This window comes from Lepidochelys olivacea (assembly GCF_965140295.1).
Source record: "Lepidochelys olivacea isolate rLepOli2 genome assembly, chromosome: 1".
In the NCBI taxonomy this organism is placed as follows: Eukaryota; Metazoa; Chordata; order Testudines; family Cheloniidae; genus Lepidochelys; species Lepidochelys olivacea.
Window position 1 is genome coordinate 13,314,896 of NC_140411.1, and position 71,326 is coordinate 13,386,221.

At 50.4% G+C, this 71,326-nt stretch overlaps 1 protein-coding gene across 4 annotated transcripts; it reads right to left on the bottom strand.

The window, feature by feature from the left end:
* Positions 1-4,943: 4,943 nt before the first annotated feature.
* Positions 4,944-41,496, bottom strand: PLEKHB1 (pleckstrin homology domain containing B1). Of its 4 annotated transcripts, none has more exons than XM_084624735.1 (7): positions 41,394-41,496; positions 39,886-39,945; positions 37,404-37,556; positions 29,187-29,289; positions 25,878-25,917; positions 9,523-9,625; positions 4,944-6,024 (listed from the first exon to the last, which is right to left on the bottom strand). In XM_084624735.1, exons 2-7 carry the CDS (start codon positions 39,920-39,922, stop codon positions 5,888-5,890), a joined length of 573 nt encoding a protein of 190 aa, XP_084480861.1. In that variant the 5' UTR covers positions 39,923-39,945; positions 41,394-41,496; the 3' UTR covers positions 4,944-5,887. The 4 variants fall into 4 exon arrangements, with proteins under 4 accessions (XP_084480861.1, XP_084480863.1, XP_084480864.1 ...); XM_084624737.1 differs by having other exon boundaries at positions 41,342-41,411; XM_084624738.1 differs by lacking the exon at positions 41,394-41,496 and adding an exon at positions 41,151-41,271.
* Between the last annotated feature and the right edge of the window lie 29,830 nt (positions 41,497-71,326).

The window sequence follows — 71,326 nt, forward strand, 5'->3', positions numbered from 1 at the left end:
AGCCCACTCCGGGCTCTGCAGAGCCATCCCAGCTCCTCCTCTCTGCTGAGAAACAGGCTATTACCATTACACGCAGGTGGCAGCTTCTGACTGTGCTGAGGTTTGGCAGCTACCAGCTTCGGATGGCCGAATACTTAAACCCTAAGAGCAGCTGCAACATCGGTCTCTGAGCCTTTGATTCGTGTGGTCTCTCGCTGCAGTGAGCAGTGCTTTCATCACAGGCAGGCCAAGAAGATCTTCAGCCTCCCTCCCCAGGGTCTGCTCTGCCTGTTCCCATTCTGCTTTCTGCCCCCATCGAAACAAATAAACCAGCCTGTCAATTTCCTACACATCAGCTGAAGTGACGGGGCAAAGCTATGCAGGGGAGCCAGTGGAATGGCACCCAAGGAGGAAGCTGAGCCAGTAGCTCCAAGCCTTTCACCTGTCCAGCCACGTATGAAGATGGGTATGGGGGGTGAGCGGAGAGAGACGCAGCTGGGTAGACACTTAAGGCTGTAACTATGTGAGGGAGAACAGGTAGGGCCAGGGTCAGCACGCCCAGGGTCTGCCTGCTGGCTTATTGTGTGACCTTGGATGACTCTCTTGAGTGGTCCGTGCCTCATTTTACCTTGTGCGGGTATTTCCTATGGGCAGCTGCTGCATTTACAGAATGGTTGTCAGACAAACTATGGCCCTGAATCAGACAAGTGTCCCTATGCAGGACAGCACTTCAGCATGTGCCTAAGGCCTACTGAGGACTACTACGCTCTCAAATGCTTTCTGCCCCGGGGGGAGCGCGAAGGCAGTAACATTAGTAGCCTTCCTCCAACCTGTCGTAAGATTAAGTGTAGTTCTCAACCTTTTCCAGCCTGGACCCCCTGCCATCCCCCAGCAATACGGAGAGGGCGGGGGGAGGTCATGACCCCAACATCTGTTCACAACCTCCAAGTTGAGACCCCCTTGCTGCGATGCCCTCATCTCTTCAGAAGATTTAGCCATCTGAACGGAACCAGCTCTTCCGCTGAACGGCCCTGCCACACGTTACTGGCGCTCTACTGACTTGGAGTTTAACTCCCCCAGCATTTCATGGATGTAGGAGGGGCTCTCTAGAGAGCAGGAGCTGGGCCTGGGCAGGTCCTGGATGAACACTTCAAGGCAGGCAAGCTCACGGAGGGAGCCTATGCTGAAGCTCACTGGTCTTGAGTTACCAATGAAGCAGGCGGGGAATGAGCATGGGTGCTGTTTTGGGGACAGTGTGCTCTGTTGAGGATGAGGCAGGGCTTTGGCCCATTCATACCAAGTATTAGAAATGCCTCTCCCTCTCTCTCCAAGCCAGATTAGCAGAGAGTAGCATTTTCCTAAAGGAGTTCTGCAAGCTTCAATTCCATCCATTCCCCCGTGGGGTGCATACTTCCCCAGTTCATCCTGGGCAGCTTGGCTACAGCGGATTCCAGTGCCCTGCTCTTTATGGGGCTTCTGAAGCCATGTAGTATTTTTGATTTGCTTACAGGAGCATAGCTGAGTTTCTGCCTACAGGTTAAGAAATTATTTCAGTCGGAGCGAGTTCAGCTTTATTGACCATAGACTCAGCTCTGAACTGCCTCACTGCTAGCAATAAGCATGCTTCCAAGATCTAGTCACCTACATGCTCAGTCAAACAGAAGTTGTAAGACTTCCTGTAATGATACCAGCTAGTAACTCGCCATAATGCTACCACCCCTTAGACACTAAATATGGGAAAGAAAGCAACAGATTATACACAGAGTAGTGAAGAACCACCTTTATTTGATCTAAATAGCCTTTATTTTCAAAATCTACATTAGTGGATTTATAGCAACAGTCACACAACAAAACTGTGCTCCTCGGCACACAAAAGGAGAAAGCAAAAGTGGCAAGGGAACATTGACATATTAGCATTAAAACACTAAAACCTCCTGTTAAGGACAGCTACTGTACCAATGTGAACCAAACCAGGTCAGAAGACACCTGGAGGGGATGGCTGGTGGCTACATCAAACAAACGCAGGAGACAGACAGCAAAACCCCCTCTTCTCTTCTCAGTCAGCCCCCATGCCTGTTGTTAGGGTTCCCCCCATTCCTACCACATCGCCAGTATTCACAGAAGCAAATACACTTAGCAGGGTCGCTGTCAACTCCTTTTAGGGCCAAACCGTGCCCTTGTTCCTCTGGAGTGCTGACTAGGCAGCCCCAGCAGCCCAGCCAAGCAGCGATGCTCTGGGGCATTATCCCTGCACAGGGTAGATACAGGCAGGATAGTACTTTGCTCTTTCCACCCAGTGATTGCAGGTGCTGCCATGCCCACAACCCAGTTGGCCACACCCCCTTGAGGCCATGGAGCACTAGCCATTCCCCACCCTCTGGACTCAAGGGTGCCCCTGGCCACATACTGCTGGCAACCTGCAAGGGAGGAGAGTGGAAAATCCGTGCCCTGTGCCCTCTTAGCCTCCATTGCGCAGGTCGAGCTAGAATTGAAGCCTTCAATTGGATCTGAATGGGCTTGTTACAAAACTGAATGAGCAGGAACATTTTCAGGGTTTTTTTTTTAATATGTGACCAAATTGTTTTCTCCTATTTATGGAAACCGTCCCCTGCAGCATTTGCACCCCAGCACGCAGCTTTGTGCTAGGGCAAGACAACCAGAAAGGGAAAGTGACCAGAAACACGATGTGAAACTGACCAGTCCAGCTTCAGGGCCCAGGTTGGGCAAACATCCTCCCATCTTGCATGGCATCTCAGAGCCCAGGATCCTGCCCGAGCCTGAATGTCTACACTGCAATTTTACATCTCTGCAAGCCTGAGTCAGCTGATGGAGACCAGCACTGCTGACGAAAGCAGGAGTGGGTCTTAACAGCCTTGCAATTTAAATCATCTTAAACCAGTGGCTTTCAACCTTTCCAGACTACTGTACTCCTTTCAGGAGTCTGATTTGTCTTACCTACCCTAAATTTCACCTTACTTAAAAATTACTTGCTTACACAAGCAGACATAAAAATACATGTGTCATAGCCACACTGTTACTGAACAATTGCTGACTGTTGCATTTTGTCTGTATGAAATTTTAGTTTGTATGGACTTCGTGAGTGCTTTTTATGTAGCCTGTTGTAAAATTAGGCAAGTAACTAGATGAGTTGATGTACCCCTGGACGATCTCTGCATACTCCTACGGGTACGTGTACCCCTGGCTGCCACTGAGCTAAGCTATTAGTAACAGACACAAGGGCTGTCTTTAAGTACATGGTTTATGTTTTCTGTGTCCCTTTAGCAGCACAGTAAATACCTCGCAGTCTCTGAAATGGACAGTGTGGCTAAGGCTGATTGCTCATCCCCTTAACCCTGTCTGCAGGTGCACTCTTACCTAATGCACATAAGGAAATCACTTGTTGAATTGTAAACAATTCTGTCAGTTATCCTTGGGGAAAAGCCCTCACAGCAGCTGAATGAGAACGGTGCTGAGCTACTGGCCGGCACCTTTCTCCACTACACCAGATAAGGTCATGTGATGCTTTAGCTTTCACTGGGGTAAACCCAGGTCACGCCTTTGAAGTCAATGGAGCTGCTGCTGCTGTCTGACAGTAGGGCAAACAAGGTCAGAATCTGGCCCATGGTCTGTCTCCACTGTTATCCCTGATATCCTTAGAGGGGCTCTTTAAAATAGAATCCCACTGGGGGTTTAGCCCCACACTCATAACACAACTCCCCCTCTGGGAGCAATGCCTCAGGCCAGACGCATCAGCACTGCTGAAGCCACCAACCACACAGGGGCGAGGTGCGTTTGCAGGCGTCACTGTTACTAGAGGGTCGTGTTTCATTTCTGCAGCGCTTCAGATGTACAGCGGCATCACAGAACGCTTCACAGACAACACCCTGGGTGGTTCTGGACGTGCCAATATCAGTGAGCAACGGGGGTTACAACACAGTACCAGACAGTGCACGGGAAACGGCTAGGGTTAATGCCTGCTACTGGATTGCACTGGGTTCCTAGAAACCCTGTGGGGTGTAAAAACTGCCCCTTGCCACCCACAGATCTGCTAGGAGAGATGGGAAAACAGCCTGTTTTCCCTCAGCAATTTACATGGTGTCTGCCTGCCTCTTGGAATACAGGTGGGCACAGAATGGGCATACTGCCCCCCCACCCTTGTGCACACCCACTCCTGCCCGTGGCTGCACAATGGGCATACTGCCCCCCTCACCCTTGCATGTACCAAGTTCTGCCACTGGGCACAGATTGGGCATACTGCCCTCCACTCTTGCGTGTACCCACTCCCAAGGGTGGGCAGAGAATGGGCACCCTTGCACATGGCATAAAATAGGTATAATTTCTTCCTCCCATTCATCCCAGCCTGGGCCAATCTATTCTGCAGCTGCTTTCCCTCTTCGTGTCCTGGGGTCAAACCAGGGGCATTGCTCCTAGCAGGTGGTCAGTCTGGGGGCTCAAGCAGCCACGTGTGGAATTGGCCGTATAGTCAGGCACCCCCAGTGCAGGCTGTAGTGAAAAGCAGAAACCATCTAGAAGTGGCTGGAACCGGGCCAATGGGAGGGGCATGGCTTGTGCCTGCCACGTCCTATTCACTCACTGTCCTGCCGCCTTGAAGGGGGAGTAAGAGTTGAGCAGCATGGGGCCCTGGCATGGCCTGAGCATTGGCCATGAGCCCGTGAAAGGGCTGAACTTCACGCTCCTCCCGAATCCTCCTGCTGGCAGTGACCTGTGTGGCAGCGATCCCCTTCATGGCCTAGCGCTTTGGGGGTCCACCACAGGGTTGCCACAAAGACCTCCCTTGTCCTGTCGCCTGGGGGTGGTATTCTCAGCCCCGGCAGCTCAGAGAGCAAGAGATGGGGCTGAGGGATAGACCGTAGGGGGAAGAAGGGACTGGGCGCTAACCAACAGGCCAGCCCCAGCACAAAGCACCGTGGGGGAAGGACAGAGGGCGTCATACACTTAGCGAGTGAGTCGTATCTTTTTAATAGGTGAGTGGAGTGTAACAGACGCTGGGTAAGCATCAACATGCGCTGGTGTAAATATGACACAGAAGGATTCGCGTGGCTCATGTCCAAGTACGTTTTACAGGTGGTGTGAAATACGCTGTAGACTTTGCCGATTGCTCTTCACTGTGCACTGGACCATATAGAATCACGTCTAAACTAAAATACCCTGGCCCCCTCTCCCCACAATGGGATGACTTCTGTGTTTCCTTTACACAGCTTGTCAGGCACATGTTCTATATATGTTACACACCTGAGGGGGGCTGCTACATAGGAAAGGGGCTGTTTCCTTATACTTCCTATTTAAGTCCAAGGAGGATTTCTTGTAAACGCAACGTATAAAACATCTGCAACTTACACAGCACTGGCCTGTACGCTACAGGGATCTGAAACCCATGGGCCAATCGAGACAGGATTCTCAGCTGGCGTAAGCTAGCATCACTGTACTGACATCAGTGGAATTAAATCCTCCTACACCAGCTAAGGATCTGGCTCCGTGCTCACCTCCTCTGTCCCTCTCTTCAGAGGAGGGCCAGGAGCAGAAGCTGTCATTTCGGAGTAGGAGACGACGCTGGGAGGTACCGGAGGTCTCTGCAGCGCTCTCTGCTTGGCCCTGGTCAAGGTCTGGTTGGGCAGGCACAGTGCCTAGGTCAGTGTGGGCCAGGGGCATCTGGAGTGTGTTGAGTGATCAGAAAATTTAATGACTGCTGGGTTAGGAGGCAAAGGAAAATTTATGCCACCAATGCACCTAGTCAGGCACGCCAAGCAAAGTGCAGACTCATTGGGGATGGGAGGGGAACCTTACAACGATCTATGTTATAGGGCATCGCCCCGCAGGCCTCCTGGAGGGAACCCAAACTTCTCGGTCAAGCGCTTGGTGCAGAGGCGTCCCGCAGGCGAGTGAGTTCCTAGAACCAGCACGGCATCCACATGAAGGATCCCAGGGCGGCCCCGGTGGCGGCACCAGCCAGCAGGCCCAAAGCCATCTGGTCTCCCGACACGCGGTAGGGGTCCTCGCGGACAATCACATGAGTCACTCCAGGTGCTGAGGGGCAAAGACAAAAGGAGATGCAGGGTGAACATGGAGGAGGGCGCCCAGGGACACCATTGTTCCTGCAGCCCTGTGCAAGAGGAGTGAACCTACAGCAGCACCGAGCTTACGCAGGGACTTCACCAGGACCTGGGGAGCGCTGCTTCTCGCTCTCAACACCAGGGTACGGTGTGATCTGAGCTGCTGGGGGACAGGGGGAGACCTGGGTTCTGCTTTGGGGCATTTGATGAGAGCCTGGGCAGGGTTCGTGATGCATTGCTTGCTTGGCTAGTTAAACTGTGAGGGTGTGTCCTTCCTGCTTGAGCTGACAATCTCCTGGAGCAGTGAGCAATATAGGGCTTATGACACACAGTGCAGTATTTGTTTCCACCCAGCAGGGTGCGGTAGCGCGCACACAAGCCATGGTGACTGAGCCTTGAACAAAACAAAGGCAACACCTCTCTTCCACTTCTGAATAAGCCAATCAAGTGAACCAGTTGCTCTAATAATCAGGAAAGCATAAACGCACTTTCTGCAGGAACCAGCTGCCCAGGAGACGTAAGCCAGGAGCTCTTGGCTCTGAGCTTCCGCGGGGCCTTGTGTGTGTACAGCTGTGTTGCCTCACGCACCACCCCAGAGCTGGGTCCGCTGCTCAGGTACTGCCTGGTGCGAGTCTGGAATCTCCCAGCTGGGCAAGCCAGGGGCCAGATTCCCTGATGGCGGGCGGGTTAACATGCCCATGATAGGACCAAGCAGGACCTGGGCTTGCCGTGACACAGCACCCCTCTGAGCTGCACAGATGCCGCGCTTCAGAGCGCGGCTCGCCCTGAGGCAGGGCATGCGGCCTCTCCACCTCCAGGTTCCTGCCAGAGATGAGGAAACAGCTTTAATTTAAGATGTATATTCCCACTGCAGGGCCTGCATCCTTCCTTCCGGCAGGGACAGGGACAGGGACGGCTGCCTGAGCCCTGTGCAGATCCACCCCTGCCAGAGGTCCCAGGCCATTCAGGGCTGGCCCCCTGCACTGCTGTGGCGAGCCAAGAGCCCATCTGCATCCAGGCTGTGACAGCTTGGCTCCGAAGTCGCGGGTGCAGCCAAGGCAGTTCCAGGTTGGTGCCACCAGATGTCACCCTATCATTAGGGATGTGGCTCGACGGGAGGGGGAGCAGCCGGGCACCCAGGGATTTGGCTCCTGTAAATGTCTGACAAGCTCAGGCTCTGATGGGAAGCTGCTACACCCCCCCGCCCGCCCCCAGTCGGTCATGTGTCCTAGCCACAGCTTCCCTCTGCTCTCAGACTAGCACACTGGCTCCAGGGCAGCGGATCCTGGGACCCTTCAGCCTGGAGGAGAGAAAGCGGCAGCTGCCCACTGCTTGGCAGGGGGTTAATTCTGAAACAACGTCCCATGGAACATCCCTGCTTCTCTGGCTTAGCTACTCAGTAACACCTCCAAGCCCAATCCCCCATCCCAGCCTGATCCCCCGTCCCAGCCCCAGCAACCCCCCGACCCGATTCCCCCATCCCAGCCCCAGTCACTCCCCCACAGCCCGATCCCCCGTCCCAGCCACAGCCCGATCCCTCATCCCAGCCCCAGCAGCATCCCCATCCTGGTCCCCTGTCCCGGGCCCAGTAGCACCCCCAGATGGATTCCCCCCCCCAGCCCCAGTATTATCCCTCAGCCCGATCCCCAGCCCAGTCCCTAGCCCCAGTAACACCCCCCAGCTAGCCCCAAATCCAGCATCTGTAACTCCTCAGCGAGTCTTCACTGCCAGCACCAGTAACCCCCCATCCAGCTGCCCCTCCCAGTACCAGTCACACTCTGGGGCAACCCCCTCCCAGCATCACTAACTCCTTCCCCAGCCAGTCTCCACTGCCAGCACCAGCCATCCAACCCAGGCCACATTCCCAGCACCAGTAACCCCCAAGCCAGACCCTCTGCCAGCACCAGTAACCCCCCAGCTAATCCCCTCTCAGCACCAGTACCCCCCCAGCAATCCCCCTCAGCCAGCACCAGTAACCCCCCAGCTAATCCCCTCTCAGCACCAGTATCCCCGCAGCAATCCCCCTCAGCCAGCACCAGTAACCCCCAAGCCAGACCCTCAGCCAGCACAGTAACCCCCCAGCTAATCCCCTCTCAGCACCAGTAACCCCCCAGCCAGCCTCTCTGCCTCAACCAGCCCCCCAACCCAGACTACAAACACAAATCCCTCATCCAGCACCAGTAAGTCTCAGGCAGCCCCCACTTCCAGTGCCAATAAAAACCCCAGCATCACCCTCCACCCCAGACCACCCACCCAAGGCCGGCACATCCCAGCCCCCCCAGCCAGCCCCCTCCCAGGACCAATAAACCTCAGTTTTCAGCCCCTGCCCAGCACTGGTCCCCATGCCAGTACCATCCAGCCTCACCAGCCCCACATCCAGCACCCACCCAGCTACTGAAGAACAGCCTTGCCCAGTCAGCGGCCTCTGTGCACTGCATTTGCTGGGTCTCAGGCCAGTCCACACCTGGAACTAACTGGTGTCCCTGTTGGCAGCCAGAGCAGAGAGGCCAAGGACTACACAGAATGAACTCCTCTCCCTTCCTATGAGATGGTCGATATTGGGCCAGGGTGAGGCAGCAGCTGTTACCCATTAGGAAACAGACAGAGCATCAGTCTCTAGTCCTGTCTGTCTAGGTTCATAGGGCCAGATTTCCAAGGTAGTTAGGTGCCTAACGATGCAGAGAGGAGCCTGGCAGGATGTTCAATGGGCCTCTACCTGCGTCTCTAGGGGCCTAAATCCCTTTAAAAATCTGGCCCCATAGATTTTAAGGCCAGAAGGGACTGTAATGAGGTTCTGATGCTGGTGTCCACCACCATGGTATCTCAGCACCTTTCAAAAGCAGGAAGTGTCCATCCAGCACCTTTTGCAAGCAGTAAATTCAACGCATTTATGTTACATTAAATACGTGAAGGGAATATAATGTTTTGCAAATGACTCCAGGAATGGCCCAGAAGTCTGCAGCAGCGCTGCTGTGCAATGCAATTTGGACCAGTGCTAGACTACTGTAGGAATTTAATTTTTAAATTAAAAAAAATATTGGCTTCTTTATAAACTGTCCCATTTTAGCTTTAAGAGATGATGCCAAGTAACTAATGAGCTGTGACCTTTTGTCCTTTCCTGGTGAAGCTAGGCACAGAATTGAATTCTACCTAGAGTTACAAAACTCAAGAAATGTATTTCCTGAAGGAATTAAGCGTCCTCTTCTGCTTTATGCACAGAAATAAGCAAAACCCTCAGTAAATTAATAAGAATGATACTGTGGCTTGACTGGCTGGGGTGTAAATGGGCCCTGCGCTCTAGAGGTTGAAATCTGAACACCTGTCAAGTAAATAACACGGGTGTCTAAATCTGCTCCGTTTCCTGCAGGCTGGGTGCAGCCCTCTGGATCCTGGCCGGTTGCTAACCCCCCGCCTCATTGGGGCCCCCCCAACAGTGTGGGCTGTGGGGAGGCCATGATGGGGAAACACATACCTCCGTACTGGTTGCCATAGTATCCCGAGCTGACGTACATGGTCTGGTGGGAGTCCAAGGGAACTGTCTGGTAATAGTCGTCATACGGGTTGTACATATGGACCTACACGAGGAGGGCAACACAGATGTTAGACCCAACGGTGATGCCTTGCCACCTGCTCCTGACTCTGCCTCACCCTCATGGTCAATAGCGTTTGCAGCATGGCAGGGCATGGACGTCTTTCCAAACTTGCTCCTGTCACCAGTAATTCTACAAACCCCAACGCCCCAGTATCTGGACCCCTGGGAACTATCTTTACATCGGATGGTGGCACGCTGCATTGCTTCTGTAGGCCAAGCTCACTGCCCACATCAGGGTTCCTTTGATCTCTCCATTCCCCCACAAGCTCCCTTCCATCCCACCTCCTCCCTCATGCCAGGGGCTGTGACCCCCCCCATTTCTCTCTCCCCCCTACCAGGGTCCCCCATTTCCTGCCCAGTGCCAGCGGCCCTGATTCCCCTTTCCCCCCACCATTCTTATTTCTTTTCCTTCTGTCTGGCAGATAAGTCATTCAGGGTGCCAACATTTTTAACCCTATTGGGATGACGGGCAGAGCTTAGCTGAGGGGTCAGCTGGGGGTCTTGTTATGCTGGAAGATGTTAACGGTGCCATCAACTGGTTCTTTGCTTTCTAGACAATTACAGACCTGGCTAAAGCTGCTAGCTCTGCTAACCAGATGCCAGGGGCTCTGTGTCTCCCGCATTTCTTTCATCCGGTTTTTCCATTTTGCATCAAACTCAACAGGGTTCTGCTCACTGAGGCCTAGCATGTTCCCTGAAATCTTACAATTGATTGGCTGTAGCATTCAAAACTTATTGTTACATCCAAACTGACCCCATTGCGGCTGAATGTAGGATCGCGCTTCACTTGGCCAATTATGGTAAGCCCTCGAGGCCCCAGCTGAGATCAAGGCCCCCTTATACCAGGCACTGAAGGTACACATAGTAAGAGACAGTCCTTGCCACAAAAAATTTAGTCTAAATAGACAAAGGTCAGGAGGGGAAACTGAGGCACAGGAACAAGAACAGACTTGCCCAAGGTCACTGAGCAGGCTACTGCCAGAGCTGGGCCTAGAACCCAGCTCTCTGGGGAACACACTTGCACTACTGGGAAGAAAGAATTCAGGGGGCAACACAACCCCAGCTCAGGTGGGTGAGTCTCTCTCTCTCTCATGCACCCCCCGCCCCATGTTTGAAAAGCACACAGCATCCAATCATCAGCCTCAGCTGCAGCGTGTGCTTAACAAAATGTCCTCCAGCAACCAGACGTGCAGCAAGAGCGAGCGAATGCTGCTGCTGCAGCCCAGATTTCCTGCTGGGGTTTCTGTGCACAGCCCTCTGCAGAACCCATCTCCCCCAGTCTGTCCTGGGCATTTGATCTGTATTGAATTGCTCATTTCTGCGGCTGAAGCCTCAGGAGAGGAATTAATGCAGATTAGCAGCTCTCTGCTCTGTGCCTCCTATTAAAATGTATTTATTTGTACCTCGGGAGTCTGCTCAGGGAGGCTGTTAATGATGTGAGAGCTTAAACTGGTTTTAAATGGTTCCGCTCTCCTTCAGACTGATTTACAGACGTCCCGCAGAAGGGCCCCGAGACCTGAGGGTGCGTCTACTCTGCAAGCCGGAGGCGTGATGTACCCAGGGTGCCGGGCGGGCAAGGCGAGTCTGGGCAGCTGCCCCTGCTATTGTTACTCGAGCTAGCTTTGATCTGACTTGATTAAAACTAGCTGTTATCTCTACACATGCTGCAGTGCAGCTAAAACCGCCAGCTGGAGCCAACGGGAAAATTCCCCATTAAGAGGGGCAGGATCAGGGCCTAAAACAGTCAATGCGTGAAGAGGCCACACTAGGTACACTGCAGTCTGAAGGGGCGCACCCCCCACGAACAAATCACACGTGCAAGAAACGGTTGTGCCCTGTGTTACTGGCCCAACAGGCCGCAGCAAAGCACACAGCACTAGCTACTGGTGCTGCGTGTGGTCGAGTGGACTGAGGATGGGCCTGAGAGGCAGGAGTGCTGGGTTTCATTCCTGCCTAACCAGCTGCTGTGTACCGAGGGCCAGCGTGGGAGGAAACCTGCCGCTTGAGCGGGGCACACGTTTGGCCTAAAGGAAGGACGGAAGCTGGATGTGAGCGAGGTGACAGCAAAGGGTTGAGAGCTGTGAAGTCACAGCTTGAGGCAACGGCCTCCATTGCCAATGTGCTAGGGCACCTGGCTACAAGCTGGCCCTCTCCAGGGATGATTAAAGCACAACCCAACAGATGAACTCCCGCCTGTGTCCTTGGACTGTCCAGAATCAGGGATGCTGGTAAGGTCCCTGTTGGAAACCGTGCCCTGGCCCAGCTGGACGTGTGGCTTAGCCAGGCCTCTGATGGATTAGATTTGGCCATCGGCACAGACAGCCGCTCACCCCAAGGGCTCAGAGCCTGAACGTGACCAGCAGTTTGTGCTGATTTCTCTTACACGCGCGGCTCCAGCAGATGGGTTCAGAGAGCAGCTGGATTTCTTCAGGGGTCCTCACAGATAGCGTCACCTCGACCAGCCCCGGTAACGTACTGAGCGTTCCGAGCGATGGGAGGACACAGCACGAAACCCTCAGCCAGGCCGAACGCAGACACGCGCGTTCCGGAGCAGAGACATGCCGGCTGCGGACAGCATAGGGATCCCTCGGTCACAGCACGAGTGCGTGGAGCGCAGCTCGCTTTCCTCTGACAGCCAGTGCAACAAGCATGAGTGTTAGAGCTGGAGGTGGGAGCTTGACTGATGGCCCTGGAGACGGAAACCTCCCGTATCCACACAGACAGCAGGGGATGCCTCTCCAGCCTGGACTGTGCCTCGGAGAGGGCTCCGACTCCGTGGCCCCATCAGTCCTGGGCCTCTCCCCAAGGCTGCCAGTTAGCTCCAGTTGTGGGGGTGAATTTGTGTGGGTGGCGGCTGTCCACCAGGTGCTGGGCTGAGCTCCCCAACCAGTCCACATACAGCTCTCAGAGCAGTCACCCTGACAAGACTTAGCCACCACCGACCTGGGATGGCTGGACAACCAGGCACCGTGGTGCTGAAAGGCCTCCTGACCTACTCTCTCTATTGGTATTGCAGTAGCTGCTTGCTGAGGGTGGGGCCCCACTGTGCCAGGGGCTGTACATACACCGAGGGAGAGGCTCTGCCCCAAAGTGCAAGCAGTCTAGCCAGAGAAGACAAAGGACACAGGGAGGGCCAGCCTGGATCAGACCCAGCAGTTATCTGATCCAGAGGCCGGTCTGTGACAGCGGCCAGTAGCGGATGTCTCAGAAGAGGGTGTAAGAGCCCCACAGTGGGGAGATGTGGCTGCCTGCCCCATGTTCGCTCTCACCCTGGTTTCTAATAGCCAGGGCTTGGCTACAACATTTTCATTATTAATTCAGCAAAGGGTGGGAGACAGGCAATCGTATTATCCCCATTGTACAGATGGCGAGTCTGCAGCAGCCCGGATGGGCAATGGAGACCAAACGACGTGCTCAGGGTCACACAGGGAGGCTGTGGCAGAGCAGAGCGCCCAGAGTCCCTGTCTTGTGCCCTAATTACAAGACTGCACTCCCGCCCCTCCATTACCAGGTGCTGGAGTGCTCTGCTCAGGCACTGCGGGGTTAGCTGGGCTACCCCGGGAGCAGCACTGCACTTTGATTCAGCCCACTGGCCAGTACCTTTCTTTGTGAAACTCAGGCAGCAATAAACCCCCATCCATGCCAGCGGCACAAGAGCCCAGCACCTTACGGGGTGCCCTGGGGTGTGGAACTGATCACTGCATCTCTGCCAGCGGCCTCTGGCCACTGACTTTGTGGCAGTGGTCTCCAAACTGGGGTGCACACACCCCAGGGGGTGCGCAAGATGATCCCAAGGGGTGCCAGACGGCACTCCGCTGTTTCTTTTCTTCGGCAGCAGCTCTGCCCGTCCACGGCTGGTGTTCCCCTCCGGCGGCGCGTCTGCGGCAGGTCTTCCGTTCTTCTTCCATCGGCAGCGCATCTGCGGCAGGTCTTCCCGTCTTTACCCTGGGGGTGCGAGAGCCAAAAAGTTTGGAGACCACTGCTTTATGGAGCACTCAGTGGGAGCGAACAATAGTCCAGAGTGAAATGTGGCCGAGGCGAGAACCCATGCAATGACCTGGCCACCTCCAGGCCCCCCAGCTTGGGGAGGGGGAGGGGGGTGACTCAGTGAATAATTCAACCAGGGGAAAATATGATTAGAAAGCAGAGGTTTGAGACAGGAGGTGAATGGCATCCCCATGGAAACACATGGCCAGAGCCATCCCCCGAACCTCAAGCTGGGATGCATCAAAAGGAATCCCATATTGCCAGCAGCTGCCTCCCTCCCACCTCCTTAAAATGCCCTGCCCCATCCTTCCCCATGGGCTAGACTCAGTGGTTCACGGACATGGCTCAAGTGGCTCATACCGCAGGGGCCGGGTGCCAGTAAAGAATCTCATTGTCCGTGGGTAGCCCTCGCCACAGACTATGGGCTGGTCTTGCTGCCCGGGAGCCACAGACAGCAGGTAATGGAGAGGAACGAATGTCCTCAGCCCCTGCCCTACGGGAGGGTCAGGTCCCAGAACTGGCTAGTATGGAGCGTGCCAGGGAGGGGCAATACCAGGGCACCTGCGAGAGGGTGTACGTCAGTGCCAGATGGACCAAAGGGGAACGGACGATCTCCGACCAAGGGGCTGGAGGCTAGTCTAGCTTCTCACCCCAGGGCAGCGTTGGGGAAACCAGCATGCCTGCTGCCTGTTCTGCCAATGATCAGCGCACAGCAATGCCTGGCATTAACGATTGGCACAAAACACTCCCCTTGTACAGAGCATAGGCCACCATGCAAGGCAGGCGTGGCTGACAGACACGCCTTCCCTCCATGTGGGTGTAGAATCGCACAGGATGGAGCCAGCAGAGGGCTTCAGGATGGAGCCCCGGCCCAGCCTGGCCTCCCCCTGCCCTGCAACCTTCAAACAGGACTCGCTGTCTACACAGCCTGCAGGGGCAGAATGGTATTAAAAGGCCAAGCTGGGAAACGAAGCCATTCGTGGCCGAGCCGGACAGGTTTCCTGCTGACTGGGGAGATGCTGCCAGGCAACTGGTGGAGTTGGTGAGTGGCCACTTAATGGCACTGCTGTGCCCCCATCGAATGGCCTCCCTACGGGGTGGCTATCACAGGGCCTGACTGGTGAGCTGCAGGAGAGGCAGGCCACTGGGTGGGTGGCTTTAGCACAGAGGCAGCGGTCTATCATAGGGCTGCGTTGTTCAGGGGCTGCCCGCGCTGCTACACCCGCCTGTATACCAGGCTGCTCTCTCCTCCTACAGCCCATTCATCGGGTCAGTTTAAATCCTCTACATCTCTCCCCACAGGAGCGGCCGTGTAGGCACCTCAGGGCCCCACTGGGGCTGGCTGCTTCCTCCATGGGGTCCAGCACAGTCTGCCTGCTCCTGCATCGTCATGGCCCAAGCCCGAGAGCAGCCGTGACACAGGAACAAGGGCAGTCTGGAGAGCATGGTTCTGTTCCCGGTTCCGGCCTGCTGTGAAATTTCGGGAAAGTCATTAAGGCCCAAACATACTGAACTAGCCTCTGATTCTGGGTGCCCAGCTGGAGCCATCCCAGGCCTGCTGTCAGTAGGAGGAAAGGGTGCTCAGCCACTCTGACAAACAGATCCTGGCTTCATTTGCCTGCTCTGCCACAGAATCCCTCTGTGACCTTGGGCAAGTCACTTAGCCTAACCAACGCCTCAATGCCCCAGCTGTAAAATGGGGGAGATAATCCGTCCTTCCTCCACCTGTTACCTGGCTGGGTTATGTAGACAGTAAGCTCTCCAGGGCGGCGGCTGCTCCTTACTCTGAGGTCGTACAGTGCCTGGCGCAACAGGGCCTCTAGGTACTACTGTAATACCTCTAATAAATATTCCTGCATTCCCTGGTGCAACTGGGGCTGAGGGGACTGTAGCAATAAAACACAAGAAAGCACGAAGGGGTGAATTTTAAGTCTCTCACACACACACACCCCTCCAACCCCCTTAAATCTTCCTTCTCCACGATCCTGCAGCAGATGTTTTGGGGGCATTGACGTCCTTGAGAACAAGGAGGATTTGAGGAGGCAAAAGCAGTGGTGCTGGAGAGGAAGGGGTTTCTGAGCCAGCCTGCACCAAGCACCACATCAATATTACAGACACAAAGAAAGGGAAGGCTGCAGCTGGTGCGCGGCTGTGCTCTGGGAACACGCTTACCCTTCTAATGTATGGGGAGCCACGGGGAAGGGATTTTAGTCCCATCTCAAGGAAACATCGTGAATTCAGCATCCTCCTGCCCTAAGACAAGGGTCCAGGGAGGAGATTCCATCTGCACTGCAAACGCCTGCCATTCGCTGCTAGGGGATCCATTCAAAGCAAAGGGCCGAGTCACTGCGCTCCAGCAGGGTCCCGCCAACAAAAGCAGGGCCGGTGTGGCTAAGACCTCCCAAACTCATTCCACTCGTGGAACTTTAGCTTTCAGCTGCATGCACAGGTCCCATAGGCTAGCTGTGGTGTCCGGGGCCCGGGTTAGGACACGGGGCCCCTCAACTAAGTCTGGTGGTGTAAACAGGACTATACGCTTAGGCCCCCAATTCTGGGCTCTGCTGTAGCCCCTTAGCTGAGCTGCCATTTAGGGGCCGCACAGTTGGTTTAACCAGCCACCAGCGGTGGTGGTGGGGTTGGGGGGATTCCCAGGCAGACACAGAGCAGCTGGAATGCGCCTACATCTTGGTTTACTGGGATATATAAGGGGAGGAATATGACCAAAGCATTCTCAGGTCCAGCTCTTATAGGCAGAGTAGCCCACGGTGGCCTGTTCAAAGTCACCACAAGTTCAGGTAGCCCCCGAGGCTGCTCTAATTTATGCTGGGGGCTGGGCAAGCACCTGCCTAAGGCCAGAATTTGTAAGGCACAAAAGCTGGCTTATAGGCATTTGGGGCCCCACTCCCTGGGTCTGTGTCTCTCACAATCGGGGCCTTAGAACTCAGCAGAGCCGCAGCAAAGCTTGGGAACACGGCTCAAAGGTCCATCCTCACAGTGCTGTAAGACTGACGATATTTTAACTACAGCAGGGAGCTAGCGCCTGGTCACGGGACCGCCCAACGGGGTAGCGGGTGTAGTGGACAAGGCCTAACCTGGACATCTTAAAACAGGCCAAAAAAACCAAAAACAAGTCACGAGTCAAACAAGTTTTGGAAGCCTCAGCTGCAGCCGCCCCCACTTGGGAGGAGTCTGCTGCAGGGTGTCAGACCCTCCGCCATTTGCTCTCCTCCCAATCCGCTCGGGCTGCAGGGGAAGCCACCGTTCAGGGCCCTGAACTTGCCACCGAGCAGCAAACTGGACTCTGAGCTCGGACAGAAATCAATGCCCAGCCATGGCCTTGGAGCTCCCCTGAAGTTGCCCTCTCTCTGCTGAACTCAAAAGAGTAGAACAGTCTCTTTCTCCTCATGGCTAGTGGTCACGTGCCAGGCTAACGGGTTTCAATACGAACAACCAACTATCAAACACGGCCATTGGGCCCTGATAGACCCCGGCCTGGAACCTCCTAGCCAGGAGGAGAATCCAGCTCTTGTTTATTAGCCTGCCTGGCTGGAGTGAACCAAGTCACTTCACACACCCAGCAGGACAGGGCCTAATTAGCAGCTCCTCTGCTGAAGAGGCAGCTTCAAAGTGGGCCTTTGCTCAGTGCTGATGCAAAGAGGTCAGGCCAGGGAGAGAGGCCAGAGCATGGCAAGGCAATTAAAATCTCTTGCGTCCCTCTTGTGTGTACAAGCTGGGAAGGCCGGGGCCCAAGGCCCACCGACGCCAGGCCTGGTTTTGGCAGAAATCCAGGTGTGTGTTTGAAGCAGGGAGGGCCAGCAATGTGGAGGCAGGCTTTTTATCTTGACAAGGTCTGTGTGAAATGAGAGCCTGCCTTTACCCTCAACCTTCTAGTCTTTGCTCCTGTGTGTGATGGGAGACTGCACGGGGCAGTGAGGACGTTGCACTTCAGAAGCAAAGCGCATCCATGTGTCACAGCCCAGGCCAGAGAGCGGCAGGAGCAGATGACCTTGTGCAGAGACAGAGGTCATTTAATCCAAGAACAAACCCAGAGAAGAATCACCCCTCCCCACCCCCACCCACCCACTTACTTGTCTTTCCCTGAGTTCCAGGAAGACAAAGGAAATAACCCGTTTCCCTTTCCCCATGCAGCACCATGCCCCTGGATGCCTGACCTTGAGAGAGCCAGGGATGGGATGGGACAGAGCAACAGGACAACACCCTTCCGCCCTCAAGCTCCAAGATGCGCAGCATAAATCAATACACTGATCAGCCTCACACAGCCCACACTGGCTTTTGTGCACCAGTCACCTGTGTTTTAATCTCCTTCTCCCATTCATCTCGCTCAATACACAATTAGATCGAGTGTGCTGGGGGGTTCGGGGGGGGGAGGGGAAGAGACAACCAAAGGTTATCTGCCTCACGTTCTTATTCACTTTGATGCACACTCTCCTTCAATTCAATTGATGCTCTCCTTTAATTCATCTCTGTCAGCCCAGGTTTGAGACACTCCTGCTCTCTGGGTCTCCAATGTAAGCATCACAGCATTAGATCATTTCCTAGTGGTACAGGGAATCTTGGGCAAGTCTCTCTGTGCCTCAGTTCCCCATCTGTACAATGGGGATAACAGCCCTGCCGCACCTCCCAGGGTGTAGCGAGGATGCACACATGGTCTGCATCACCAGTTCAGAGCGCATGTGGCTAGGACAGGCAGAAGACTCAGACTCCTGGGTTTTCCCCCCAGCACTGTCACTGACTTGCTGTGTGGCCTTGAGCAGGTCACTTAACCCTCTCTGTGCCTCTTCTGTAAAATGGGGATGATACTGACATCCACCTGCCTGCAAGATCCTCAGCTAAGAGGTGTTGCAGGCTTGTAACTTAGAGCTGCCTTCCAACAGTGCAGAAAGCTCTGCCTTCTCCTAGCCACAGCACTTGGCTGCTTCCTCCCTGTGTCCCTTTGCCTTCGCTTCCACTGTGTGACTGAACATAGGAAAACTCATTATCTGCTGCAAACATAGCTTCAGGCCCCTCTCCAAAAAAGCCCTGCTAGGGTCAACCATTGATCCCCAGCATGCGCCAGCTCAGCAGCAAACGTCTCTTTCTTCCCAGCCCAGCTACCAGGAGACTTCTGTTTCCTTGCTGCTGGATTCCCCACATTAAAGATGCTAACAGCTCCTTCCTCATCAGGGCTGGCTCATTTTGTTCCGGAGTGAACTGGAGACAATGGGAACTAGCCTCTTCTAACAGCTCTCAAATTCGCTGTCATCCCACGTGTTAACCTGCAGCCCCTGCCTCCACCAGGCAGAGAGGGAGAAGACTGGAAGAGGAGGAGTCACAGCCATGGGGAAACACAGCTCCAGTGCCCCTCCAAAACACCTCCCCGCCCCCAACCAAGGGCTAGTGGGGCAAGACACAACAAGGATCATAGAATCATAGAATATCAGGGTTGGAAGGGACCCCAGAAGGTCATCTAGTCCAACCCCCTGCTCAAAGCAGGACCAATTCCCAGTTAAATCATCCCAGCCAGGGCTTTGTCAAGCCTGACCTTAAAAACCTCTAAGGAAGGAGATTCTACCACCTCCCTAGGTAACGCATTCCAGTGTTTCACCACCCTCTTAGTGAAAAAGTTTTTCCTAATATCCAATCTAAACCTCCCCCACTGCAACTTGAGACCATTACTCCTCGTTCTGTCCTCTGCTACCATTGAGAACAGTCTAGAGCCATCCTCTTTGGAACCCCCTTTCAGGTAGTTGAAAGCAGCTATCAAATCCCCCCTCATTCTTCTCTTCTGCAGGCTAAACAATCCCAGCTCCCTCAGCCTCTCCTCATAACTCATGTGTTCCAGTCCCCTAATCATTTTTGTTGCCCTTCGCTGGACTCTCTCCAATTTATCCACATCCTTCTTGAAGTGTGGGGCCCAAAACTGGACACAGTATTCCAGATGAGGCCTCACCAATGTCGAATAGATGGGAACGATCACGTCCCTCGATCTGCTCGCTACGCCCCTACTTATACATCCCAAAATGCCATTGGCCTTCTTGGCAACAAGGGCACACTGCTGACTCATATCCAGCTTCTAGTCCACTGTCACCCCTAGGTCCTTTTCCGCAGAACTGCTGCCTAGCCATTCGGTCCCCATCGGCCAGGTCTACAGTAGTTATTATTACTAGGTAAGGAAATGAAAGGAGCAACCAAGACAAAAGTATTCTCCATTATACCGTGGGGGAAACCAAGGCATGGTTGGGTTCAGTTGTTGGCAGAGCCAGGACTTGAGAATCATGAGCCATGTGCTCTCTCTCTTGCTATGACCAGCATGTACCACTAAGGAGCAGAACTGCAGTCTCCTGCCCCCTCGTACCCTGTTCTAACCACTAGACCATGGCAGCCCAGGGAGCCCCGGGTTCTAATGCACCTTCCAGTCCCTTGCTTTATGCAGGAGACCATGGACAACCTATGAAGGGACCTCAGCCCTCCCATCTCACTCTTCTACTCCAGTCACATGGACCACCTGCAGCGTCCATTCAGGGGGCTCCGACTGATGATGACAGAGTTTCATGTTGATGAGACGCTACAAGGACTTGGCAAACAGAACAGGTGAACCTGCACATGTGTGGTCAGACAAAGGCAAGAACTGCAAACACAGTTACATGTGGGACAGACAAGACAGTCCATGACCATTGCAGGCTGATGCATCCTTGCTTCGCGCTGCTCACATAAGCTGTAAATGAGCCTCGCTTCTACGTGGTTAACAGGGATGTGACAAATAGGCTGCCACTTTGTTCTGGTGGGGGCTGTGGCATGTCAGTGACACGTGCTTGTAGGCACCTGAGGGGCTAGAACCAGGGACCATGAAGGTGCTGGGCCACTGTCGCGGATGCCTCTGCATCGCCACCGGGTGCTCAAGCTCGGTTTCCGTTGGGGAGCCCTGTGAAGCTAGGCACTGCAGGAAATACCACCCAGTGGGGACTGAGTGGCACCCTCCTCCCCAGCACTCTGATTGGCCCATGCCAGTCTATAAACCCGGAAGCCATCACAGGGAGCTGTTTGAGCAATGATGCAGATTGCCTGCTTGCTTCTTCTCCAGACCTTGCCTTACTGTGACTCCAGCTCCTGACCCCGGTTCATCCCTGACTCCGCTATTTACCTCCTGCCTGCAACTTGGTGCCTGCCCCTGACTTCCTGCTATCCTGACCTGGATCATTCTCCACTCCGCCACAGGTCTCCTGATCACAACTTGGTCCCTGATTAGCACACGCTGGCCACCCATGGCCCAGCTCTGACACATGCTTTCAAATTTGACTTCAGTGTGTCTTTATAGCGTTTCTACCAGCCACCATAAAGAACAGGTGCCTCTCTTTAGCTGACCACAGAGGGTTAGGGTAGCCTTGAATTGGCCGCATGAATGAGATGCTAAGGCTAACGCAGCTGAGCTTTAAAGAGCATGCTTTGAAAGCAAGACATCCGGTGACAATTAAGGATTTTCATATTGGGAATCTTGTCCCACCATTTGACCATGCAAAACACACCTAAGACAGCGCCTATGGAACGGACAGGTTTCCTAACGCAGCAACCATACGTTGTCCATGTCTCACAACCCTACAGAAGCACTGTCAGCCCGACTGCCCGACAGATATTTCGATTAGTGCTAATTTCATCACCCCTATCGTTCCGTAGGTGGTGCGACAGCATTGCAAATGCAGTGCAGGTCTTGGCTATATGATGGGTGGCCTCATCAGCAACTGTGGTATGCTGGGGCTGCGTATGCTCTAGGTAGCCAAACTTCACCACAGGCTTGAGATTGGTCTTAAACAGGGTAGAGGTGCGTCCCCCGGCACACATTGGCTTCGCTCTTCTGTTCTCTTTAGGCTGATTGTTTAGGCTCCGTTTTACCACAGTATCGATCTGTCTATATCATAAAGCAATTGTCACACAACATGTCCAGGGGTCTCCAGGATGCCCCATTGATGCACTGCAGACTCCCACTAACAATATTCACCACATACATAGCATAGCATTTTACACCTTCCACATGCTTTACGGACATTAATTCATTCCCAGAGGGAGCTGTCATCACCCCCATTTTACAGGAGGGGAAGTTGAACTACAGAGAGGAGAAAGGACTTGCCCAAGGCCACAGAACAAGTGAGTAGCAGAGGCGGGATTAGATTTCAGGAGTTCCTCCTTAAGTCTTTGCAGGATCGAGTCATTATAAGCATATTGGGTGAAATCTTGGCCCTATTGACTTCACCCAGCCTGCCTATTGCTCATGGTTCTGTTATCCCCTAGGAGTCAAAGGCTCATTCCTTTTTCATTCGGTCAAAATTCCCATTGAAAGGACCATGGGATTTGGCCTAAGGTATTTAGCAATTTTCTTAATATCAGATTTTGTTATTTTCCTGGGGATAGAAGATAGGCTAATTGCCAGGATCGTGCTAGGTTCCTCTTGGAAGAGTTGCTTTTGCCAATTCCCTGTGGCTTTCAAAAAAACAAAACAACCCAACAGCGGTCTGATAAATTTGTTAGCCAGTTCCCTTAACGCTGCATCTCCTCTGGACTCACTCATTCGTATACATTCACATTTCCCAAGGATTCCCTTAGCTATTGATCTTTTTCAAAAAGAATTTGTACAATAGCAGAAAGCAAGAAGAACCCTTGAGAATCTTCTGTGCTCCAAGAAACATGTCTATGGAGCAGCAACAGGAGGCAGGGCTCCCAGGCTCCAGCCATTGTGTTTTGAAGGACATCTCCAATTTATTCTCCAGCACAACGAAGAGGATCCTCCCATTTCCCTTCTTTGTGATAAATCCAGTAAACAAGTTCATTTGAAGAGGTCAATTCAAAAAGTTATTGCTAATTCCACCCCCAATTAGCAGCGTTTCCTCACCAGAGAATCTTAGCTTTATGAATGGCTGTCAGACCAGCAGCGTGACAGCATTTACGCTCTCCCTATGCTCTTAGCAGCACTATTCTCCCCCAGCATCACTTGGCAATGTTATTTGCCAGTGGCACTCAACTCTGTGGGTTCAGACAATACAAACAAGAGAACACTGGAGCCACCAAGCTTAAAACAAAAACCCTTCTCTTCATAGAGCTCCCCAAGACTTATCAACCAAAGAGACGCTACTTTTGCCTTCCAATTACTCTATCCTGCTGGTGAGGGAGGAAGTGGGGGCTCTATCAGCCTTCTCAAGATGCACCCTTTCTCCAGGATTTGATCCACTAAACGAATGTCCTAATGTGTTTCTCTAGCCATCTCCAGAAACTCTTTGCCAGAATAGTAACATCTGTGAAGGGGGGTGGGGGTGGGGGGGTGTTTTTTAAGACATTTTTAAGCCAGCCAAAAAGCCCAAGTGTAGATGCAGTTATATCGGCATGAATGCTTTACAACTTATTTTGCTCAGGGAACCAGTATAAGCCATGCTGGCAAGAGCCCTTTGTTGCCAGTATAAGCTGTGTCTACGCTAGGAAGGTTTTCCAGTACAACAATAGCATCTACACTTTAAGTGTAGGTAAGGCCTTAGACTTCTGTTGGACCAGCAGTAGCTACTGTGTGATGGACTATTTTCTTCAATGGTGGAGTCCTCATGAAACTGGAGTGCAATTAGGTTTCCTTTCACTATAATTTTCCCAGCTCAATGGAAAATCCTGCCACACTGAGCATGAAATAAGCCAGTCTTCTGTTTCTTTGTTCCATGCACACACACAAAAATAAACATTTTGTGCAATGTTATGGTGGACAAACTAAGCAAATCAGGCAATACAACCTTAGTCATAATAATATCCAGCTCTTATATAGTACTTTTTATCATAGATCTCAAAGCACTTTACAAAGGAGGTCAGCATTATCCCCATTTTACAGATGGGAAAACTAAGGCACAGAGCAGTGGAGTGACTAGCCCAGCATCACCCAGCAGGCCAGTGACAGAGCTGGGAACAGAACCCAGATTTCCTGAGTCCAAGTCCAGTGCTCTACCCACTTGGCCCCACTGCTTCTCTTTATGGTGAGATGCTCCACCTTAACTGCCCAATTGCACACGTTTTTAAAATAAGGTCTCTCTGGACATCCTTTTCTTTTATAAATCAATAATACAAAACACCAACTGGCCCTTCGCATACAGCTTCACACTGAGCCCGATTCTCCTCTCACTTACACCAGTTTTACATCACCGGCTTCAGTGGACTGGCTCCTGCATACCACTGGTGTGAGATCAGTCAGGTTCACAGTCTACGTGCTGTACATACCACATGGAGTAGCATGGACTCTGCCACCTAACCTGTCTCATGACCACTGAGCAGAGCAGAAATATTGTGGTGGGACTTTGTTGGTGGAGTATTGTATAAAAGTCAAGTCAGAAATCCTACAAACAAAGGAAATGAGCAAGGTAAATGCTCATAGGGTTTACTAGGGTAGTGGGCATCCCAGCATGGGGGGTGTGGGAGGTGAGGGAAGGGTGTCTAATCAATCCAGAGGGAGATGGGCTGAGGCAAGGAGCAGTGGGGACAGGAAAAGATGCATTACCCTGCATCCACTATCTGCCCCAAACCCCCACTGCAAAAAATTTGCTCCAATGTCTGTAAGCAAGGCAGCGAGCGGATCCTTGAAAGCCACCCTGCAGCTCTTAAGGAAATCGGCTGTAGGAGAAGCTTAGGCGCACAGCTTCTCATCCCTGCTCCCACGCCCACAGGAACAACCACGACAGCACACGTCTCCCAGCCCCACGTAAGCAACCAATAGGCTCCCGCAACCATCCCGAGCAGCAAGTAGGGGGTGTAACAGTATTTGAGATGAGAAACAAGCACAGGAGCATCACCACCACAACACAGAGACAGTCAAGGGTTGGACAGAGCAAATGGTGGGAAGGCGACACCTGTGTCTGGCCATGCCCCAAGGAGACGCATGGGAACAGCCGTCCACCAGTCCACCACAAGGTGGCTCCAACAAAGAGTCCAACGATCCAACAAAAAACACTGGATTAGAACACAGTTTAGCCAATCCCCTCTTCCCTGACATATCCCCCGCTCCCCTCCAGCGTACACCCCCATGATCCTAATTCCTGTCCCTGAACAGGCATCGTTTGCCTCATAGCGCCCTTAGTTTATCCAATGCCCCTTTAGTCCATATTACCCCCCCCCACCCCGGCCCATTTGGATGAAGGGGTCCTGCTCTATCTTTACAGTGCTAGGAGCAAAGCCATCCGAGGCGAGGCCTGGGATGAAGTGCACTCTGTCCCTGGACAGAACAATTCTCCCATTATCTGTAGGGTCCAGCAGCAGCCCTCGCTCTGGTATAGGCTCCTCTTTGTTGGGCTGCTGGCATAGGCCTGGCTCAGTTGCTCCGTCATGGGTAGAAACAAAAGAATCTTAGATATTCAAGATGGAGGAGGCCTGCTGGGTTAGCAAGTCCATCCCCCAGCTGGGGCAGGGCTTCTCCCTACGGTATGTTCCCTCAGGCTTTTGTCCAGCTTATTATTTTCAGCCCAATCCTCCTGGTTATAAAACTGTGCATTACACTAAATAACCACTTACATCCATAAAACTAATCCCTTTAGGCAGCTCCAGACCGATATCCCTAGTCATTGCCTCGTTAAACTCAAGAGGTAGTGTGGTCTAGCGGACACAGCACTGCCCTGGCAGTCAGAAGAGACCTGGGTTCTTGTCCAGTGACCTTGGACAAGTTGCTTCCCCTCCCTGTGACTCACTTCCCCCTCCCATCCTTTGTCTGCCTTGCCTGTTTAGGTAAAGAGCTCCTTGGAGCAGGGATTGCCTCTTACTAGGTGTCTGCTCAGCACCTAGCATAATGAGGCTCCAATCTCAGCTGGGGCAAATAATTGGTAATGATAGTGAGCAAAATTTATTAAGAAGGTCCTGATTCAAGGACCAATGAAGTCAGCTGAAAGACTCCTCACTGCCTTCAAGGGGCTTTGGATCAAGACCTTAACCTCGGCTCATAAATCAACCCCTCGTGAATTCGAATCCTCTCAGTTGCTCTTCTCTGAGCACCATCCAGTTTGTCCGTATCTCTTTAGTACGGAGGTGCCCAAAAGGGAATGCAGTTCTCCAGGTATGGTCATGCCTCTTCCCACTCTCTGGGACGAGATGCCTTTGTGCATATAGCCTCCCCCGCCACACTCCTCCACTGACTGACTCTATGGGATGGGGGCGGTGGACAGGGGAGGGGAGATGGAAGAAGACAGCTCATTATTTGCAGCCTGTAATAAGAGCCCTATGAAATGGAAGAAGGAAAGGCTCACCGGGGTGTTTTTCGCCTCCAGCACTGCCATCTTCCAGGCGCTGTAAACAAAATGGGACAACAATATGTGAGCAAATAGATGCCTGGAGCAATTTTAAAACCACATCAAGGCAAAGCTCTTCCTTGGTTAATCTCTCAACGCTGCTCTACTATCAGGGAGCTCAGCAAACAGCACAGCGCCTAGGCCAGCGATTCTCAAATGCAGGCACCATGGTCGCATGTGACCACCACGGGCTTTTCTTGTGGCCACAGCCTCCTGGGCAGTGATTGGGGGGCAAACCAGCCACCCCTCCCCTTCCCTGTTGCTCTTGGATGTGCCACCTTAATGTTGGTTGCTGGGGCTGCCAGCAGGAGTTGGGCCCTGCCCCCCTCTGGAGACACCTGGGACACAACACGGGAGGAGAAGGCAGCCTGTGAATTCCCCACCTTCCCAGGGATGGTGGGGTTTGGGCTTCAGCCCTGGGATGGCAGGGTGACAGGCTCTGGCCATGGGGCTTCCGGCTATGGCCCCGGAGCGTCAAGCTCCTTCCTGGGGCCCCATCCCCCGAGCTTCAGGCTCTGGCTCCCCGCTGCCTCCCTCACCCCTCATCGCCCCTGGTCCCTGCTGCCTCTCCATCCACCTCCCCATCCAGGGCTTAATTTGTCCCCAGGCTTGCTGAGGCTGAGTAAGTCTGCTGTGAAAAGTGATACTTGTATGTTTTTTAATATCACTTTTCACAGCAGCAGACTTACTAGCTAGCAATAAATAAATTACAATGATTTTGATGTGCATATTTATTTGTTTTTCCCAAAGTTAATTATTTTAGGAAAAATTGTCAGAGCGGCCACCAGCAAGAATTGGTGGCCACACTCTGAAGCCACCAAAAAATTTGTTGTGAGAACCCCTGGACTAGGCCCTTCCTTTCACAAAGGGCCAGGAACCTTTCACCAGGAATGAACCAGGAACTGGGAGGAGAACCTGTGCCCCTGGGAATCTCCTTAGATCGAGATAGTTCTGGTTAGTTAGCCGAGGAGGTGGCTGTTGGGATTGGAGAGGTTTCAATTTGGCCCCACTTCTCCTTTAAAGTGACATTATGGAATTTCCATATTTATTATCCATTGGTGACTGCCAATCTAAACGCCATCAGTTTCCAAGCCAGGCCTTTTTATCCGACAGTCTCACAAACTGTTCAGAGCTGAAAACTCAGCTGGGTTCTTTATGCCTCAAACATCAACACCTGCAATTAATATTCTGCATCTGGAACCAGGCTGACACAAGAGAGGCAAAACAGAACCCAGCTCGCTCTCCCAAAGCTGCATCCCTCAGCAGGGCTAAAAGGAGCGAAGACAGGTGTACGCTAATGAGACCAGCAGATAAAAGTTAAAGGCAGACAGGAAGCAGAGCTGTTGAGTAAGAAGGTGCCACTTCTACTTAGCCACTTCTCTGACCCTATATCCTCACAGAGGCTAATCTCAGAGTCTAATCTCAGCTGTGTATCACAGGGTGTCTCCCTAGCTACATAGTGGAATTATTTACAGTACTGACTCCTAGACTGCGTGCAGAAATAGAATCATAGAATATCAGGGTTGGAAGGGACCCCAGAAGGTCATCTAGTCCAACCCCCGATAACTACAGGACAGTTCACTATTCCATCATCAGAATTTGGACTGGTTCTTAGGGCTCCTGCACTGGGATCTGCACTCACTTTAATCCCAGGTATGTAACTCAGAGGGGAAAAATATGTCCCTAATTAGTGAAAAACACTATGATACAGAAGATCTTACGTTTGTATGGAGTAGGTGAATAACTACAGTGCCAAGTTTGGTTTTTTTTCTTGTCTTGGGAGCCCGATAAATCATATTCCTTACGGCTACTTAAATTGATTAAAGTAATTAATAGCCACCACATCTATCCATGGTACTTATCTGGTCCTTGTTACTATAGTATTTAAGACCCTGACAACCCAGAACGTATATATCCTCACCACACCCTTGTGGGGTAGGGTGGTGCTATTATCCCTTGTGTACAGATTGGGAACCAAAGAACAATGACTTGTCCAGGATCACGTATCAGCCTGTGGTAGAGCAGGAAACTCCCAAGTCCCCATTTAGCACTATAACCACTGGACAATCCTTCCTCTGCCCAAACACAATGGAATTTGGTCTTATTCAACGCCACCTTAACCCTAGACGCCTGGAGAAAGTAAGAGCAAGATTCCTTTGATGGGTTCACAGTCAGGAAGCCACCCGGCTTGCTGGAAGTTGTCACAGTGCATGACCCCAGTTTAGCTGGGTGTGCGTGCATCCCCGTGACTTTAATGCTGTTTGACAGCCCCACTAATCTTTAATTCCCTGTTAGCTCATTCCCTGGGGCAGCACCATAGCCAGGGGTGCAGCTGGGTCATGTGATCACAGCAGGTCTGTTCTGGTGTCTAGCCTCTGATTATGCTCTTTAAAGTTATGTAAATCACTTCCCACTTCACCCGGGAAGAGGAGGGGGGAAATGCACACACAACAGGCCAGACACACACCTGGTGTAAATCATTTGAAGTCAGTTGGGTTGCTTGCACCAGAGATGAATTTGGCCCCGTGTGTTTTATATTGACTATCAGTGACACAAGAAGCACTCGGATCCTGTGTGAGGGGCACCAATATAAGAACCCAGATAGCCCGATACAGATGTGGCCCAAAAGTGAATCCAATGGGGGCACTCCTCACTGTAATTCAAGGCCAGCCATCACCCTTAACTTGAACGTTTTACACTCTGGGGAGGTAAGTTGATTATTATTGTAAAAGGTGCTGGATTGAGGCCGGGGTGCCGGAACAGGCGGGGGGGGTTGTCAGGGGCCATGCTCCCCCTTTTATTTTTTCAATCTCTGTACAAGATGAGTTGCTGAGTGCTGCAAAAAGCAGCAAGAAATACCCCTGGTGAATGTAGGCGAGTACTGCTTAGTATGATTAATAATAACGATAAGAACAACAGTAAAAATACTATTGTGTGGCGGGTGGGTGGGGTGCTTGGCAAACAGTCCCTTAACAATGTTGCCAACCCGATGCTGGAGCATGCTCCTTTCACCATGTTTGCGTTGTACAGGAGCAGACTCCATGGACGCTGCGGGACTGCTGTCCCCCAGACGGCGAATGGAAACACACCGTGGCTCCCAGGAGGGGGTGTCTCTTGCAACAGTCCAGTGACGTTTATGCCTCTGGCAGGTTTCTGGTCACTGGCCACGAACAAGCATTAAAGTGGAGCAGAGACAGGCGTGGTATAAAATGGGGGCATCCTCGCCATCCTACCGCTGTTCGTGCGGCACCTCCGGGAGTTACTTACACCGCGTCGTCCTCACTCTCTGCACACAGGGTCACTTTGGAGCCATCTCGCAGCACAATCGTCATCAGGCAATCTCGGCTCTTCCCTTCCGGGGGCTGCACATCTGGAAGCCAAAGCACATCAGAGGAGTCAGGGCAGGGGTGCAGCTAGCAAACCTAGTATGTGCACGAGCGTGCACACGCTTGCTCGCTCGCACACACGCACACCCAGACAGCACCTCCTTCCCCTCAGGATCCGGGCACTCCAAGTCCCTAGTTGCAACCCCACGAAAGGGCCTCCCCCAGCCACATCCCCACGGCATGGCCAAGCCCCCCTGAACTATAACCTTACTGACCTTGGGGTGCCACTCAAGAGCCGTATGCTCAGGGGTTCATTGCCACTCCACAGTGTGCAAGCCTCACTCACTTTATTCAGGTGGGCATGGGTCTGTCCTGGAGAAGGGAGTGCTCACCCACCCCTCGGGGCGCGTGGGGCCCTTCCTGGTATCTGAGGGTACGATTTAGTTACGGAGATGAGGGAAGTCAGGGATTCCTCTGGGACTTTGGCTTTGACGGTCAGTGGTGGAGCCGGGGCTGTGTATCCCCGACCCACGACTTAGGCCTGAACTGGGGCTGTGTACCCCACCCCCATCGCAGCTGTGGCAGGAACCGGAGCTGTGCGAACCTTTTCCCCTGTGGCTTCGGATGGGGCCGGAGTCGGGGCAGTGCGCCATCCCCTTCACCCCTCCCCTGGGGCTTCAGCTGGGGCTGTGCGCCACCCCTCCCCTGGGGCTTCAGCTGGGGCTGGAGGCAGGCTGTGCACCCCTCCTGTCCCCTGTGGCTTCAGCCCCCCGCCGTCCCCTGTGCTGCGGCAAAAAGATGCGACTGCCCCTCCGGTTCTGCAGCTTCATGAGTTTTTCAGCACGCTCACGCTCCTCGTGGGCTGCATGCCCGCTCCCCACGGCTTCGGCAGGGTCTGGAGCCGGGGCTGGGCCCCCTGTGGCAGTGGGGCTGGGGCTGTCAGTCCTTCCCATGGAGATTCCGACAGCCCTCTCTCCCCCCATTATTTTTAGTAAAAGTCACGGACAGGTCAGAGCTCCCATGAATTTTTGTCTATCGCCCGTGACCTGAGCGTGACTTTTACTAAAAATAACCGTGACAAAATCTTAACCTTACTGATACCAGACCAGCAGAGCCACGATGGGACTGGCAGCAAGCCCCGCCCCCATGCCTTTGCCCGATGGGACTGGCAGCAAGCCCCGCCCCCATGCCTTTGCCCGATGGGACTGGCAGCAAGCCCCGCCCCCATGCCTTTGCCCGATGGGACTGGCAGCAAGCCCCGCCCCCATGCCTTTGCCCGGCAGAGGCTGCTAGAGCAACAGGCTTCAGAGATAACAGGTCACAGGGATGACTGAGGCAATTTGCCCCTCTCAGATCTATTGACTGAAGCTCTCCACAGACTCAGGCAGATGTCACCTCATCACTTACACACAGGTCTTGTTTTCAGTGTTTTCTTTGCAACCATGGGAGCTACAAACAGAACCACTCTCATTTTAAAGGTGCACAGAGATTCTAACCACGTCATCCTGGGAGGTCAGGAGCCTAGGCATGTCCATACAGCACCCCTACGTCTTCATCCAGCCCTGCCATCATCTCCCCCCAGTGCAGCCCTGCCGTCTCATGCATGGTGAGGGTGGAGCCAGCAATGCAGCAGGAAACATCTAGCCACGGGTCAGCAGTCTAAGAGAGCCTGCCAGTAATGGCATGACAATCGCAGACCCTAGCAGTTAGGCTAATATGACAGGATGGACACCTAACCCAAAAAGAAACCCAGCCCTTCGGGTCAGAGCCAGTCAGCTAGCCCTTCCCAGCCCACTCATTAATAAATAAACAAATAAATAAATAATAATGACTTTCACTCATTGATCTGAAAACACTTTATGTAGCAGGGTCAGTATCATAATCCTCATTTTACAGATGGGGAAACTGAGGCACAGAGCAGGGACGTGACTTGCCCCAAGTCACTAAGCAGGTGAGTGGCAGAGCTGGGACTAGAACCCAGCTCTCCCAAGTTCCAGCTCAGTTTCCTGGCCATGCAGCCTCCCAGCAAACGACACAGCAGATACAATTCATTCTCCCTCACAGGCTGCCAAAGAGCCCTCTGGGGAAATGAGGCTGGCAGTCCTAGTCCAGAATCTGGTGGGCAGGACAGACTGTAGCGTGAGTGTAATGGGGGCGAGACTCACCCCTGCAGTGCCTCTTGTCTGTCGTCCTGGGAATTACCTCTTTTGACCTGGAGCGCCCTCTGCCTATCGGTGCCTTGCTGCCGCTGGCCTCCCTGTCCCTCCCAGACCCCGGTGCCCCTTTATCTGGGGGTTCTGCCCCAGCAGTATCCCCCCCAGTCTCTGGGTCTGCACTCCCCAGGGATCCCCCAAACCCCATAATCCCACCTTGCCTCAGCCTATGGGCTACTGCCAGTCACCATCTAGCCCTCTTTCACTGGGCCCAACTTCAGTCTGTATAAGCCAGTCATCACAGGCAAGGGGGGTAGGACCTACTGCCTCTACCCAGCCCCGGGCTGCCCCTTTGGAGCCCCCGAACCTATTTAGGCCCTGCACAAGGCCCTGCAGCCTGGGGGGTTTCCAGGCAGAAGCTCCCCAGCTCTCTTGCCTTCCCCCAACACTGCCCCACCTCAGGTTCCCGTTTAGGTCCCAGGCAGGCAGGTCCTTCCCTCTCTGCAGTCAGAGAGAGACAGCCTGCTCCTGGCCCACTGCTCTCTTATAAGGGCCAGCTGGGCCCTGATTGAGCTGGCCACAGCTGCAGCTGCTCCCTTAAGCAGCCTGGGCTTTTCTCCCAGCCCCTAGCCCTCTCCCAGGGCTGGCTTTAACCCTGTCAGGGCTGGAGCGGGTGACCACCCTGCCACAGTGAGCCACTCACACGATTTCTGTCCTCTCCAGCAGAGAGAAGCCAGAGGCTGTCAGATCAGGGCTGAGCCATATCAGTAGGGGGTACATGGGGGAAGCTCGGGCTGCCATCTTTGGGGTTGTCAAGCTGGCACCTGGGCACGTCCCAGCACTTGTTTCCATGGGCTCAGGTACTGCCCAGATAGCACGGGACCAGAACTGCTGCAGCGCTCCCAGACCCAGGATGGGCCTGAACTATCCCATCTCCCCGGGTCAGTGGTTCTCAACCTATTTACCATTGCGGGCTGCATCCAATACTACCTATATGGCCCTGAGGATGTCACATGGGCCGCAGCTGTGTGCTGATTGGGCCGCAAGAGGCCCACGGGCCGCAGGTTGAGAACCACCTTCCTGGCAGTTCTGCCTAAGGGGCCCCTCCCTCAGGATGAGAGTGAACATTACCTGGCTTCACTTGGCACAACCACTAGGGGAGCTTCCCTTTGCCTCCCCTTGCCCTCCAGAGAGGCCTGCCAACCAGGGAAACACCACCACAGACAGGGGCATCCTCTGCAAGGGAATGCTGCTCTCCAACCCTGACTCCAGAGCCCCGGTAGCATAGCTACTCTGGGGGCGAGCAGGCAGACTGGGAAGCTCCAAGTGACAGCGGCCGCTCCCGAGAACAAAGGATAACAGCAGCACTACGAGGAGGCGTTCTGCTGCCGAGGGAGGAGCAGCTCCCTGTGCTGGTGGTCAGGCGCAGAGTGCTGGTCTCAGAGCATCATCTCCGGTCTGGAGGGGCTGCTCGGAGTGGAGTAACCCAACAGGAGAGAGTTCCTCCTGCATAGTGACGTGGAGCTGTACTTCCCCATGAGGTCGGCTGCAATCTGCTGCCCAACAGACTAACGCTGCTGGGACTCCTGATTGCCACAGACGAGCCTACCCCAGCCCAGGAGGGATGGAAGCCGCTCGGCCACGTGATCTTCTCCTCGGAAGGCAAAGAGCAAACAAAAAGAGTGAGGACGAGCACTAATGCAAAGTCAGATGGGCTGGTGATGGCGGGGCAGGGCACTGCTGCAGGAGGAAGTTTGCAACAACGCAGCAAGGTCTGTCACACTTTGCTGGAGATAGTGACCCTTGTTTGCTCCTTTATTTATACTCTGCCCTAGGGTTAAGTCAGGTTTACGGCTGGCTGCCAGCTCTGGAGAGTGAGTCCTCTAGTTACATGCAGCTGCCTTCCAACAGTCCCTGCACATGCCTTCTCCTTGAGCTGGAGGGACCAGTGACAACTGAGGCACAGGCTAAGTGACTTGCCAGAGAAGTCTGGGCTGAGAACAGAACCCTGCTCACCAGAGTTCCCAGTCCAGTGCCTTAACCACCCTTCCCCCTCTATAACAGGTTAGACCAGGGAACAGGCAAGAGCTGGGAATGGGTAGAGACCCAGCCCAGTTTGGGTGTCACTGTCATACCAGTGATAATCTCTTGAATGAGGGAGTGGTTCCGCAGCCTATCCAGTCGTTCCTTGCTGAAGGAAGAGCAAAGCAGCCCTGTGATGTGGATACTTGCCCACTAAGCGTGTCAACTCCAGTTTACATTGGCTAGCAAAAAGCTTTCACTCGCTAACAGCCTGGGACAGGTTTGAACCAGGAAACGAGAGTTGCAAGGCTTTCTGTCATACCCTACATCATACCAGTTCCCTGAGCCGTTCCTAAGGGAGTCTGATGTTACACTGTTTACAGTTACAGCCCCCTTGAAATACAGCACTGTTTTGAAGGAAGAAACCCCAGGACATAGTTTGCCTTTCTGTGCCTCTTTCATTTCAGGGTCTCAAAGCAAACTTGCATACTTCAATGAGTTAAATCTCATCACCCCTGTGTGAGGCAGAGACACATCATCATCACGTTGTTACAGATGGGGAAGCAACGCAAGAGAGAAAGTGACTTGCCCAAGGTCATGTAGGAAGCCTGTGGCCGAGCCAAGACTAAAACCCAGACACCTAGCTATCCTCCTAGTTCGTCATCATCAAGGCAAATTCCAAAGGGACGTGGCCTCCTTGCTGAGCAAGCACTACCCGGATTGATCTCTTGCTGGGTCCTTAAAACGATCTGGCTGGATGTTCGGCCTGTGTCTGTTCTTGGCAATCTTATCGCACCGCTGAAGCTGTTGGCCCACATGATCGCTGACTACGTAGTGGCATTCCTTGGGAAATGTGCTTCGCAATTCATTGGTCTTCCTGCTGGTTGCATGCCCACAACGGGAGTTGAACGCAAGCAAGTGATGAACTAATTGGGCTCCAGGGATGCTAAGGCCCAGTCCCCTGCTCTAGCCACTGGAGGATGAATGGCAAAGAAGCCAGCAACAATCCCAGATAAAGCATAGAGACAGAGCATGGTTCAGGCAAACAGCAGCACAAAGGAGAGATTTGCAGAAGGTTAGTTTGTTGGGCCCCTTCTCCTCAGGTTTATGGTGTATGGAATGTAGGTGCAGCTGGGGACAATACTGCACAGGTAAGAAGGGGCAGCCATCTTAGCTCCAGGGCTCCTTGAGAACACCATGAGCCCTGGCAGGTACAGCCATGAACCCAGAGGAGACAAACATCACCAACTGTGGCTGTCTGTCATATCCAATGACAACGTCAGACTCACAGCAACACCTGTATTCTCTTGTGGCCGTATAGTCCAGCCTCCGAGGAGCAAGGTTGTGAACAAATGTCATGCAGGAATACATCGTTTCCCCCTGATGACTTGGCGTGACCAAAAACAAGTAGTTTGAATAACCCAAGCACTTAAAAACAAGGAACTGAACAGTTAAGGAGACATCACTAATACTACATTGCCCCATACAATATAAACAAACAATTTTTTTAAAAAAAAGCATTTAATCACAACACAATAACCTTAACTCTGACCTGTGGAATGCTGGAAAATTTTGTTTTAAGTTGTTTACGGGGGCTTTTTTTACTTTATTTTTGCTATCTTTAATACTCCAAAATCAATTTTTAAATAAAGGATTATTGTTAATTGGGCAATATAGGTTAATACTTTAGCAACCAGCAGTTTTTGGATAAACTGTTTATTCCTGCCATTTCTTGCTGCGTTTGTAGTCTATTGGGAAAAGTGTATAACGCTCATTTAGGATAATATTGGTGGATATGTTGATGATGTGTATTTTTGGAATTTTGTAAATCTATCAGTTTATGGCTTGAACTGATTGCTTGAATGAAAGCTTCTGGAATTTCCCAAGGTTTTTTGGTTGGCTTTTATATAGCTTGCATTTTTCCTAGTGTATAGGTAAGTAAAGACACCATATTTTAAGTTTTATATAAAAGAGAGAGATGGATTACAATAGATTTTCTTCAAATGGAGCCAATGCAGGAGTTTAAGTAGATTGAACTGTGGAAATTGGAAGGGCAACAGCAAACCATTATGAGCAAAGGGGAGATGAGAAATTAGGGGTGGAAGTGGGAGTAAAAATTTCCACTTTTTGGTGACCTGTTATCCAAACCTGGTTTGATACATTTTCTTCAGACTTGGCAGAAATCTCAGACTAAATCTGGCAATTTTCAGGCCAAACTGATTTGTCAAGCCAAAAAGTGATATGAGATCTAAAACACGGCTTTATAATGGAATCTATCAACAACCTGACCTATGGAAAGGAAAGAAAAACTCTTGCCTCTCCATAATCAAGCACTTTGAGATCCTCAGAGAGAGGGCTCTATAGAAATGCAGTGTTGTTATTGCGATCAGAAGCACAAGAAAGGAGCTTTGTGCCATAGGAGTTTCCTTTGTTCCAACTGCCTGAGGGATAATACAACTTGCCGACTCAATACAGTACCATGTATTGAGTCACCAGAACAACAACAAAATGCAAACCAAGGAAGAGAGAGACTCTCCCTCTTCACCCAAAAGAAAAACGGGCTCACATCTTGTGTAGAGTATATTCCACTGCCCCGGGCTCGTGTATTCATTATGTAGTACTCAGACATATATTCAGACACATTCTCGGATTCACGTAGCGTTTATTATAATCAAGAGTTCAGGTTCCAAATAAGTCCTCATCAACAACAGAAGGAACAGGTCACTCACAAGCTCAACACCTCACTTCAAGCAATAAGCAGCATCTCACTTAGTCACCGAGGTAACAAGCATGCCAGCCCTCACTCCAACTGCCTAACCACTGGTGTTCTCTATAGTCCCTCAAGAAATGGTCTTGTCTTGGGAGACATGTGAAAACTGGAGTTTTGGAGAAGAGACCGTTGCTTTCTCTGTGGATTGTGGGAACAAGATGAAAATGAATTTCAGGGAACCAAGGTTCAGAACATTGGCTTGGGTTTGCCTGGACTCTGCCATCTCTGAAATGGCGGAAGTTTGACATGTGAGGTGCTTTTGAAGTTACATCTACATAGGACTGCGAAGTTGTATCTTTTGGTCATTATTAGGGGACTTTTCTCCCTTTCCCAGAAGGGGCCCAGAGAACCCAGCCTTGCCCACATTGAATACCTTCACCCCATGGAGTGGGCAGCAGATTGGAAAGCTCACGCATGATTAACCCCAAAGGAAGGCAGAGGTTCCAGAGATGAGGGACGTGTTTGGGTAATGGAGGCGGCACACAGCCGTCCTGTTCAGGACACTTTGGTTTAGAAGCCCACAACGAGCTCTGCTCCTCTGGAGGTGGGACAGCAGGCGACGCATACCAGACATGGCGAGCAGAAGCCACTCATCGCCAGGTAAACAAACCTGCAGAGCACCCCTACGGATCACCTCGCAGCCAGAGCACATGGCGCAGTCGTGGAGGTCACAACTAGGACAGGGGCAGAGTGAGCCGAAAGAGCGAGGACGGAACCCCAGAACTGACGCATGAAACAGCGAGTTTATTTTTATTACAGCATCCCTTTAAATCACGCAAGTCCAACAAGGCCACAACACTGAGTGTGAACATGAAAGGCAGCATAGTCCAGCGGGTAGAGCATTGCACTGAGAGTCAGAGCTGGGTGCTAATCCCGGTTCTGCCACTGACTCAGTGTGACCTTGCCAAGGAACGTCTGTGCCTCAGTTTCCCCACTTGTACAGTGGAAGACAAGGATACTTGCCTCTTTTTGTAAAGGGCAGTGTAATTGATGGATAAATGAAGCAGTAGTATTATTTACCAAAGAGCAGCAGAATGCTCAGCTCCATACTAGACAGAGTAACTAGCTTAGCAGCACACTACAAAGACAGACAGCATGCACAAACCAGACACTGGGAGCCTCAGGGGACAGTTCTCCCAACATCTTAGACACTGCAGAAGCAAGGGCGTAGAAAGCACGAGGTGCAGCGGGACCCCCAGAGGTATTCGCTCACCTCTGCATTCGCGGCCAGTCTTTATGTCCCGGCAGTTGAATTTGATGTGGATCCTGCCCTCCAGGTCACGCTGAGTCTCATCCTGGTAATATACAAGGCCACCATCTAGCCACAGGACAAACCAGTTCCTTTTCCAGCGTCGCAAAATGGAACCTGCAATAGCAAGGAGGAAGGGGGTGAGGGCAAAATCCAGACAGACGTCAGTCATTCAGATAGTAGTACGTTCCTCCTGCAGGGCTGCTGATAGGGCAAAGCATCCAACCTCTTGTTCTCACCGCCTCTGAGCGCTACACACGCCTCGTTGAAACAAGGAGAGCTTTGCTGACTTCAGCTTCCAGCCACTGGATCTCACTCTGCCTTTGGTTGCTAAATTAAAAAGCCCTTTTAGTTTGCGGTATTCTTCTCTCCCATGTAGGTTTTAACACATGAAAGGCTTGTCTTACTGGAGACAGACCAGACACCCAGTTTGAGTTGCTGAGTGGGGAGCACAGGTCTTGCTTTAAAGCAGAAAATAACAGCCCAAAGCAAAGACCAGTCTGATAAACAGAAACATACAGACAACCGTGAGGTGTGCTGCGTGGCGAAAGCACGCTCAGGATCTTAGATTGTCTCATACCTGAGCCCTTTGGAGGCAAGGGGCAGCGTCGCAGTAGCAGAGCAGGGATAGTGCTTCTCAGGGTATGTCTACACTGGAGCTGGAGGTGTCATTTCCAGCTTGAGGAGACATACCTGTGCTAGATTTGATCAAGCTAGCGTGCTAAAAATGGCAGCGTAGCTGTGGGAGGAGCTAGCGGTCCTAAGTGCGTAACAGCAGACCTCGGACAGGATTACGATCGGGTTGGCCACCCCCGCTGCTCACTCTCTGTAGCTATGCTTTTATTTCTAGCGCGCTCAGAGCTAGCACACGTACATCTCCTTGCGCTGGAAAGTACCTGGCCAGCTCCAAGTGTAGACCCACCCGCAAAGTCACAATTCTGTCCTTGCTTCCCCCGGCTACAGGGGTGAAATAGGATGCCCCAGCCCTTTTGATGGCACAACTCACTGCCCCCTTCATTCTGGCTCAGCTCTGCTGGCATGGCATCATGGGGGGGCGGAGTTTTGGCTTTTTACTTCCTGCCCATCTGAGGAGGAGAGTAGCAGCTATGTTGCTCTGGCCCCTATGTAGGGTCTGGAGCTGTAGAGTAGACAGCTTGCTCAGGGAGTAAGCAGGCTCCTTATACCTTCTGTATATAGTCAGGTTCATTACTGAGCCCTTTTGTCTTTCTTCCTCATGTCTGATTTACTGCAAGCTCTTTGGTGCTTGGCCCTGTTCATTATTGTTTCTCCATGTAAAGCCCCTAGAGCATTTGGGGGCACTCGGGGTCTGATTCTCCTCTGCCTTGCCCCTTGTGTAGTGGTTGACACCTGGGAAAAGTGAAGGGAAGGTGATGCCAGAACAGAATGGTGGTGTTTCACACCCAGCGGTAAGCGGCTGCACAAAGCATAGAGCAGTGGAGAATCCGGCCCAATATAGTTCAAATAGGGAAGGCCAAAAAGTTTTAATCAGAGCCCCCAACAAGCGCTTTACAAACAAAGGAGAAATCACAGCAACTTGGTCACATACTCAGCTCTCAGATACCACGCTGCTGGGAGGGATAGAAAAACCTACTCTGGGGCCAGACTGTTAACCCTTGACTCACCTGGGTGATGAATTACTCGCCTGAGTAGTCTCACTGACTTACTTGGCTGAAGTATTCCTCACCAAGTGCGAATTAGGAGACAAGTCCCTTCCAACCCTGATATTCTATGATTCTATGAAAATCTGGCCCACAGATTGTTACAATGAAAGTAAGGTCAACAAAGACAATAGCTGGTGCTTGTGACAGGCTTGTGCTATTGCAGTCATTCCCAGGCCCAGAACAACTAGAGTTAGAGTGACAGGAGCACAATGGCCCGCCAGGTATAGCCTTCACGTCATTACCAGGGCACGGCTATTCAGGAAGCATAGCACAGTACTGGAAGTCACGTGTCCTGGGTTTTCTCAAACAGAAAGACAGCCTAGATTTGTAAGGCCAGATGGGGCCATCTAGCCTGACTCTTACATAATACAGACCAGTTACACTCAGTAATTCTTACACTTAGCCCAGTAACTTGTTATTGAACTAAAGCATATACTTTAGTAGATCTCTATCATCAGAGGCAGGATTGTCTGCTATCAGGTTCTTACACACTTTAGGGCAATTCCAAGAGCCCAGTCCTCAAGGCAAACACACTATCTTGCAGCCAGTGGGTTAACATGAAATGTTTAAGTGCTCAGGATCCAGGCTGTGCATGTAATAAGCACATCAGCCAGCTACCCAGAGCATGTGAAGAAAAAAGTTGTCCCCAAATACCCACAACAACGAGGACCCAGCCAGGAGAAGCCAGCCCAGTGCACCCCTCCCCTCCCAAATAAAGAGAGATCTTTTTGGCATGACACAGCTAAATTACAGACTGAACTTACTCTGTCTCCAAAGCCAGCCGCTCTTCATCAGCGCCATTGCTTTAAAAGGCCTTTCCAAACCTATCAAGGCAGGAACATCAAAGGCACGGAGTTAAAATAAACAACCACAGTGGAGTCTGTCATTGCCATCTAAATAACGCAGCAGCTTTCCCGGAAGCTACTGTCTTAACTACTGCGTTTCCCACATGCAGGCTTCCCCTAGCAACTGTGAAAATAAAGTATTTTGGGTTCTAAATTTAAGAGCTAATCTGGGTCAAATAGATGCAGTATTTAATTATCTGTGTGATATGAACTGAGGAGGGAAAAAAACTCCACTACCTTTCTTTACACCATTAATCATATTGGGATTTAGGGATTAGCAGCTCTCCTGTATATGCAAGTGGAGAAATCCAGAACATACCTGCAATCACAAGCAATAACTCCCAAAGGCTTTGGTAACTTTCCACAGTGACTGATAGGCAAAAAGCAAACAAGTGTTGCAAATGGATGAAAATTAGCTCTTACTAGAGTTTAAAAAGCCCATTAGTGCATAAAAATCATAGAAGTGTAGGACTGGAAGGAGGCCTTGAGAGGTCATCTAGTCCAGTCCCTTGCACTCATGGCAGGACTACGTAATAACTAACCCACCCATTCCTGACAAAAAGAAAAGGAGGACTTGTGGCACCTTAGAGACTAACCAATTTATTTGAGCATGAGCTTTCGTGAGCTACAGCTCACTTCATCGGATGAGCTCATGCTCAGATAAATTGGTTAGTCTCTACGGTGCCACAAGTCCTCCTTTTCTTTCTGCGGATACAGACTAACACGGCTGCTACTCTGAAACCTCTCCTGACAGGTGTTTGTCTAACCTGTTCTTAAAAACCTCCAAAGACAGAGATTCCACAACCTCCTCGGGCAATTTGTTCAAGTGCTTAACTACCCCGACCAAGGCAACAGCCAAAGAGGGGGGGGTAAAAGACAGGAATACACCCACTTCTTTTAAGTCAAGAGTAGCAAGACACAATTTTCAGTCCTTTTGGGGGGGGGGGATAAGAGATGTTACTAACTTACATCAGTATGTATGTATGTATGTACATTACATACAGCCTGAGAGCCAATCTATGACCCGTCGTCTCACATATTTCAGTGTTTATGGACCAATACGCAGCATTCCTAAGCGACCCACCAGTTGTATCATGCAGCCACACCGTACAGCGGCGCACATCTCTAAGCCACACCCCTGGACAGCGCCTCGGTGTTGCCTACCTCCCCTCCCGGCGCATCACCTGTCTACTGTCCTCGGGTGGAAACAGCTCAGGCATCCCGCTTACTGGCAAATTTCACTGGACGCTCGTGCTGCCACCGTGGAAATTCACGGGCAGGCGGCAACTCCTGGCGCCCAGTCCGCCTGCCGACCCCTCGCCCCCACCGGCCGCCTGCTGCCAAACACATCCCGCGCCAGCCCGGGCAAACTTACAGCCAGCCCGGCGCGCACCCCCCGGCAGCCGCCAGCTCTGCGCACCCTTTACCTGGGACTGTGCAGGCCCCTGCCACGCGCCGCGGCTCTAGAACCCCCGCCTCTGTGACGCGCGTGGCCAGCCGCGCGCGCGCCGCGAGCCAGCACCGCGCCCACAGCCGCGGCCGGAGCGCGGCTCGCGCCGCACGCTGGGAGTTGTATTTTGCAGCCGGCGGCCTGCCCGGCGGGGCGAGCCAGGGCGGAACGACAGCCCCCAGGATGCAACGGGGCCGCTTGCTTCGCCGGCTGGATGTGCCCGGCGCAGGTCAGGCAGAAGGGGCGGCAGGTGCCCCTGCTCAGGCTGCCTGAAGCGGGGCTTGCTTTCCTTGCCCCCCCGCTGCAAGCTCCGGCTGGGTGGCGTGCAGAGGAACAGGCGCAGGGCTGAATCGGGGCAGGGCCAGCAGAAGCGGCCGGGCGGTCTCCGCCGGGGCCCCTGCCACGCAGCCGGGGCTGTCTGTTTTTAGTCGCGCTTCAGCCGCTTGGCAGAGAGGATGCGCCGGTGGCCTCGCAGGAGGGGATCGCAGGGAAGGGATCGCAGGGAAGAAGCGGACACTGGGACGCGCCGGGTGTGTCCCCTTGCATAAGGCTCTGGGGAGGGGAGGGCAGCCGCGATCCCACGGCGCCTAAGCCAGGGCAGTGAGCTCGGTGTGTGGAGACATAGGCGCGCTCGCCGCCACTCGAGGTGGGAAAGGCCCGGCAGGCCACCTTGCCGCTGGATGGATGTGGGGCGGACACACACAGGGCGTCGCTCAGGCCTGGGCAGGATTGTTTCCCACAGTATATTACCCGGTGCTTTTGTCCGATCTGGCTTTGAATGTCCTGAGTTAGGGGGCTCCCACCCCTGGGGCGGTATCCCGCCGCCAAGCAGAATGGGTTGGGACTTGGGAGGAAATCCCTAGCCGGCAGCGCTGAAGTTGTGGGACGCGCTTAGGAGCAAGTGTGCACCGTTCTGAGCTGTGGCTGCCTACTGAGTCTAGGGTGTACCTGGGCTGTGTTTGCACATATTACATCCTGTGACGGGGCGGGGGGCTTAGACAGAACCTGCCCTACCGGTTAACAAGCAGCCTGTCTGCTAATAAAGGCTGAGACCCCACCCCAGGGTCTCAAGTTATTGCTGTCTCAGACAGCTCTGAGGGGCCAGTAGCCGGTGAGCAGGTGCAGAGCTGCAATGAGCATTTCTGTAGCCCCTCCTGTGACATTCCATTCCACCTTCCTTATGAAAATATGCATATGATGTGAATATGACATAACTGAGATATACTTTATGCAAGATGGGTCTTGTGAGATATCGTTGGAAAGGTTATGAGTTACTGAATGCTTTCAGAGCAGCAGCCGTGTTAGTCTGTACCCGCAAAAAGAAAAGGAGGACTTGTGGCACATTTGTTAGTCTCTAAGGTTGCCACAAGTCCTCCTTTTCGATTTACTGAATGCGATTATCCAATGTGTATGCCCGTATCATTGCTTTATCTGAAGTTAGGAATATTGACTATGCATCTGTATTTTAACTATGCTACTTTGGGTGACGCCCACTGCTAACACTTCAGGTACAACAATGGAAAAGCCAGACGGCCCATCAGCGAGGACAATGGACTGTGAAAAGCTTGGCCCTCCTGTGGACCCTCCATACTGCCACTGACTCATGGACGCTGTGTCAGGTGGTCTTGTGTCCTGATGCTAAACATTACCTGGGATTTCTTGTAATTTTCCACTGTAAGGGGGGGATGTCAAGTTTGGGAAACAAAGGATTCCCGCCTTATGCAAAACCTATTTAAGGGTTGGGAGGAAGGCAAACAGGACTCCTCTCTTCAGTCTGTCTGCCCAAGAAGAAAGACTGCAAAAGCCACCTGAAGGGAAGGCGGGGGTGGGGTGCGGTGGGGTGGGGGAGTCCAGTCTGAGACAGGGGTCCAGTCTGAAAAGGAACAAAACTGGAACTCTGAACCACAGAAACTTTTCAAACGGCCTGCAACAATATCTAGGGTGAGAAATACTATTTGTAACCAATTTCTTTAGTGAAACTAGCTTAGTTTGCGTGTTTGATTTCATTTGCTTAGTAATCTGCTTTGTTCTGTTTGTTATCCCTTTTACCACTTAAAAGCTACCTTTCATAGCTAATAAAATTTGTTTTGTTTATTATTAAACCCAGTTTCTGTAATTTCTAACTGTGGGGGCAAGAAGTGTGCACACCTCTCTCCACATTGAGGGAGGGGGCGAATATCATAATATATCTTTGGGTCTGCACTCTAAGGGAGGTGGACACCTGAGTGCTGGGAGAAAGTCCCTTAAGCTGAGTCTCCCCAGAGCTGATCTGCAGCTGGGTGTGGCCCTACCTGTGTGTGTGTTAGAGAAGGCTTTAATAGCCTAGCTCAGCAAGACAGGTTAAAGGGGGCCCATGCTGGCAGAACAGGTAGACTCAGTGGTATCTCAACACATCAGGTGGCTTCCCAAGGGGTCCAACCCATCACACCTTCCATCCAAGAATCTAAAAGCACTCCACAAACTTTGACTGATTCAGCCTCACCTCATCCCTGTCGAATCAGAGAGGTGTGAATGATATGCCCCAGCCTACACAGGGAGTCAGTGGCAGAGTTGGGAACAGAACCTAGGTCTTCTGATGCCTGGTTTTCTGGTCTGCAACATCCTGTTGCCTCCCATTATGCAACCTACGGAATGTACACTGTTTTATTTGCTCTGCCTTTGAGCTGTGTTATTGAGGAGGAGACTTTGAGAAGGAACAGTCCTCCTGTTTGGGAGAAGCCTGGGAAAAGCCTCTCAGTAATATTGAATCAACAGCTCATGCTGCTAGCATCCTGGCTGTGCCTACCATGAAGAAGCATGCAGCACTGCCAGACTCCTGTGATCGGGAATGGCTATTGGTATCACTGAATCACAGCAGCCACACTGAAGAAAAACAGGAAAAACATGGACACATGCACATTTGAGTTAAAAAAGAAACTGCTACTTTATTCTGCAGCAGGGCTTGCTTTGAAACTGCCTCCCAGGCGTGAACCCTTGCTCAGCTACATGAGGTGGGTACCATGTTAAAAGACAAGAGTCAAGGGGGGAAAAGAGATGGACAGCCAGAGAAAGGCCATTCCAGACAGCAGGAGAGGAGATGCACAAAGCATGTCACAGTTGGGTGAAGGGATCAGAGAAGAGGCCAGTTGTAGGTGAATGGAGGGAGTGGGAAGACGAGTAGAGAGCGAGAAGGTGTTTGAAAGACTGCAGAAGGTATTAATAGCAAGGAGGCCATAAGCTCTTTGGAGCAGGGACACTGTCTCATAGCTTTGTATATAGTGCCTAGGACAACGGGCCCCTGACTGGAACCTCTAGGCGCTACTGTAATAGTAACAATAAAAATAAATGATGTTTATATTACAGCAGCGCCTAGAGGCATCAACAGAAATTGGGGCCCCATTGTAGTAGGTGCTGTACGCACGCAGCGAGAGACAGTCCTAGTCTGGAAGAGCTTGTTGTCTAAATAGACCAGAGAGACAAAGGGCAGGAAGGAAAACATAGGTGCAGCAAGGTCACCCAGCAGGACAGCGGCAGAGCTGGGAATAGAACTTAAGTCTGCTAAGTCCCAGTACGATGCCCTAACCACTAGAACACACTGCCTTGATATTTGAAGAGATTTCTGAAATGAACGGGGAACCAGTTGAAAAGCAGAATTCTGCTCCCAACATGAGCACAGCCTGAAACACAAAGAGGTTAGGAGAAGTTCTTACTATGATGCTGATCATGTCTTGTCACCATGAAGGATGGAAACCATCTGTTTATTTTTAATGTGCATGAAAGGAGCCACTTTACTCTGGAGCTTCAGTCTGTTTCCAAACTGTCCTTACATCTCAGAGCAGCTCAAGTGGGTTGAGATGTGTCCTCTTGAAGAGACGTACATATATGCGAGGATTTGAAAAATGCTGTACATTCCATTCAGTCCCACACTCCATATCACCTAAAAGCCACCTGTGCAATAAGTAAGACTGACAATGGGACAGTACTAGGGCGAGAGGTAATAAAGGCCTAGCCTGCTCCTCTGTGTAATGAGCAATCCCATATCACCACTCATGATACAGGGCCAGGCTTCACCCGCAGACAGATTCCTCTGAGCTTGTTCGTTACCCACAGCTGGACAAGTCTTGATCAATCAGATGTTTCCTGCTGTTACCTGCTGGATGACTACCTCTGAGGCTTGATCATGCCATCCTTACTGCTGCGAATAGTGCCTTTGATATCAAGGGGAGTAAGCTCAGGAGTAAGGAGTATCCACATGAGGAAGAACTGAAGGCTCAGGGGCTTGGGTTTCATAGAAGGTGAACAGAAATGTTCATTTTTCATCCAAAGGAGGAAAAAAGAAATGAATGTAAAAGGTGCTGAAAAGGACACTCAGTGAGGTTTCTAGTCCCTTTCACACCCCACGTTTCAAGCAGTAGCACAATGGGAGTGATGTTTGGATTCCAAACACAGCAGGGGAAAATTTTCGTGCAAATAATTTTTTCTTTTAATTGGACTTGACACTTATTACACAGACACACACACACAAATAACATTACTGAGGTTGTATAGCTAACAACTCTGAAGTAAGGAAACATCGGGATTCAGGTTGCCTGTTCAACTTCAATTCCACCCCCTTTTGCATACACAGTATCATACAGTCTTTAATTACATGATCACATACAATTTTTTCCACACAACCCCAGCCTCCTTCAGTGCGTAGACAGACAGGGTCCCAACTCTGAGGTGATTGGCTTGCTGCAGTTCAGAGGTGCAGCTGCAGGGAAAATCCTGTTTGGGCTGGAACATGCCCAATGCAGATGGAAATTTGCAAAATTCTAGCAGGTCTCTGCTGAGCATGCACCAACTGATTTTCCCTGTCATCTGCTTTTCCAGGCTTATAACTTGGCCAGATGTGAATGGGTTTTCACAGGAATGACACCACATCCCTTGCCCAAAGGCTGCCCCCTTGCCAACTTTCAAGTCCTGGCTCCAAAGCCTCGGAGTACTAGAACTTCTCAAAGAAAAAGATCTCCCAAATTATTCAATCTGGGCAAAACAACACATTTTTCTCTAACCTAGTTCTCAGGAATAACTGACCAGCTGGGGCTGAAATTTCCTTCCAAAAATTCAGCCCGAGTCGGACACTGTCAAATAAAATTTCAGCCCAAACAGTTGACATTTGGCAAAGTTAGAAGCAATCAAAAGCCGGGCTGTCTAATGGGCAGTGACAGACAACCTTAATAAGGGGTGTCACCAGCCCACTCTGTCAACATTTATGGAATTATATTGGGAACCTCAGCATCGCACCTTTGTACTTGTGTATAAGAACCAGAATGTGAAAGTGACTGGAAACCTACCTGTCTCTCTTTAAACAGTTTTAAAATTAATTTCTTCCTTTCTTTGGGGAAAAATAATGAGCATTTCAGTTTACCTTTATGAATCCCAAGGACCATGCTTCAGTCCTTAATAGATGAATAAATTTTTAAGGTCAGGGAAGACCATTCTGATAATCTAGTCTGACCTGGTGCTGTGGAATTTCACCCAGTGATTCCTGCAACAACCCTATAATTTGAGATTGAGCTAGAGAATCTCTTTTAGAAAGACATTCAGATTGTGTATCACCTTCCATCTTCTTCCTTCTTTTGGTTTGTTTCCTAGTCTTCTCCCCAGTCTCCTAAGTTTGGGATGATCTCTATAACTCACTCATTGCTGTACGTCTTGTAAGTAAGGCAGCCATGGCAAATTCATGCCAGTCCCACCTTTACACCGCCCCACACCATGTTGTGTTCTCTTTCTGTGCTTGTGCATGCCTATATGTCTCTTCTAACGGCCCAGAGACATTGATTTCCCATGAAACTCCATCAATTCCAATGGCATTTAAGTAAATGCTTACGGTTTCAGTTCAGGAAGGCACTTAAGCATGTGTGCGTACCTAATTTTAAGTGTAACCCTTCTGCCAGGTGGAGCCAGCAGCAACCAGGGCTGGGTTCAATACCTTGGGGTTCCTTTTCGACAAAGCAACACAGAACTGGCTCGAGCCCCCATCCAATAACCTGGGAAAATTACACACCATCCCAGGGCGCCTCAGAGAGGCAAAACTTCCCCACTTGCAAGTACAGAGTCTGGGTGTAGAAAAGAAACTTTTAATGAAAGGAGGGAAGTCACCTGACATTAATTAGGGAAAATGCCACAAGTAGGATTCATAATCATAAAACTGGGATCAGGACACACACCAGGACACAGAGTGTGTGGGGCAGAGCCTTCCACCTCGTGTTCTTGAGTTCTAGAAGCAAAAGTTCCTTTTCTGTGCCCCTCTCTGCTCCCTCACCATACTCCACTCACAGCGGTTGTCCTTGGTCAGTGAGGACCCAGGGGTCAGAGGTGCATCTGTGTGAGTTCACCTCCCACCCAGGGAAGAAGGCACCGTGCTTTCTCCACCATCTGAGCACTTGCTCTGGCTGGCCGCCCTGCCAGCCGCTCATTCTGCTCACTCATTGCCTTGCCAGCTGCTCGTTTGCTGGCCGACTGTCAGTCACCTTGTGCTGTCACCTGCCTTTCTGCTGTGACCTCTGCCATCAGTCTCCCAGGGGGTTTGTCTACACTGGCACTTCGTCGGCAAAACTTTTGTTGTTCAGGGATGTTAAAAAGACACACCCCCAAACAACAAAAGTTTTATCGATGAAAAGTGCCCAGTGTGAACAGCACTGGAATAAATTGCCTAGGGAGGTTATGGAATCTCCATCATTGGAGATTTTTAAGAGCAGGTTAGACAAACACCTGTCAGGGATGGTCTAGATAATACTTAGTCCTGCCTTGCATGCAGGGGACTGGACTAGATGACCTCTCGAGGTCCCTTCCAGTTCTATGATTCTATGACTGAAGAGCAGGTGAAGAGTCTCCAGGGAGGAAGCTCTGGGGGCTGCTGCTCTACCCCAGAGCAGGAACCTTTGCACGTAGGCTGGTCCACTAGGGTACTGAGAACCTGCTGTTCAGACTGAGGACTTGTGCCCAGGGAGCACTACAGAGACGTTGAAAATGGAGGGGTACCATGGTGGGACCTGTTGGACATGAGGACTGAGCCCAGGGATGGCTATAGGACATTACTGAGGGCTTTGAGATAGGCCCGGTTGGACAGTGTACCCCAGAAGGGGTTTGTTTGCACATGGATTGTGAGTTAGGGCTGAGTCACTGAAGACCTGCCTGACAAGCACAATGGCCGACAGGGCACCGTGAGCCAAGACATTGAGAGAACTGCAGGATGGAATTACTCACAAGCTTAATGTGAAGCATGTGCTTCAGGGTCTGATCCTCCTCCCACTAGGGTCAGTGGCAAAGCTGTCAGTGATTTGAATGAGGCAGGATCGAGTCCTCAGTGCTTGGCTGACTCATGGCTGATAACCCGGCTTCATTTGAAGTTCACTGACTCAACTCCCAGCTCCTGAACTCTTGAATCTCCCCTAGCGGTTTGGAAAAGCTTCTGCTGTGACAAGCTGTCATAGCTCTGCATTATTAGAGCCCTTCTCACTACCAGAGATGGCAGGGATTGCATGAACTCCCCAGCCTGCATGGCATTCGTGGCTGTGCCTCGCATGATGTCCATAAATAAACAGGCCTTGTGCTCCATATGCAGGGGCTGCGTCTAGTGAAGTGAATTGTCCAGCCTTCCCAAAGTGGAAGACTTTTTACCTGAACAATGTTTGTATAGAGTAGATGCACATCTCTGCACCCCGAAGAGAAACACCCCACAGAGGCAGATAATTAAATTGCTTTAGGAACCTGTCACAGGCTCATAGAAAGGCAGGGAAATGGGGAGACTCGATGGGATGGTTTGATTCTTCTACTCGAGGAATTTAAAACAATGGCATGTTCTCACCTCTGAAAGGGCCTGAGACTTGCAAGCTGATGGGTAGAGGTTGAGAGGGAAGCTGGGCTTGAGTCTCCACTGCATTCTACCTTGGGGCCATCATTTACACCTGCACCAAGTGAGCGTGAGATGCCACCGACTCAGAATTCTCTCCTCCCTTGCACTGGGTCTACAATGTTTGCACCACTGTATATTACGGTACAGAGTTCAAGGCCTGTCTCTGCTCTCACTTACACCAATGTAACTCCCTTGAATTCAGTGTAGTTCCTCCTGATTTACACCGTATAAGTGTAAAGAGAACCAGGCCTATGAAGTTTAAATCATATGCCTGGAAAACAAAGTAATATTTTCCTGTAAGTCAAATCTTAGGATACAGTTGTAATTTCATGTACCTCATGCTGGGTAATAACATGAGAGGACTCCATGCTTGTAAAACTAAATGGCTCTTTATTAAGAGAACTATTTACAGAGATGCTGCAACGGCAGCTAATATTCCAGCCATGTGCACACAGACTGCCTTCCTGGTGCCTCCTGCAAGTTCCTCCCCCATACAACCTGAGCTTCTCTCTCCAAGTTCCATGAACGTTGCTACCATTGTGATCTGCGTTATGTGCCCAGGGGAGGAAAGGACTATAAGGCACCCACTTACTTCTCTGGTCAGGCTAATTGTATCATGGGGAGAGGTTGTTGCGGGGGGGGGGGCAGGGCAGAGCCTACACACACACACACACACACCCCTCCAGCCAACACACCTGAGCCAATGCACAAAGTCATTTGCACCAGGCAAAGGGCTGGCAGTGTGTCATAGGGTTTACAAGTCCCCCACTAAGACTAAAGAGATGATGGAGCAGTACTGGGCCCCAAAAACCTCGCCCCTCAGCAGCTGCAGAGCATGCTTCCAATGGAGGACTTGCTTAAAATGAGATACGGTTGTCAAGCTGGAGGAAGAGTGAAGGAGAGGCTATCTGCAGGAAGGAAGTCAATTAGTACCTTCTGGGACAGAGGAATCTGCAGGGGAAGGCCCTAGAATGTGGGTAAGGCCCAGGAGGGGGGGCAGCTATGTGCCTGACCCCTCTTCCTCTCCCATTCTCCCAGACCAGGGGGAAACCGCCAGGAAGGGAGCTGGGGAGCCCCAGTGGATGGTCTGAATTGCTGAGACTGCTTGAACAACCTTCTGCAAGGAGGAAAGTAGAGGACTATGACCACACCCCAAATTGAAGAGAACACTGGAGGTAGCAAGTGCCCCAGAGGAGGCTGGTCTGGGGTGTCAGCTAGAGAAGACAGAAACATTCCCCACCCCTCCTCCCTTCGGCCCTGGGCTGGGACCTGATGGAGTGGGAGGGCCTGGGTCCCCCTACCATTCCCTCCACCTCGAGACTGACTGGGGAAATCTGCAGAAGGACAGACTGTAAATTGGCCCTAGGCCCACCCAGGACTTTAGAGTCTGTTGAGCTGCAGCCTGCCTGCTGGCCCCTAAATGCACCTTCCAACACACAGATTGCTTCCTCCACGGAGCACAGGGGGAACCAAGGATCCGATTGTCCCTGAATCATAGTTCAGGCCCTGGAGCAGCGCAACTATGCGCACCCCTTAGGGCTCCTGGTAACTCTACAATCTAGCCCCTGCATCAGCTTTAATTACAAAGGGTGTCTGTTATAAATACAGGTTTCAGAGTGTTGCCGGCACCCAGTGCCGAGAGGCTGAACAACAGCTTGAGTTGGTTCGTTACCCGGTGTGCTACACCCAATAATCACAACGGGGTGGAGAAGCAGAAAAGTTTATTTGAAGCTTCAAATAGATACAGGGAGATTTGAATCTCAAATCCTGTACCCAGAGCAGGAAGTTACACAGGCTTTTATATATCCTTTTTCCCAGCATACTTATCCAATAGCAAGCTGCCCCAAGTATCCATATAGCCAGCCAATCCAGTTCCCAGCTAGTTCCCTGGTTCTCTGTATCATTTGTTAAACTATACATAAGGCTGCTTTATTCAGCATTGTTCTTCCATATCTGCCCTGTGTGGCCTTGCTTAGTTTCAGGCAGTCTGACTGCAGCATATTGTTGCAGATCCTCAGCATAACTGCTGTGTGTGCCTCCAGGCGGGGGGCCAAGGACACTTGGGCCTAGTACGCAGAGCTGCTGCGAGTGCTTCCAGGCGGGAGGGGGGGGCCAAGGACACCTGGGCCTAGTGCGAGGGGGCTTCATCGACACTCGTGGTCTTCCATCCCCTCGAGATACCTAGTGGCCATGCCCCAGTGTCCCCAACAAGAGTAGCAGCCGTGTTAGTCCGTATCCGCAAAAAGAAAAGGAGGACTAGTGGCACCTTAGAGACTCAAATAAATTTGTTAGTCTCTAAGGTGCCACAAGTCCTCCTTTTCTTGTTATAAATACAGTTCCCCACATTTCACATCTGGGTGAGCAGAGGGGCTTGTCTACACAGCCCCCCAGTTTGGAGTTGGGGGTGTGGATTGCAGCACGCACCAGCACGCTGTGCTGTAACTTCTGTGTGTGGCGCAAACTAAAAGGTCCCTTGTTTGCCTAAACAGAGTCCTCTTGAAACAGGGCCAAGTTAACGTGAGCTAGCTACCTTTTAGTTTGTGCCTGGAGTGTCCTCACGTGGGAGTTACCGCACAGCATGCTAGGGCGTGCTGGAACTTATACACCCCACACTGACCTGCCCGGCCCTGCAGGCAGGAGCCAGGGCTACACCATAAACGATACATCAGTATAACTACATTGCTCAAGGGTGTGAAAAATCCACACCCCTGTCTGGCGCAGTTATACCAGCCTCACCCCCCATGTAGACAGCGCTATGTCAACAGGAGGGCTCTCCTGTTAATACGGCTACTGCCTCTCGGGGAGGAGGATTAACTACGCCGATGGGAGAAGCTCTCCCGTTGCTGCAGTAATGTCTTCACAGAAGCACAACAGCGGCGCAGCTGCAGAGTTTTAAGTATAGACCTGCCCGTAGACGGAGAGGCAGTGTGGCCTTTCAAACTGGGCAGCCGATGAGGACATCGATGCTGTGTGGTCTAATAGTGTGTAGCAGCTGCCATTTGGGTTGACACACCAAGGATTAAACAGGGGACCTTCAGAGCTAAAAGTATGAGTTGCTATAATTTGAGCTAGATAACCAAGACTCTCTAGCTGATGTCTGTTACAGACTCATATCGGGGACTTATAACATACACTCACCAGTAAGTTACAACTGGTTCTCACAGTGGTTGTGAAAACCTGGGTGAGTAGTTGAGAACTCAATCCAATGGCCAGTGAAGTCAATGGGAGGTCATTTGATTAGGCTCTTAATCGCTCTGAGCCTCAGTTTTATCATCTGTAAAATGGGGATTGTGATTATTTAAAATATAAATTAAACATTTTCAGGATTTAAATACATACTGAGTCATGCACATAGATATACTCTCCGCAGAATATTTGTGTACGTATTTTATCAACTATACGTTATGTATACATACACAATCACAGCATATTATGCTGGAAGGTGTTAATGGCTGCTAAAAAGCTGGTCTTTGATCTATAGACAATCACATACCTTGTTAAAACCGATGAGTGTAGTAACCACCTTTTATTTAGACTAAATGGAAGGAGCAGTTAAATGCCGCTTTATGTCATGATAGGTGAAACAGTAGAAACCACTGTACACGGCATTGGGCTACTGGGTAAGGTCTGAGTAACAGCTAACCCAGGTTGAGTAGCGGTTTTCTGGGGATTGCAAATGCAGGGGCCAGGGGATTGATTGGTTGGAGCTGTGGGGTCTATGTGAGTGAAAGGTGGAAAGCCAGAAATGTAGCCATGAGCGTGGAGCAGTGGCAGAGCACCTTGCGGCATAGGACTGGCCAGAAAGGCAGGCTTGGAAATTGGGAGCCAGGAAACTGCCGACTGTTGTTTGTACCCACTGTGTTCAGGGAAACAGGACTTTGTACATTCTTGGTAGATAAATGGTGTTGCACCAAAGACTGTACCACCCTCATATATCAATTTCTTCTGCTAGCAGAAACAGTCCAACAAGAGACCAAATATTGCCGAACTCCTTGGGTCCAAAAGGGGCAACAATATAAATTATGGACACACATATCTGCTCCCACAGTATTTAACATACCCAGGTGCGTGTCAATGCATACACTCTCACACAGGCAATTTTAAAGGGATGAAATACAAAGCTTTTCTAAGCGGTCGTTTCATTGCATCAGAGGCGAGAATGCTTTTTTCACATTGCACTGTTCGTATGTGGGAAACAATCTAGCCCAAGACGACTTAGCAAGGGAAATCCCCAGCGGCTGGCTGGTGTTACAAGGCTTAAAATACGAGTCTGGTTATTTATAGTCAAAGGCTGGGTTGATAATAATAATAAAGATGTTTAATAAGCATTTGGCAGCCCTAAATACAAAAGTCCTATATTCCAAGCAGGTTTTTTCAATATAAAGCCCTCTTTCTCCCCTCCCTTTCCTCCAGTGCTGGGTTTACTGAGTTGAACATCAGAAGGAATTACGTTAATCCAGCTGCTTGCAGGTTGATTACAAAGGGGCTAAATTGTGATTCTGTATCAGGTCTCCACTCAGCAAACCCCCTCCCCACACGTACAGAGTGATCATCAGATATCAAAACAATCTAGTCGTTCTAAGCCTTTTAGAAAGATGCATGTTTGGAAATCAGGCTTCAGGGTTGGGCCAGATGCTTTGTTCTACAATGAATTAATAACAAGACTCCCTTTGGAAGGGTAATAGTTTGGCTGAAAATTTTACTTGCTCCAGGCCATCTGCTAGTACTAGTTTGAACCTCGATGTATTCCACAGTTTGGTATAATAGTTCCCGAAGCTTTTTCTCCCTCATATTGTGAGCTCTGCCATAGGACTGGAATAATTTGTCTCCTTGACAGCAAAAGGACATGCTGCTGACTGAAATAAAGAGATGCTCTATTTAAAATGGCAGCAGATTGTCATGGTGCTGAAAATGTGTAGCATTGCACTAATGGGTTCTGGTTGGCTGCTGTCCTCAGCTGGTAGGGAGAGAGGACATCAAGTTTATTCCAAAGGTGGGGGCGGGGAGAGGGGAGAAGAACAGAAGTATAACCCAGAGGGAACAAAAAACAATGTACTCTGTGTTTGTTATAAGTTGGAGCAAATGTAGGACACATGTATTTAAAACAGCAAGTGATCAGATGTGAAACAGCATTAAAATATTGCTGTATTGTCCTGTTTTCATGATATCGAAAAAAATTAATGAAGTTGGCCTAATATTTTAAGGGCTTGATTTTTTTTTTTAACTGCTTTCATTTTGCAGGTACAAACGGCAGTTTTTAGGTGCCTGATTCTGACATCCGCATTGTGGTGTCATCAGAACTCACCCTCCTGTTTATCGTACTTTTGGAAATGTGCTTTGGGGGGCAGGGCAGGAGGTGACTGCAGTGAGGAAGGCCCCAGGAGGAGTCTGGGGCTAAAGGCCAAGGGCTCACTGTGCTCTGACAGGTGGGTAAATAGAGGGGCAAGAGGGCAGGCACTTCATTCATGGATGACTGTAAGGCCCTTTGAGATGCTCTGAGTGAAGGTGCAAGGGATTCATGTGTATTATTACCACTGTGCACAAAAGCTGTGGGGTGGACTGCACTGAAAATGCAGGAGGGCTCCATGTTGGAAACAAAGCAGCATGAGAAACCTTGTTGCCCTTCTGATTGCCTAGAGAGGACAAGCCCACCCGTCGTCATCCCAACAAAAAGAATCCTTACCAGAGGCAATGGCAGGACCAAGCCCCAGTCACCTGTAAGGTGTATTTTCCTGCCATCTAATGAGTCAGGTGGTTATTCCTACATGACTGGCAAAAGCTAGAGAGGGCAGAATAAAGGTGGTGGTGGTGGGGGAGCAGGACACAACATAAAATCACCATCAGCCCTTCATGCAAGAGGTCAAAAAGGAGTAGAAACAACAACTTTTCCTTGAGATTATTACTAATGAGACCACAGATTACTAAAAGAGAAGGAGTCTGAAACATCCATGTAGTTGGCCGGCTGCCCCACTCCAGGAGAGCAGGGGTTAAAAGCAGCCCTTGGAGAGAGCTGTGGCTGGGACCCAATTAGAAAAGGGGTTAAGAGCAGCCACAGCTGTGGCCACACCCAATCAGGCCACAGCGGCCCTGATATATGGGCTCAGGGAGGAGCTGGCTCAGTCTCACTCCAGCCTTGGAGTGGGAAGGGTCTAGCTGTGTGAGAGCAAGAAGAGCTGGAGTGCTCGGGCCAGGCTGAGGCCTGGCTAAAGGGTGGGGGGTACTGGGGCTGTAGGGAAAGGCAGGAGGTCCACCCCCCTTGTCAATGATGAGTGGCCATCCCAGGCTAGAGTTTGCCCCAGAGAAAGGGGGCTAGATAGTGACTGGCAGTAGCCTCTGAGGCAAGGTGGGTATAGGGGATTTGGGGGGCCCCCTGGGAGGGGAGACCCAGAGTGTGGGGACTGCTGGGGCAGAGCCCCAAGGTAAGGGGCACTGGGATCCAGGAGGGACATGGGGCCTGCAGCAGCTGAGATACCGGCCAGCAGGAGGTGCTCTGAGTGCTGGAACTGAGCTAATTCCTGGATGACCCACAGGAGGTGCTGTGGCAGTAAGTCAGCGCCTGCTACAATCCCGTTTACACTTCACCATCTCTTTGGTGGGGATTCAAGTGAGTTATGTGCCCAGCTCTCATTGGAAGTCAATGGGATTGGGGTGCACCCTAAAATCTGAGCCTGTGCCCTTGGTTGAGCTTCCACAGTGAAAGTGGGCTGGTCACTTTCACTGACTGGGTCTCCCGTGCCCGCTCATTCTATCTTTCTCTAGTCAGGTCTTTCCCTGCACTCATCGTCCCTGTCCTAGCGGAACAACAGAGCGTTTTGCAGGTTGGGTTTCTAGCACAGAAGGGTCCTGAGCCAAAGTCAGTGTGGCCCAATAGATGGGGTCCTGGAGTAGGATTTAGGAGACCTGGATTTGGTGCCCAGCTCTGCCAGTGACTTGCTGTGTGACCTTGGACAAGTGACTTCATCTCTCTGGACCTATGTATAGTTTGTCAGCTCTTTGGGGGCAGGGACTGTGCACAGGGCGGCTCTGAGTGAGCCTTTGGTGCTACTGTAATACAAACCACAGTCATTTATGCTTCCCACCCCAGCATTCTCCCATCTCAGATCCGTTCCCCAATGTGGCAATAAAAGGGCTAGCTCCTAGGGGCCTCCCCACTGAATTTTTACCTGGGATTCCAGAACAATTAAAGAAGAGACAAGCACCAAAGAATCCATTCCAGGTTTTACTCTGAGACTGGTGGATGCTGGGACAGGACTTCCAGAGTTTAATCAGTACTGTGGGAACACTCAGGCTGGCTGGTCTTGGTTTGTTGATTGCAGGAGCTCCAGGGGCCATAACAGAAAGCTTGTCCTGCTGTATTGCTAGGTAGGACACCTCTTTCAGATCCACTAGAGGAAAATTTTTGTGTGGGGAGATATTGCCCTTGGAGTGTCCAATCTTTTTATGGGCCTGACACACAGGGTTTCTGAGCCTCTGCCAAAAGATGCTTATTGCCCTGTCCCAATCCTCCCACAGCAGGTCCAGATCATATGTGACCTACAGTTCAGGTGTGAATCCGGTACTTTTCCCTGCCCTCAGGATGCTTGCTCCATAGTCAGAGATGAGAGAAGCAGGGGGGGCTGTGTCCTTGGGTCGGAGTCACATATTGATTTGTTCCTGAATCTCTGACAGCTTGCCGTCTGTGGTGTGATCTTTGTGAAATTGAGAGATACAAAGCATGGCACGTCACTGAAAGATTCTGCTAGTGGCAGAGACAGATGCTTTTTAGAATTACACCGAGTATGACCTGTAATGCTTGTGGAGCCAAGTGTACGTCTGTATATTGCTGGCAAATGTCTTACACTGCCTCGGGCTCTCAGTGCTTAATGTATTGTGCGAGTTGCAAAATATTGCCCAACTTCCAATTATTCAGAAAGGGTTTGGTTTGCAGGGGTAGAGTGTTTATTTCATTGGAAGAGAAATCAGTGGATCGAGGCTCATGCTCTTCATAAATTTGGAGGCCAAAAGGGGCCATCGGGATAATCTAGTCTGACCGCCTGCGCAACATAGGTTGCAGGATTTTACCTAGTGATTCTTGCATCAGGCCCATGAGCTTCTGGTTGAACTTGCCTGGTCTCTCTCTATTTGCAATATGCATGTACAGGCTCAAATCCGCAGCAGCAGCACACAGCCCAAGCACCGGGCGGGCAGGACTCTGCAATGGCTTGAGAGGAAAAAAATCCCCCCTCCAGGCTGTGGAGGAGCTCCGTGGCTGCTGCTATAGCCATGAAGCTGCAGTCTAACTCCCACCATGCCCTCTGAGTGGATTTTCTGACCCCAGCCCTGCCCTTCCCACAGCTCACCTTGCGAAGCTCAGCACTGAACTGCCCAGGGGAACTCTCACCCTCTGAATCCTGTCCAGCCCCACACCCGCCTCCACAGCTGTAGGGGCAGGAGGAGGAGTCACCCTATGTAGCTGCTGTGATTGCTTGGAAGGAGAACGGATGAGGCCAGAACAAGGGGCAGCAAAACTTTAAAGGATGGATCAGCCCTTTCAGAGCTCTGGGCAAGCAGTTCTCTCTTCAGGACCTTCAGCCAGATTGCTGCTCCGCTGGGCAGTCCCCAGCTCCTGTGCCAAAATGTCCCTGCTCGAAGCCACATCTCTGCCCCATCACGTAGCCTTTGTGTTCTGTAGGATGTGAGTCCAGGAGTTACTCAACCCCACCTGCATAGGCGTGGACTGCGTGGGTGCTCTGGGGCTGGAGCACCCGTTGGGGGGAGTGGGTGCTCAGCACCCACCGGTGGCCCTGCAGATCAGCTCTTCCCCAGGGCCTGCCGCCCGCCACGGATCAGCAACCCAGAGCACCAGATCCTCCCCTAGTGTAAACTGGTGTCTCTCCACTAACTTCAGTGGAGCCGCTTCCAGCGGAAGGTCTGGCTAAAAGGAACTAAAGCATAGCGGGCAGACGGGGGATGGTGGAGAAGCTAATGTGGAAGCACAGGGGCTAAAGGAAGCATGGTCAAATGACTAACTGGAAGAGGTGGGTGGTATGGCTGGGCATTCTGTTAAAAAGGAAGGAGGAGTTGTGGGGAATAGCTGGTTATTTAAAACCAATGTCCTGTCAAGAATAATTTGACAGCAAAGCTATGATTAGAACTCAGCAGTTCCTGATTCCCAGGCCTGTGATCAGGCCACCAGACTATCCTTTCTGATCCCCTCGCTCACAAGGACATCATGTGGCTTCAAAGAGCTGCAGCTAGGGACAGGACACAATCTGGGGAGCCGGACAATCAAATTTCATTTTTTGTGGGGGGAGGAATCTCAGACAGTTGCCTGTTCCAGAATTTGGTTGTGCAGAAATGCTGAGTTATAAACAATGGGCCAAGTTCTCAGCTGGCATAAGTCAGCATAGTTCCATTGCAGAGCTGTCCTGATTTATACCAGCGGAGGATCTGGCCCTGTGAGCATTCTATATTTCTATAGTTCACATCTGTTAGGAAGAAAGATTTCCAAACACACATCATATTGTGATTTGTTCTCCTAATGGCGAACAATAAATGCTAAGATAAAACAATTGCTCTTTTCCCAGTGTGTATATATGCAATGCAAATGCTTATTTTGGGATATTTATTAATGAATTTCATGCATACTTATGAGACTTGGAGAAAGCAATTCCCTCCTGGATGTCGTTAGCATATTTGCTTTGCCTGTTAGAGTACACAAATAGAAGTCAAACACCTGAAATAGTTGAAACAGATTCTGGAGACAATTAACGCAGGAAATAAGATGTCAGGATCAAATTTAAAATTTTTATTAAAGCTAATGTTAAATTATATAGTACACAGGTTAAGAAAAGTATCTGTACATCTGTGTATTGTATTTGTGGATAATCCAAGTACTAAGTTTGTTTTAAAAGTCATAAGATACATATAGTGCATAATCAGCAATAACCCAGATTTAGGTGAATAAATTTAAGAATACAGTTTAGATATTAGCATCCAAGTATTTAGGTACATCACTCATGAAAAGTTATACAGAGAGTTGGTTGTGGAAAGTAAATATAGCAATGAGTGAAGATGGTCCCTCAGTAATTGAGGGTAGGTTGTTCCTTCAGAAAATACAATACATGTGGAAAGTATTTCAGATACTTTCCTGATTGCACTTCTCATGGGCACGCCAGCTCATCCCTTCTGGTATTGCCAAGTCCGGTGATGTGTTCTATGTAGATGTCCCTTGGCCACCTGATGGCATCCGACACCATGAGTTGCCGCATCAGCAGAGCGTAGCGCTGACCGAGTCTACCTTCTTTCAACACTTGCTCGTTACTGGGGTCCCGTGCACCCAGGGCTCGGACGATCAGTGTGTGTTACTGCACTGCCTTGTAACCTGCAAGGTAGAAGTACTTGGAGGCATCTAAAGAAAGCTGAGTAAGGGGAGAGGATGTCAGGAAATATAGATATGCCCCCTAAAGGACTTCATGTGACAGGGAGCAAATCACACTGCTCAGGAGGATAGTACACTTATGGTCTTAGCCCAAGATGTCTTTGTGCCCTAGGGAAAATGAGGGGAGTAGTTAGATCAAAGGGCTGGGTGTTAGAACTCCTGAGCCTGTCGCTGACTTGCTAGGGAAGTGAATTCACCTCTCTGAGCCTTATTAAATTCTTCCTAGCTTTTGTTTATACATTGTCAATAGGAACAATAATACTTTCCACTTTTCCTAGATCTCAGCAGGAAGTGTGTCAGTATTATTCCAATTTGAAACCTGGGATTTAAGTAACTTTGCTTCGGAGTCGCTGGCAGAGAACCCAGGTCTCTTGACTCATCGCTGCAGAATGCCGCCTTCCTGCTTTACATGACATGTGCCAATCCATTCCTGAGATAGGGAAGAGATCCATGGAAAATGGATCTTGAGTGGCTGTGGGCTGACCATGAGATGTCCCTGAGGTTAGATGTCCATGCAGATAATAGCTTTTTCTGTATCAGATGGAGGTGGGATGATTCCAGATGGAGCTGGCAGCTTGGATGGGATTGGCAGTTGGAAGGGATGGTGATTACTACCTATGTCATGGTCCAACCATTACTTTCTTCAGTTTGGGGTCAGGGCACTCCTTTGTCATCAAGGGAAGGGGCCTGTTTCAAAGATCCAGGACTGATGGAGCCAGTGTGTTTCCAGATGGCAACGTGGAGAGACAACTGGGCCTTCCAACAGACTAGGCCACTGATGGCCCGGTGGGACCTCAATGGCTTTTTTTTCCTGCTCTAAATGCCCTCTTCCCCATACTCATCCTTACAAATGAAGTGAGCAGGGGAGATGGCTGCAGCAGTGGGAGAGGACAGAGCACCAGGCTGGAAGTCAAGAGACCCAAGTTCTATTCTTAGCTCTTTGGCTGTCCTGCTGAGTACCCTTGGATATGTCATATCGCCATTCAGTGCCTCAGTTTCTCCACCTGTAAAACAGGGAAATACAATAGCTACTTGATAATGGTTAGGCTGCTGGCACACTGAAATCATGCTAATCAATATGGTCTCATTGTTTCCTTGCACTCCCCCATCTGTCTGTATCTATCTGCTGTCTCTTATCTTATACTTCGATTGCAAGCTCTTTGGAGCAGGGACTGTCTCTGTTCTGTGTTTGTACAGCGCCTAGTACACTGGGATCCTGGTTCATGACTGGGGCTCCTAGATGCTGTGGTAAGACAAATAATAATACCTCCTTTGCCAAGTGCTTTGAGTTCTGTGGATGAAAAGCACTACTATATCAGAACAGGGCTAAGTTGCATGCTGAGTCCAATAGGAGCAAGAAGATTCTGCTGTCCCATAAGAATGGCCATACTGGGTCAGACCAATGGTCCATCTAGCCCAGTATTCTGTCTTCTGGTTGTGGCCAATGCCAGATGCTTTCAAGGGAATAAACAGAACAGTGCAATCATCAAGTGATCCATCCGCTGTCCAGTCCCAGTATCTTGGCCTATAACTGAAAAGGAGGTGGTCACAGATAGATGAAACTGAAGTCTAAGGGGCTGTGATCATTCACTATTTTCCTGTGTAACCCTCAGCCTGTAGTCTGCAAGTGAAATTCTTAAGTGGGAGAGGGACTCTAGTCTGTTCTTTTCAGACTGAGAATCTTAAGTGAGGGGAAAACAATAACAAATACATCTGATGAAGTGAGCTGTAGCTCACGAAAGCTCATGCTCAAATAAATTGTTTAGTCTCTAAGGTGCCACAAGTACTCCTTTTCTTTTTGCAAATACATCAAAGAAACTTGAAAAGGATAACTGACCCACAAGTCATCCAGGAGAGGGAAGAGGGAACTGTATGTAAATGGACTGAATACCTATCCTGTCCTCATCAGAGCAGCAGCCACTGAGCTAACATCTACCCTCAGCCCCTGCCAAGGGATTGCCTTTGTTGGTAACTCAGAAACAACAACACAACATGTATATCTGCTGAAGCTGCTTCACTGTGATTAACTGTCCCTAGAGTTTTCCTCTGGGGCCTTTTTTGTCCTAGATTCCTCTTCCTAGAGGCTCTCATGTCCCAGGTGGTGATAATGAGCCATACACCTGCTGCAATGATTCATCACAACTCCTGGCAGTGCAAGTGCTAGATTCTAACACCTGCTAACAAGGTGGGTCAGCAAAAAAGTTCTGTTAGCCAGTTATACTGAGCTTATTAAAGCCCCAAATCCTTCAACCACTTATGCATGTGTGTAGTGCCATTGACTTTAATGGGCCTATTTATGTGTCTAAAGTTAAGCATATGTGTTTACAAATCATAACAGACAGGAATTTTACTGATAAAAGTTTACTTTCTACGCTGTTTGGTTGTTTGTGTAGTTTGCAATTTGCTCAGTTTGACCACTTGAAAAAAGAAACGCATTCCGTTCTCTTTCTGGCTCTCATGTGTAAGTCTGCCAATGCTGCAGAGGAAGGCTTCAATCAAAAGAAAGCTATTGTTTTAATTTCAAATGAACAAAAAAACCTAAAACATTTGTAAAATATTTTTCTACAATCCCGACTTTCACACTAAACTGCCTGACCTTCTAACGTATTATTATTGAATAGATATGTTGATAGATTACACTGAAAACTGCCTTAATAGCTTACTCAGGGGACCACCAGTGGGTTGCTTATGGCCTTCTAATAAAGAGCTACCATAATCCAATTATAGACACCACTGTTCTACTCCATGTAGGCTTTTATACCATGCTCATCTCTGTAGTATCTGAGGCCCTGTCTACACAGGCACATTTCTGCATAGTAAAGCAGCTTTCTGCACTGTAACTCCTGAGGTGCACACACGGCCAAACCACTGCGTGAGCAGAAACTGCGGGGTTGCAGTGCTGTAAAAAACCCAGCCCGACGAGAGGCGTAGAGCTTTCTGTGTCGGGGCTGTGGGGCCAGTGTAGACACCCTTGTCGATTACAGCGCTGAGACTGGCCTCCAGGAGGTGTCCCACAATGCCTGTTCTCACCTCTCTGGTCATCGGTTTGAACTCTACTGCCCTGCCCTCAGGTGACCGACCATTATCCCCATCCTGTAAATTCCTTGAGAATTTTGAAAGTCCCCTTCTTGTTTGCTCGGTGACGCATGCAGTGGTCTCTGTGCATCTTTCCAGGTAGCCGTGCCTGCTCTATGCACCAGGCGATCCCCTGCTTGGAGCAATGCCGAGCTGCTGGACCTCATCAGCATTTGGGGAGAGGAGGCTGTCCAGTCCCAGCTGCTCTCTAGCCGTAGGAATTCTACCTACGGACAGATTTAACTATGCATGACTGAAAGGGGCCGTGACGGGGACACATTGAAGTGCAGGGTCAAAGTACAGGAGCTGCAGAACACCTACCACAATGTGCGGGAGGGAAACCACTGCCCTGGTGCTGTGACCATGAGCTGCTGGTTCTACAAAGCTGGATGCGATACTCAGGGGCGGCTCCACCTCCACTGCGAAGACCACTGTGGATTCTTTGGTGGCTCACGTGCCAGTCGAGAGTGGACCGAGCCAGGAGGAGGAAATCTTGGATGAGGATGTGGAGGGCACCTAGAGGCAGAGGATGACTCGGAGGTCCGAGATGCATACAGCCAAGAGCTCTTTTCTACCCAGGAGGAGGCTAGCCAGTCACAGCTGTCGGATGTTGGCGAAGTGCAAACAGGAAAGGAGGACCCTAGTAAGTGAATTTGATTTTGGGAATCATTGATGTGAGTTGTTGGGGGCAGGACAGTGGCAGAAAGCAGGCTTGTCTCCCACCACATGCCTAGTCTGAGCGGTGGAACAGGCTGTTGATAGACTCCCTCACTTCATGGGAATCTCCCTCAGAGATCTCCAGGAAACTCTCGTGGAGATACTGAGCAATCTGCTGCCGCAGGTTCCTAGTCGGAGCTGCTTTGTTTCTTGCCCCATTAACGGAAACTTTCCCACGCCACCATGGCATCACAGGGCGGGGGGGGGGATACCATTGCTGCACACAGACAAGCATAGAGGCCAGGGCAGAAGCTGCAGGCTTGGAGAAGACCCTCCCTTGATTCCCTGCTCACCCTCAGCAGCAAGATATCTTCCATAATGAACACATCCTGGGGAAAGTGTGGGGACAGGAATGATTATCAGGCCCCCTCTACAGTGCAGGCTGTCCCCAAGAGCCACGTGCCCAGTGTACAGTAGAGCCCAGGAAGGGTGATTTACCCTGCCCCTGCGGCTACTCACCATTTTGGGGGTCTTGTGGCTCATGTGTGCTTGCCTGGGGTCAGACAGTTAGTGACAGGTGTGTGAGTACTGGCTGGGTTTTAAATCATTGAATCAGTGTTGTGTGTGTTGCAAACAATAGTGCTTCTGTAAAACGTTGCGTTTAAACTTCACAGAGATGACCTTGGGAGTTCAGCCTCCCTGTTTGTTATCGGCAGCAGAATGGCTGCGCAGAATTAGAAAGCTGCCACAAAGAACTAAGGAGGACTTTCTGTGTGATGTTATGATGCGCTCCACTCCAGAGAAACAGGAATTGAAGGAATGATGGGACAGCAAGAAGAGGGATCGAAAGGAGAATGTGGCATGCCGGAATGAAGCCATGGAGCAGCTCTTAAAGGTTATGGAGCGCCAAGTGGACATGCTCCAGGCGATACTAATTCTGCAAACTGAGCAGCTCTGCGCCCGCCCGCCCTCCCCTGCAGCCGCTGTTGCAAAACTCTTTCCCATGCTCCCCCTAGACACTGCCAACACACTCTTATAAACCTCCTGGCTCCAGTCTGTATGTGTGGCATTCCACTCCTGTTCCGTCACAGTCCAGCACGGCGGACTCCCAGTATCCACTGCACTCAACAGCCATCCCTCTGCAGTTTAGCCCTGATGAAATACAGTGCCCGCTGCATTGTACTCAAAAGGAGGCAGTTTGATATGATCCATGGACATACACAAATCTTTAACTGTCCCAGGACCAACCTCCTCTTGAGACCTTCCTTCCTTCATCCCCCCCCCTCACTGCTGATGGGTTTTTTTGTTTGACTCTCTCCTCCAGTTTTTTAATAAAAGAATTGTTTTGGTTTGAAAGCAATCTTTATTCTATTAATTGAAAGCAAAAAGAGCCCTGCAAAGCAACATACAATTATGTTAAACAACATATTGCATCGTCTGAACCAATCACCTCCTAGCATTACAAGCACTGCACTCCTACACATAGCAACAAATATTAGTGGCTTTCAGCTTCAAATTGCTGCCTCAAGGCATCCCTGGTCCTTACAGACCTGCACTGCACCCCTCTAATAGCTATGGTCTCTGGCTGTACAAAGTCAGCCTCCAGGCAGACAGCCTCTGCGGTCCAGTCCTGAGTGAAGCTTTCACCCTTCCCTTCACAAATATTATGGAGCATACAGCACACAGCTATAAGCATAGGAATATTGTCATCGGCTAGGTCCAGCCTCCCATATAGGCAGCGCCAGCGGGCCTTTAAACAGCCAAAAGCACATTCTGCACTTGCTCAGCCTGTTGTTGAACTGCTCCTTGCTGCTGTCAAGGTTCCCTGTGTATGGCTTCATAAGCCATGGCATTAAGGGGTAGGTGGGGGTCTCCCAGGATCACAATGGGCATTTCAACTTCCGCTATAGTGATCTTCTGGTCTGGAAAGAAAGTTTCTGCTTGCAGCTTCCTGAACAGGCCAGTGTTCCAAAAGATGCATGTGTCATGGACCTTTCCGGACCAGCCTGTGTTAATGTCTATGAAACGCCCACGGTGATCCACAACCACTGAAAGAACAATTGAGAGATACCCCTGGTGATTGATGTACTCAGTGGCTAGGTGGTCTGGTGCCAGAATTGGAATGTGCATGCCATCTGTTGCCCCTTCGCAGTTAGGGAAGTCCATTTGTGGAAAGCCATCCACAATGTCATGCATGTTGCCCCGAGTCACAGTCTTTTGGAGCAGGATGCGATTAATGGCCTTGCAGACTTCCGTCAACACAAGTCCAACAGTCGACTTTCCCACTCCGAACTGGCTAGTGACCGATCGGAAGCAGTCTGGAGTAGCCGGCTTCCACAGTGAGATCACCAAGTGCTTCTCCAACTGCAGGGCAGCTCTCATTCTCGTGCCCTTGTGCTGCAGGGCTGGGGCGAGATCACACAGTCCCATGAATGTGGCTTTCCTCATCTGAAAGATCTGCAGCCACTGCTCATCATCCCAGATGTGCATCATGATGTGATCCCACCACTCAGTGCTAGTTTTCTGAGCCCAAAAGCGGTGTTCCACTGTGGTCAGCACCTCCGTAAATGCCACAGTCAATCTGGTGTCGTAGCTTCTTTGTGTGGTGAGATCAATGTCAAACTTCTCTTGTCTTTGTAGTTTAAGGAATAACTCCACTGCGACTTGTGACGTGTTGGTCAGAGCTAGCAGTATATTGGTCAACAGTGCAGGATCCATTCCTGCAGATGGAAGAGGTAGAGCACGCAGTACGCAAACCATTGAAAGATGGCGCCAAATGTGGACGGAAGCACAGGGATTGCTGGGATGTGAAGCAATGCATCATGGGGCATTCGGACAGGACCCAGGATGCCCCTCAACCCCCTCCGCCTTCCCACAGCTCTTAGCGGCAGCAGAGGAAGAGGTGCTCTGTGGGATAGCTACCCAGAGTGCACCGCTCCAAATACCGTCTCAAGTGTGAATGCGCTATTGCATAGGCAGCTGTCAGTGTGAACACACAACAGCGGTTTCCCTTCAGTGCTCTCTGAGTGGCGCTGTAACTGCCGGCAATGTAACTCTGCCTGTGTAGACATGTCCTGAGTGCCTACCAATAGTGTATTAAGTAGCAGACTAACCTCTTTCACATGTTCCTTCTGTCATCCTCTCCCCTGGGGGAGAAGTGTCTTGTTTTGTAATTGTTTTTATTATATATATTCACCTGCTGCTATCTGTTTATGTTAGAGAAGACCGGTCAAAGAAATGTGTCTTTGACTCAGAGCGGGTGGTTTATGATGAGGTTTATGATAAAGCCGAGCTCCTGGGGAGTTCATTCTGCAGTCCCCTGAGAAAGCTCTGTCTCCTGATGGTAGAGTGTTCCATTGTACTAGAGGAGCAAAGGTGTCAACCATGGACTTCATCCCAGAGCTTCATGTAATCTAAATGACTAATATTAGTAATATAATTAGGGCTGTTGATTAATTGCAGTTAACTCATGCAATTAACTCAAAAAAATTAATCATGATTTAAAAATATTAATCACGATTAATCACAGTTTTAATCGCACTGTTAAACAATAGAACACCAACTGAAATTTATTAACTATTTTTCGATGTTTTTCTACATTTTCAAATATTTTGATTTAAATTGCAGCACAGAATACAAAGTGTACAGTGCTCACTTTATATTATTTTTATTACAAATATTTGCACTGTAAAAATGATATACAAAAGAAATGGTATTTTTCAATTCACCTCATACGAGTGTAACCCCCAAGCAGATTACATAGATTCCTGGGACTGTCTGCTGGCAGCCTGTCCATCAAAACCTGTAAGTGGATTGGCATTAAAGGAGGTAACCAGGTGGAGAGGGGGCGCTACACAAGTACTGTAGTGCAATCTCTTTATTGTGAAAGTGCAATTTACAAATGTAGATTTTTTTTGTAACATAACTGCTCTCTAAAACAAAACAGTGTAAAACTATAGAGCCTACAAGTCCACTCAGTCCTACTTCTGATTCAGCCAATCACTAAAACAAACAAAAGTTTGTTTACATTTACAGGAGGTAATGCTGCCGGCTTCTTATTTACAATGTCACCAGAAAGTGAGAACAGGTGTTCGCATGGGACTTTTATAGCCAGCACTGTAAGGTATTTACATGCCAGATATGCAAAACATTCATATGCCCCTTCATGCTTCGGCCGCCATTCCAGAGGACATGCTTCCATGCTGATGATGCTTGTTAAAAAAAAATAATGCATTAATTAAATTTTGACTGAACTCCTTGGGGGAGAATTGTATGTCTCCTGCTCTGTTTTACCCGCATTCTGCCATATATTTCATGTTAGAGCAGTCTCAGATGATGACCCAGCACATGTTCGTCTTAAGAAAACTTTCAGTGAAGATTTGACAAAATGCAAAGAAGGTACCAATGTTTGATTACTAAACATAGCTACAGCACTGGACCCAAGGTTTAAGAATCTGAAGTGCCTTCCAAAATCTGAGGGATGAGGTGTGGAGCATGTTTTCATAAGTTGTTAAAAGAGCAACACTCCAATGTGAAAACTACAGAACCTGAATCATCAAAAAAGAAAAACAACCTTCTGCTGGTGGCATCTGACTCAGATGATGAAAGTGAACATGTGTCAGTCAGCAGTGCTTTGGATTGTTATCGAGCAGAACCCATCATCAGCATGGACAAGTCCCCTGGAATGGTAGTTGAAGTGCATGTGGCATGTAAATGTCTTGCAATGCCGGCTTCAACAGAGCCATGAGAACGCCTGTTCTCACTTTCACATGACATTGACCACAAGAAGCAGACAGCATTATCTCCTGTAAATGTAAACAAACTTGTTTGTTTGAATGACTGGCTGAACAAGAAGTAGGACTGAGTGGACTTGTTGGCTCTAAAGTTTTAAACTGTTTTATTTTTGATTGCAGTTATTCTTGGTAATTCTACATAATTCTACATTTGTAAGTTCAGCTTTCATGATAAAGAGATTGCACTACAGTACTTGTCTGAGGTGAATTGAAAAATACTATTTCTTTTGTTTTTTACAGCACAAATATTTAGAATCAAAAATAAATATAAAGTGAGCACTGTACACTTCGTATTCTGTGTTGTAATTGAAATCAATATATTTGAAAATGTAGAAAACATACAAAAATATTTCAGTAAATGGTATTCTATTATTGTTTAACAGTGTGATTAATCGTGATTAATTTTTTTAAATTGCTTGAAAGCCCTAATAATAATAATAATTTGTATGATGGTAACGCCTAGAGGCTCCAGCCATGATTGGGGCCCTGCTGCGCTAGGTGGTGTGTACACACTCAGCCCCCAAGGGGTTGACATTTAAATCACATCGAGACTTAATTCTTCACCTCCCAACAGGAACGCTCCCACTGATTTTCCCAAAAGCTTTTTTTCTCAGTCAGAAAACTAAAGCACTCCTTCCCAGTAATGGAGCTCACCCAAACAATGAAGGCATCCCCAGCAGCAACAGTTTCAGCAGCTCCAGTCTGGAGAAGCACGCTATGAATATGAGACGGGTTTGGGGTTTTTTAGTCTTTGCTCTTCTGTGGCTGAAGGGATCTGACTAACAGATGCTCGTGTTTGAATTGCTCTCTGTTCACTCTGGTTTTGCTTAGTGAGGAATGGCTCCTCGAAGGTTTTATGTAAATTTTTTATGTCTCTTGCTCTATAAAAAATTAACAGAACCTTCACATTTGTGGAAAATGCACTTCATAACTAGATGCGCTCACAGCAAAACCTGTAGCAGGCACCAGCACTGTAAGTCAAGCTCTCTTCTGAAAAGCCCTTCCCAGTGTATGGTTTCTAATTCTTCAATTGCTTCCATAAGGACAATTAAGAAACTGGTTTTTGTTGCTACTTTACATGGTCATTGGAGACAGATTTTACTGTAGTCTAATCTAATCCCAATATTTATGTATCTGGATCTATCATCTAACCACAATATATATGTATGTACCTAGTATCTGGATATGCACACACTGAAATAAAGGCAGATTATACATATTGCATTGATATGAATATCTGACTACACATATGTGGGCGTGTTCGAATAAGTGCATCTCTGTCAGCAGACAGTACTAACCCATGTTGTGTGCCGATTAAAAGCATCACTTACATGGTGCTTTTGTCAGCTCTCATGAGTGCCAGACCTGATTTAAAGTAACCCCCTGCTTGTTTTTATCCATAGGGTTACTAATCGCACGATATGGCATCTGATACTAGGCTTCCCTTCTCTTTTGGTTTTGATTCCTCTCTTGGAGCGATTGACCTTTAACAAACTATCTGGAGCTGCAGGCCAGTCACCTCGGCTAAAAGACCTACTTTCTGGGGGACAAGTTGAAGGTGTCGCCATCTCTATATCGTCTTATGGACGCCAAAGGTTCTTGCAGTCACCATGTAGGCCTTGGGATGATTCTCCTATGCACAAGAGCTCAGGATATTCATAAGTGTAATTTTAACACAATATTTGTGGACAATGCATATCGATGTCCTCCATTTTCCACCCTAGTATGACATTAGTAATGTTGAGGGTTGGGCTTGTTGCAGGAGTTAAAGCTTTAGGCATTCCTGGGCAAATCACTTAATCTTGCTGTGTCTCGGTTTGCCACCTGTAAAATGGGCTCATACACCTTTTCTCCACCCTTGCATGTCTGTCTTGTTTAGCTTGTAAACTCTCTGGGACAGGGACTGTCTCTTACTATGTGTTTGTACAGCACTTAGTACAATGGAGCCTGAATCTCAGCTGGGGCCTTTAGATGCTACTGTCATCCTCATCAATAATGCACTCAGTTTTACTTGATCTTGTTCGAAGGCCCTGATCCTGTAATTGGCTCTGCACAGGCAACCCCGTACTTCCATGCCGAACCCAATTGAAGTAAGTGGAACTCCGTACAAGCACATGGGCCCTCCCATGCAGTTCCAATTGCAGGATCAGGGCCCAAGGTATTACAACCGTGGTTCAAACGATTGTTTTTCACCCTTTCCCCATTTGGCTTTACAGTGCTGTGGAGTGTCTGTCAGCAGGAAGCAGGCTGTCTGGCCTTTGACTTCAGCAGGGGCAGAGTTAGGCCAACACTGAGCACTTTTGAAGCTCAGATGTGTACGCAATAGGCCAGGTTGTCCATGTCCCTACACTTGGGACCTGCTTTGTTGCCAGATCACAACTGCAGCATCGTATGCTCGCTTTGCTCAGCTACAGAAGGTGCAGGGCCGGGGTGCGCCCGCTTCAGTGGCTGCATGCAGCTCCTTTGCCAGCTCCTCCCGCTCCTGATCTGCGTCATCGCATTTTAAAAAGCACGTGCTTGTGAAAATCCACAGCTGGGAAAGTGATATAAAGACCTAGTTTTTGTTCTAAACAGCTGTGTGTCTCTTGAAGCTCAGTTTGTGAAAATGCACCGGTGCGTCTCATGGTGGAAGAGTGAGGTCATGTCACCTCTTTCTTGTTGAGTGTTCATAGTACAGTAGCAGGTAGAGACCGCCAGCAGAGACTGGGGCACTGCACAAACACCCAAGAGACAGTCCCTGCTTCAAAGAGCTTATGAGGTGGAGAGACAAGTCGAACAAAGGCAGGGGTGCTGGAACACTTAATAGTGAGGGTGCTGAAAGCCAGCCCCCTTACCCTTGTCTGACCCCCACAGAGCTGGGGCTGGGAGCAGGGCTGTGCCTGTGGGAGGGGGGACCAGGACAGGGGTAAGGAGGCTGAGGCTGGGGTCACAGCTGGGGGTGGGCGCAGGGCCAGGAGCGGAGCACTGGGCGTGGGGTGGCAGCCAGGACCCTGGGCGTGGGGCCGGCAGCCATAGGCATGAGAACTAGGGCTGCACAGGGTGCTGCAGCACCTCCAGGTTTTACGCAGGGCTCTGCTGCCGGCCCA

Bases quoted from the DNA above. Each gene is read 5' to 3' on its own strand.
- PLEKHB1 (XM_084624735.1), bottom strand. From the start codon at position 39,922: ATGGCGCTGATGAAGAGCGGCTGGCTTTGGAGACAGA. The intron at 37,557-39,885 runs GTAAGTTCAGTC...TTGCTATTGCAG, and splicing joins CGGCTGGCTTTGGAGACAGA to GTTCCATTTTGCGACGCTGG. The intron at 25,918-29,186 runs GTAAGTAACTCC...TTTTGTTTACAG, and splicing joins GAGAGTGAGGACGACGCGGT to CGCCTGGAAGATGGCAGTGC.